At 37.9% G+C, this 72,089-nt stretch overlaps 4 pseudogenes; all 4 read left to right on the top strand.

Annotated features, from left to right (window-relative positions):
- The first annotated feature begins 7,788 nt into the window (after positions 1–7,788).
- LOC147352866 (olfactory receptor 8K5-like) lies at positions 7,789–8,729 on the top strand (annotated as a pseudogene).
- Positions 8,730–13,394: 4,665 nt separating this feature from the next.
- Positions 13,395–14,376, top strand: LOC147352865 (olfactory receptor 8K1-like; annotated as a pseudogene).
- Positions 14,377–35,717: 21,341 nt separating this feature from the next.
- Positions 35,718–36,637, top strand: LOC147352864 (olfactory receptor 8J3-like; annotated as a pseudogene).
- A 7,164-nt stretch (positions 36,638–43,801) lies between these two features.
- On the top strand, positions 43,802–51,654 carry LOC147352863 (olfactory receptor 5AL1-like; annotated as a pseudogene).
- The last annotated feature ends 20,435 nt before the right edge of the window (positions 51,655–72,089 follow it).

Below are 72,089 nucleotides of genomic sequence, written 5' to 3'. Positions count from 1 at the left end.
CCATGAACTGCAGCATGTCTGGCTTCCCTGTCCTTTACTATCTCCTGGAGTTTGTTCAAACTCATGTCCATTGAGTCAGTGATGCCATCCAACTATCGCATACTCTGTAACCTCCTTCTCCTCCTGCCCTTAATCTTTTACACCATTAAGATCTTTTCCGATGAGTTGGTTCCTTGCACCAGGTGGGCAAAGTACTGGAGCTTCAACTTCAACAGCAATCTTTTCAATGAATATTCAGATTTAAATTTCTTTGTCTTTGCTGCTGCTGCTGCTGCGTCGCTTCATTCGTGTCCGACTCTGTGCGACCCCATAGATGGCAGCCTACCAGGCTTCCCCGTCCCTGGAATTCTCCAGGCAAGAACACTGCAGTGGGTTGCCATTTCCTTCTCCAATGCATGAAAGTGAAAAGTGAAAGGGAAGTTACTCAGTCGTGTCCGACTCTAGTGACCCCATGGACTGCAGCCTGCCAGGCTCCTTCATGCATGGCATTTTCCAGGCAAGAGTACTAGAGTGGGGTGCCATTGCCTTCTCTGTTGTTTGTCTTTAGTCTTCCCACATATTTTAGTTACTTGCCTACAATTGCTGCTTTTGGTTTGGCCTAGCATATAAACAATTTTGTGCTCAGTTGTTTCTGACTCTTTGTGAACCCATATGGATTAGCCCACCAGGATCTTCTGTTCAAGGAATTTTCCAGGAGAGAATACTGCAGTTAGTTATCATTTCTTACTCCGTGGGATCTTTCTCACCCAGGAACCAAACCCAATTATCTTCTGTCTTCTGCATTGGCAGGCAGATTCTGTACCACTACATCACCTGAGAAGCCCATATAAGAGCAATTAAGCCTACCCATTTCTTGGATCTTAATTAGTTTGGTGATAACTCCCATCTACATATACAATTTACTAAATAAAACAAATTTGGTTTGGTCTTGTTAAACTTATGTCAATCTAATAATTAAGTCAGAAAAGAGCCACTAAGTGTGTAAAGAAGACATTTTTCTTTACCTTTAGCTATTTCACCGGTAATGCTGAAGAAACTGAAGTTGAATGATTCTATGAAGATCTGCAAAACTTTCTAGAACTAACATCCAATAAATATGTTCTTTTCATTATAGGGGACTGGAATGCAAAAGTAGGAAGTCAAGAAACACCTGGAGTAACAGGCAAATTTGTCCTTGGAGTACAGAATGAAGCAGAGCAAAGGCTAATAGAGTTTTGGCAAGAGAACACACTGGTCATAGCAAACACCCTCTTCCAACAAGACAAGACAAGACAAGACCTTAAACATGGACATCACCAGATGGTCAATGCCAAAATCAGATTGATTATATTCTTTGTAGCCAAAGATGGAGAAACTCTATACAGTCAGCAAAAACAAGAGCAGGAACTGACTGTGGCTCAGATCATGAATTTCTTATTTCCAAAATCAGACTTAAACTGAAGAAAGTAGGGAAAACCACTATACCATTCAGGTACGACCTAAATCAAATTCCTTACATTATACAGTAGAAGTGGGAAATAGATTCAGGGAACTAGATTTGATGGACAGTGTGTCTGAAAAACTATGGATGGAAGTTCCTGACATTGTACAAAAGACAGGGAGCAAGACGTTCTGCAAGAAAAAAGAAATGCAAAAAAGCAAAATGGCTATCTGAGGAGGCCTTACAATTAGCTATGAAAAGAAGAGAAGTGAAAAGCAAAGGAGAAAAGGGAAGAAATACCCATTTGAATGCAGAGTTGCAAAGAATAGCAAGGAGAGATAAGAAAGCTTTCCTCAGGGATCAGTGCAAAGAAATAGATGAAAACAATAGAATGGGAAAGACTAGACATCTCTTCAAGAAAATTAGAGATACCTAGGGAACATTTCTTGAGAAGGCAATGGCACCCTACTCCAGTACTCTTGCCTGGAAAATCCCATGGACGGAGGACCCTGGTGGGCTGCAGTCCATGGGCTCGCTACCAGTCGGGCATGACTGAGCAACTTCACTTTCACTTTTCATTTTCCTGCATTAGAGAAGGAAATGGCAACCCACTCCAGTGTTAGTTATTGCCTGGAGAATCCCAGAGACAGGGGAGCCTGGTGGGCTTCCGTTTATGGGGTCTCACAGAGTCGGACACAACTGAAGTGACTTAGCAGCAGCAGCAGCAGGGAACATTTCATGCAAAGATGGGCTCAGTAAAGGACAGAAATGATATGGACCTAAGAGAAACAGAAGATATTAAAGTGAGGTGGCAAGAATACACAGAAGAACTATACAAGATAGATCTTCATGATGCAGATAATCACGATGGTGTGACCACTGACCTAGAGCCAGACATCCTGGAATATGACGTCAAGTGGGCCTTGCAAAGCATCACTGTGAACAAATCTAGTGGAGGTGATAGAATTCCAGTTGAGCTATTTCAAATCCTAAAAGATGATGCTTTGAAAGTGCTACACTCAATATGCCAGGAAATTTGGAAAACACAGCAGTGGCCACAGCACTGGAAAAGGTCAGTTTTCATTTGAATCCCCAAGAAAGGCAATGCCTAAGAATGTTCAAACTACCACACAACTGCACTCATCTCACATGATAGCAAAGTAATGCTCAAAATTCTCCAAGCCAGACTTCAACAGCACTTGAACCACGAACTTCCACATGTTCAAGGTGGTTTAAGAAAGGCAGAAGAACCTGAGATCAAAGTGCCAACATCCATTTGACTATTGAAAAAGCAAGAAAGTTTCAGAAAATCATCTATTTCTGCTTTATTGACTAGGCCAAAGCCTTTGACTCTGTGAATCAAAATAAACTGTGGAAAATTCCGAAAGAGATGGAAATACTAGACCCCTTGACTTGCCTCTTCAGAAATCTATATACAGGTAGGAAGCAGCAGAACTGGACATGGAACAACAGACTGGTTCCAAAACAGGAAAGGAGTAAGTCAAGGCTGTATATTGTCATCCAGTTTATTTAACTTACAGGCAGAGTACATCATTAACAAGCCTGGGCTGGATGAAGTACAAGCTGGATCAAGATTGCCAGGAGAAACATCAAGGACATCATATATGCAGATGGCTCCAGGCTTATGGCAGAAAGCGAAGAAAAACTAAGCAGCCTCTTGATGAAAGTGAAAGGGGAGAATGAAAAATCTGGCTTAAAGCTCAACATTCAGAAAACTAAGATCATGGCTTCTGGTCATATCATTTAATGGTAAATAGATGGGGAACCATTGGAAATAGTGGCTGACTTTATTTATTTATTTATTTTGGGGGGGGGGTGCTCCAAAATCACTGCAGATGGTGATTGCAGCCATGAAAGTAAAAGACACTTACTCCTTGGAAGAAAAGTTATGACCACCATAGACAGCATATTAAAAAGCAGAGACATTACTTTTCTTACAAAAGTTTATGTAGTCAAATTTATGGTTTTTTCAGTGGTCATGTATGGATGTGAGAGTTGGACTATAAAGAAAGCTGAGCACTGAAGAATTGATGCTTTTGAAATGTGGTGTTGGAGAAGACTCTTGAGAGTCCCTTGGACTGCAAGAAGATCCAACCAGTCCATCCTCAAGGAAATCAGTCCTGAATGTTCATTGGAAGAACTGATGTTGAAGCTAAAACACCAATAGTTTGGCCACCTGATGCAACAAACTGACTCCTTTGAAAAGACCCTGATGCTAGGAAAGATTGAAGGCAGGAGGAGAAGGGGACGACAGATGATGAGATGGCTGGATGGCATCACCGACTCAGTGGAGTTTGAGTAAACTCCAGGAATTGGTGATTGACAGGGAGGCCTGGCTTGCTGCAGCCCATGGGGTTGCAAATAGTTGGATATGACTGTGCAACTTAACTGAACTGAATTGAGCTATTTATGTATTCATTTGTTTTTTCGTGGTGGCCAAAGCCAAGAATCAGCAGAAATGCCCATCCATTTCCTGTCAAAAGAACGTAGAGGAGTAAAGAAAATTTTCATCACCCAAAATTCAATCACTTCTAAGTGAAAATTCATGGTAGCTCTGATTATCATAGTAGAAAATGGAAAGAACTCACAAGTTTGTCAGTAAGTGAATATTTAAACGAATTATCCTCAATATCAAGAATATTATTCAATAACATAGGAAACAGATCATCTATACACCCAAAAGTACAAAAAATTCTCAAGGTATTTATCTTGAGAGAAAATTCGAATCCCTATTCTCTATATGACAAAGTGAAGAGATCAAAAAGATTAGTGATACCAAGGGTTGGGAATGGTGGCAGAGGAGGAAAGAGGTATGGTTGTAAAATGCAGGCACAGGGAGCATGTGATGAAACAGAGATATTTAAATGGGATAACACAGACTGGGATAACTAAAATGATAGATTATGCAGTAAAGAATAATAAAAAAGCAAAGAGGAATTTGTAAACAGCCATGTGATAGAAACTCATGATGAAATAGAAGTAACAGTAAGTAACTAATTTCTGTCCCTGAGAGATAAGTAAAAACAAATCAAGGAGGCAACACCTCATATCAGCATAATGCATTATTTTTATTTCCTAAATATAGTAAATACTGTAATAGAGCAATGTTGAAAATTTCTCCACAGTCACAAATTTGAGGAGAACCTGTGGAAATACTGATTCTTGGTTGTACATGCCCTATAGATGCAAGATTTAATCAAGGATATATATGCAAAGAAAGAAGGAGGGTGGGAGGAAGGAAGTCAGGAAGTAAGAAAAGAAAGAAAAATGTACCAGGCAATTAAAAGACAATTTCTAGGTATGTTGTTTTGCTCTCAATATTTTAGGGATAATCAACAAATTTCTTGGCATCTCCTCAGGGAGAGTCTCAAAAAGTGAAAGAAATCCATAAATTCTTCTCACTTAGCCATGTCAGAAATACAGGTGAGAGTCATGAGAGATGTTTCATTACAGGTAAAATGACAGGATATTGCATGTGATGCCTCATTTTCAATAGCAACAATGTTTCAGTGTCATATTCAAAGTTCCAGTTCAATTCAATGGCAAAGCCCAAGTAAAATGAGACCATTTCTGATACCGTTTTGTTTGTTTTCCACTACTCCATAATTCCCGAGCAGGAATAGGACCTCTCTTCTTGTCTCTTCATATTAATTTGTTGAGTGTTATTCCATAAGATGACAGACAAAATGCTGAGAAGCATCTTTGAAACATCACCTTGATATTTGTTTTATGTAAACAATGATATCTCTAATAGAGGGCAAAGTAGAGAGCAAATGACACATAACAAAAGAGATGTGAATTTTGGAAATTGAGAAAATTCAGAAGCTGGGAGTATTGTCTTTCTTTTTTAACTCTTTCTGAATTCTAAGTTTTTTAGTGCTCCACATGCTTTTTTGTGACCTGCCCTTAACATAATTTAATATTTAATGATTATTTAAATAAATGTAAAAGTATAATTCTTTCCAGATCCCTTATTGAGGCAAAATGAAATTCCCATCTCACACCGAGATGTAGAAAACATTATTTTCATATTAAGAGACTTCTAAGTAGCCAGTTTTATGGTAACGGTACAATGATCAACATGTTATTCATTTCAAGTGAGCTCTGACAGAATATATATAATTATCTAATGGGGTACAGCTCTACAAAAATAACAATTGGTATTCAACAAAGATGTTAAACTCTGAGAGAACTATTTGGTTTTCACAAAATGCTAAAGCATGAGATAAAAGTAAAAACACTTCAATCTTTTATTATATTTATAGGAAAATTGAAATTTGCCAAGTTTATATTTTCTCACTCTTTCATATTTACAAAACAAAGCAAGGAAACAAAAACAAGTTTCATACTACTTATTAAATATATTGAAGATATTTCTCTAAAATTATTCTCTAGTGATGCAAATTTCAATATTTCTGATATAAGAAAAGTGTATTCATTAAGGCAAGACTGTTGATTAAATTCAGTTCAGTCGCTCAGTTATGTTCGACTCTTCGTGACCCCATGAATCGCAGCACACCAGGCCTCCCTGCCCATCACCAACTCCCAGAGTTCACAAAGACTCACATCCATCGAGTCAGTGATGCCATCCAGCCATCTCATCCTCCGTTGTCCCCTTCTCCTCCTGCCCCCAATCCCTCCCAGCATCAGAGTCTTTTCCAATGAGTCAACTCTTCACATGAGGTGGCCAAAGTACTGGAGTTTCAGCTTCAGCATCATTCCCTCCAAAGAAATCCCAGGGCTGATGTCCTTCAGAATGGACTGGTTGGATCTCCTTGCAGTCCAAGGGACTCTCAAGAGTCTTCTCCAACACCACAGTTCAAAAGCATCAATTCTTTGGTGCTCAGCCTTCTTCACAGTCCAACTCTCACATCCATACATGACCACAGGAAAAACCATAGCCTTGACTAGACAGATTTTTGTTGGCAAAGTACTGTCTCTGCTTTTGAATATGCTATCTAGGTTAGTCATAACTTTCCTTCCAAGGAGTAAGGGTCTTTTAATTTCATGGCCGCAGTCACCATCTGCAGTGATTTTGGAGCCCCCCAAAATAAAGTCTGACACTGTTTCCACTGTTTCCCCATCTATTTCCCATGAAGTGATGGGACCAGATGCCATGATTTTCATTTTCTGAATGTTGAGCTTTAAGCCAACTTTTTCACTCTCCACATTCACTTTCATCAGGCTTAAATATGCATTTATCCTGTGATCCAGTAATTTCACCCTTAGATCTAACCACAAGAAATTAACTCATCTGCCCACAAACATACTTAAATGGAAATGTTTATACTAGGCTTTTTCTAAAAACCCAAAACACTAATATTCATCAGTGACTAATGAATGGTGGCACATGCTTGTATTGGAATATCAGTTCAATTCAGTCACTCAGTCATGTCTGACTCTGTGACCCTGTGAACCTCCCTGCCCATCACTAATTCCTGGTGTTCACTCAAACTCATGTCCATTGAGTCAGTGATGCCATCCAACCATCTCATCCTCTGTCATTCCCTTCTCCTTCTGCCCCCAATCCCTCCCAGTATCAGAGTCTTTTCCAATGAGTCAGCTCTTTGCATCAGGTGGCCAAAGTACTGGAGTTTCAGCTTCAGCATCATTCCTTCCAAAGAACACCCAGGTCTGGACATGGAACAACAGACTGGTTCCAAATAGGAAAAGGAGTACGTCAAGGCTGTATATTGTCAACCTGCTTATTTAACTTATATGCAGAGTACATCATGAGAAACCCTGGGCTGGAAGAAGCACAAGCTGCAATCAAGATTACTGGGTGAAATATCAATAACCTCAGATATGCAGATGACATCACCCTTATGGCAGAAAGTGAAGAGGAACTAAAAAGCCTCTTGATGAAAGAGAAAGTGGAGACTTAAAAAGTTGACTTAAAGCTTAACATTCAGAAAATGAAGATCATGGCATCTGGTCCCATCACTTCATGGGAAATAGATGGGGAAACAGTGTCAGACTTTATCTTTTTGGGCTCCAAAAGCACAGAAGATGGTGACTCCAGCCATGAAATTAAAAGATGCTTACTCCTTGGAAAGAAAGCTATGACCAACCTAGATAGCATATTCAAAAGCAGAGACATTACTTCGTCAACAAAGGTCCATCTAGCCAAGGCTATGGTTTTTCCAGTGGTCATGTATGGATGCAAGATTTGGACTGTGAAGAAAGCTGAGCGCCAGAGAATTGATGCTTTTGAACTGTGATGTTGGATAAGACTCTTGAGGGTCCCTTGGACTGCAAAGAAATCCAACCAGTCAAATATTATACTTAATCAAATGACATCATGGGAAAACTAACCTATTTCTTTCCAGAAAAGCTAACTGAACTAAATGGACCAACAGAATCGATCATCACTGACTGAATTCATTCTAATTGGAGTCACAAAGCAGACTGAGCTTCAGGCTCCCCTTTTTGGGATCTTCCTTATCATCTACACAGTCAAAGTGGTGGTAAATCTGGACATGATCATCTTAACTCAAGTGAATTCCTGGCTACACACAACTATGTACTTTTTTGTCAAACACCTGGCTTTCACTGATTTTGGTAATTCTACTGTTATTTGTCCCAAGATGCTGGTGAATTTTGTTGTGGGTCAAAATACTATTTCCTATTATGTATGTGCCACACAGTTGGATTTCTTCCTTATGTTCATTATCAGTGAATTTTTTATCTTGTCAGCCATGGCCTATGACTGCTACTTGGCTATCTGTAACCCTCTGCTGTACAATGTTATCATGTCCCAGAGACTTTGTCATATGCTGTCATACCTCTACAGTATCTTTCAGGCATTCATGTTTACTGTTAATATTTTTACGTTGACTTTTCGTGACTCTAATGTCATCAGTCATTTCCACTGAGATAATGTTCCCTTGTTACTTATGCTCTGCTAAGATACCCAAGAAATAGATTTGTTTGTCCTACTGTTTTCAGCGTTTAATTTGATCTCTTCCCTCCTGGTTGTCCTAGTGTCCTACATACTGATCCTGACAACGGTATTTCAAATGTGTTCTGCAGAGAGCAGGAAGAAAGCTTTAGCCACATGTGGTTCTCATCTGATGTTGGTGGCTGGTTCTATGGGTCTCTACTATTTATGTACATGCAGCCCAACTCCATTCACTCCTTTGATACAGATAAAATGGTCTCTGTGTTTTATGCTTTAGTGATTCCCATGCTTAACACCTTGATCTACAGCTTAAGGAACAAAGAAGTAAAAAATGCCTTCCAAAGGGCCTTAAAAATCAGTGCAAACTTTGTATCTACTATCCAATAATGCAATAAGAAATACAATTTTAATAAATGATTAAGGCATATGTCACTTGATGATGTTTCTAAAAAATATATATAATTCTTCTTGGCTCCAGAGCAAATGCTCATTAAAATACACAGAGAAGTAAATTGTTTCTCTTGTATTCAGTACAGTTAATTTTCATACTTTAAATCTCAATGAAATCTCACTTCCTTCCCCACATTCCTTGCTGTTGATACAGTGTTTCCTTTAATGATTCCACAGAACCCTGAATCTATCCCAAAGGAAGCTCTTATTAAACTCTACTTAGTAAACTATGTGTTTGTTTCTGCCAAGATTTTTGTTTGTTTTCTAGGAAGGCATCATTTCAATCATTTTGTATTGTATATCCTGAATATAAACAACTGTGTGTAGATAGAGTGAGTCTCTTACATATGCAGACATTTGGATCAAAAAAAAAAAAATCATTCTACTCATCTCAACCTTTGGGGAATTTAATCCATTTTCATTTAAAGTAATTATATTCCTTGAGTTTGTGACTGAAACTAATTTGGACATGCCTACAGTGAAAGGGCAGAAGTCTGTTAAAATAATGATCATGGGATTGTGAGCTAAACAATCCCAGAGATCACACAGAACAAGAAGACATCAGTGTTCCAGAAAGTCAGAGAGTAGAATCCTTGTTCTACACCTGGGCATCCAGTAGGGATCTCAGAGGTATAATAAAAGCTACTTTAGACTCACATAGTTTGAAAACAAGTCACAGAAGAAGCTAGTTGATTCTTGTTTAAAACATTTAACATTCTTTTAGGAAGACAACAGAAAATTGCAGCACTCATTATTCTGTATTTCTTCACAGTATTTAGCATATAGTCACAAATACTAGACAAATGCAAAAGCAGGAACATGTGACCCCCCCCCCACCCAGGAGATAATTAAAACAGATCCTGAAATGTCAGTGAATATATAATTAACAGGCAATGACTTTAAAACATATTATAAATATGTTCCATATACTGAATCATTTAATAAAAACACTAAACTGAGGAACAAAATATTTATTGAATGAGCATAACAGCATAGTGTACTGAAAAAGAAATGATAGCTACAGCTAAACGCATCACAATAATGGTACTCATAAAGCCAAAATACTGAATAAACACCATGAAAATAGTTTCATTGATCTGTAGAACAATAGAAACCTAAATGCTGTATATTCAAATAGGAAAACAGAAAAAAGAAAATACATATGACTGAAAAACCAATGAGAGATATATTGGCCAGAATTTTTCCAAACTTTAAAAAAGATAATCCTAAGATATACAGAGCTAAAATAATTCTAAGCAAGATAAACAGAAAGGAAATTACACCAAGGCATGTCATATTAGGTTTCTGAAAATAAAAGCATTAATAACATAGAAATGAACAATATAGATGAAGATGAAAGATACATAAGAGTTATCACTGATCTTTTTACAGAAACAACATACCATAAAACATTGTTTTGTGTCAACCTATAATTATATATCCATCAAAAACATTCTTGGTTAATGAATGCTATGTTATCAAACATTGCATAATCTTTTTCTACAAAGTCATTTTTTCATTTACTCATACACTGTGTGTGTGTAACATACCTAATACATGCATTAAATTGTGTAACTGAGATACTGACAGAAATATATTTATTTTCCCCAATGTTTAGTGATATAAATACCACTAAATATATATATATATATATATATATATATATATATATATATATATATCACTACAAATATATAAAGATATAAATAAACTAATTTTATAGTTTATTCAATTAGACCAGGGCATGAAATATTTTGAGTTTTCCTAATGGGACATTTGGAGAATAATTAACAGATATTCAAGGCACTCTCCCTAAGGTAATTATGTTCACTGTGTTTTTTTTTTTTTTTTTTTAATCTTTGAATCAGTTCAAAGTTTAAAAAAAAATGAGTCTCAAAGGGATAGAAAAATACTTAAAAACATTCTGCAATAGACAAGGAGGACTGAAACAGTAGAAAGTCAATGCAAATTCTCCAGTAAGGTAAGTAGAAAACACTGGTCTGCAAATTTCTCAGGGCATACAGCTTAAACCCAATCATCACCAAAGATCTTGAAGGCATTATGCTCTGCAAAACTGTCTCTTTCCTTTAAGTATACTTTTCCAATCAACAAGATTAATGTATGGGACAGACATTTTGTATGGACTCTGAAGCAATGCATTTAGACTATCTTAATTTTCCAAATGAACTTGAAGCTGTGCCACCTATTTTAAGAAGGATATTTTTCTATCCTTGCTTACTGGGTGCCTCCCTTTCTCCATTTTTCATTGCCTATGTACTCAAGATGACAATGGTAGAACAGAAAAATGCCATGTTTATGAGAATATATTCTGAAGAAAGTTACTTTTATTTGCATTCTAATTCTGCCAGTTATTGTCTGGGTGATCTTGACTAAGTTATTTTATTCTTGACATGTAAATGGATTATGCTAATATAGTTGACCCTTGAGCAACATGTTTTGGACTATATGGGTCCACTTATATGCGTGTGTATATATATATATATATATATTTTTTTTTTTTCTTCCCCTCAGCACTTACACCACTGTGTTTACCAGTGATGGTTGGCCAAATCTACAGATAGAGTATCCCCAGTGGATAAGGAAGGTGGACTATGGGACTTCAGCATCTGTAGATTTTGTTATCCTCAGTGGATTCTCCAACAAATTCCCCACAAGTACCAGGGGCAACTGTTGTTTACTTTCTAAAGTTATTGTGTGGATCGTGTGAATTAATACATGGAAAGTTCCTGGTAAACTATCAGTTCCCTATCAGTGCTTGGTATTCATTTACATTCTTCTTTCCAGTGGATCTATTTACATGGGTCTCCATAAATAACCAGATTCATAATTAATCAGAATGATCAAGCCCACCCCCCCCCTTTTTTTTTTTTTCAGAAGAGGGGTGTGTGTGATTGGAAGACCATTAGAGGTGATTCAATTGTCAGAAACAATCACTATGGCAAATTAGGATTAATATATTAATAGCAAAATTTGAAAATTAAAACATTATGGCATTTCATTTTGTATTGGATAAACAAGCTGAGTTTATAGTAAATGAAAAGTATTGAAATTTATGTTTAATTTTCAGGTTTTCTACTTACCATGTAATTCATCAGTCTACCAACACAGAATCTTTTTATTATGCCTTGCAACTTTGAACAGATAAGATGATTGTCAATAGTATAAGGTTTATTGTTTGAGTGTAGATGTTTGTTTTTAAAATTATCTGAAGATTTTTTAAAAGTTCAAATATAATAGACAGATCTTTTGGTGTATTTAAAAAGACCATGTAAAAACAAGTAGGCCATAGAAGCTGTATCAAAGCAATCATTTCAAAATGTCTTGTCCCTTTAAAGTAAAATTTCCCAAAGTTTCAATGAATGTGCTTTGTGTTGGTCTCAGCCTGTTGATAGTGATTCTTTCAACTAGGACTGCCTGTGGTCACTCAAGTGGCCCCTATTATTGTGGTGAGCTGCACAGACATGTCCCTGGTCAGAGCCAGTGCTGTGGTTGGAAAATCACTTGTGATTCTTTTATGATTACAAGATGCACCCCACCAACAAGTTTCAGGTAACTGAAAAACAAGTCTTGTTATTCACATTCGAGAGGGTACATGGCACACCCAAGGCCACACAGAGAGGTTAAGGGGAGAAAGAAAGAAAGAGTGAGAGTAAGAGAGGACAACATGGTTCTGCCTTTATTGTGATCAAGGGTGGGGTGCCTACATTAAATTATTATTGGTTAATTTAAAACTTAAGAACAGGAAGTATAAAATTCAGAAAGGGAAAAGTAGGATCAATCAAGCTGGCAGTTACTTATATCATTCAGGGCTTTATAAAAGGGAAATTTCATGGATAGGACAACCCAGCTACTTATCTAATTGTTTAGCTAGAAATATGTTTTTTTTTTTTTTTAACTTTTATTTTATTTTTAAACTTTACAATATTGTATTAGTTTTGCCAAATATCGAAATGAATCTGCCACAGGTATACCCGCGTTCCCCATCCTGAACCCTCCTCCCTCCTCCCTCCCCTACCCTCCCTCTGGGTCCTCCCAGTGCACCAGCCCCAAGCATCCAGTACCGTGCATCGAACCTGGACTGGCAACTCGTTTCATACATGATATTATACATGTTTCAATGCTATTCTCCCAAATCTCCCCACCCTCTCCCTCTCCCACAGAGTCCATAAGACTGATCTATACATTGGTGTCTCTTTTGCTGTCTCGTACACAGGGTTATTGTTACCATCTTTCTAAATTCCATATATATGTGTTAGTATACTGTATTGGTGTTTTTCTTTCTGGCTTACTTCACTCTGTATAATAGGTTCCAGTTGAGATGAATATACTTGAAATCTATTGTCTCAACAATGAAAAGGTTAATATCAGAACTTACATAACAATTTAAAAAGCTGATCTTTAGGCACTTACATTGAAATGTGAATATAGGTGGGTGTAGTTTTGACCTGATGGGAAGATGAATCTGTATTTATAATTTTAGATAAAGAAAATGACTCACATATCATGTATTAAATTCTCCTAGATGATACCACTGAAAATATAAAGTATTGATTTTATACCCAGGTAACCAGGATGGACACCATGGAGAAACACAATCATACTGACATGCACAAGATGACTGAATTTGTCCTCACAGGGATCACAGACAATCCTGAGCAGTAGGTGCCTCTCTTTGGAATCTTCCCGGTCATCTACTTGGTCACAGTGAGAGACAATCTGGGCGTGGTTATCCTGACCCATTTGGACTCCAAGCTACATACTCCTATGTACTTTTTCCTTAGACATTTGTCAATTACTGATCTTGGTTACTCCACTGTCATTGGCCCAAAAATGACGGTCAACTTTGTGGTGCACAAAAATATGATTTCCTACAATTGTGTGCCACCTAACTGGCGTTCATTGAGATTTTTATTATCACTGAACTCTTCATTCTATCAGCAGTGGCCTATGACCAGTATGTAGCCATCTGCAAACCTCTTCTCTACATGGTCATCATGGCACAGAGAGTGTGTTTTGGGCTGGTACTTACTCCCTAACTCTACAGCACTTTCATGTCACTATTTCTCACTGTTAAAGTAATTAAATTGTCCTTCTGTGGCTCTAATGTCATCAGTTATTTTTACTGTGACTCTGTCCCTCTGATATCTCTGCTTTGTTCTGACACACATGAGTTAGAATTGATCATCTTGATCTTTTCAGGCTTCAGTTTGCTCTTTTCCCTCTTGATTGTTCTTGTATCATACATGTTCATTCTCGTGACCATTCTCAGAATGATCTCAACCAAGGGGAGATACACAATTAAAATAAATAAATTTATTAAAAAAAAAAAGCCTTCTCCACCTGTAGTTCCCATCTGACAGCAGTGGTCGTGTTCTGTGGAACATTATTGTTTATGTACCTGCAAGCCAAGTCCAGCCATACATTTGCTGTTGATAAAATGGCTTCTGTGATTTACATCTTGGTGATCACTATGCTCAACCTGTTGATCTATGGCCTAAGGAACAAAGATGTAGAAGACACTCTGAGGAGAACTTTCATTAATCAATGCAAAATTCCCAACTAATATCTTAATACAAGTTGCAAATGTGGGTCCAAAATCATTGTATAATGCTCTGTCAGTCCAACGAAAGCATGAAAAATAAAAAATGTTTACCAAATTGTTTCGTATTTTTCAGGATAAAATGCTTCCTTTCATATATCCCAGTACTCTTCTCCACTTTAACTGAATAAGCATAGTTCAGTTCAGTCACTCAGTCGTGTCCAACTCTTTGCAACCCCGTGAATCGCAGCACGCCAGACCTCCCTGTCCATCACCAACACCCAGAGTTCACTCAAACTCATGTCCATAGAGTCGATAATGCCATCCAGCCATCTCATCCTCTGTTGTCCCCTTCTCCTTTTGCCCCCAATCCCTCCCAGCATCAGAGTCTTTTCCAATGAGTCAACTCTTCACACGAGGTGGCCAAAGAATTAGAATTGCAGCTTCAGAATCAGTCCTTCCAATGAACACCCAGGACTGATCTCCTTTCGAATGGACTGGTTGGATGTCCTTGTAGTCCAAGGGACTCCAAGAGTCTTCTCCAACACTACAGCTCAAAAGCACCAATTCTTTGGCGCTCAGCTTTCTTCACAGTCCAACTCTCAAATCCATACATGACCACAGGAAAAACCATAGCCTTGACTAGACAGACCTTTGTTGGCAAAGTAATGTCTCTGATTTTTAGTATGCTATCTAAATTGGTCATAACTTTCCTTTCAAGAAGTAAGCATCTTTTAATTTCATGGCTGCAATCACCATCTGCAGTGATTTTGGAGCCCCCCCCCAAAAAAAAAATTAAGTCTGACACTGTTTCCACTGTTTCCCCATCTATTTTCAATGAAATGATGGGACCAGATGCCAAGATCTTAGTTTTCTGAATATTGAGCTTTAGTCCAACTCTTTCACTCTCCTCTTTCACTTTCATCAAGAGGCTTTTTAGTTCCTCTTTACTTTCTCCCATCAGGGTAGTGGCATCTGCATATCTGAGGCTATTGATATTTCTCCCGGCAATCTTGATTCCAGCTTAATAGTCTGGAATAGCTTCTTCCAGCCCAGCATTTCTCATGATGTACTCTGCATATAAGTTAAATAAGCAGGGTGACAATATATACCCTTGGCGTACTCCTTTTCCTATTTGAAACCAGTCTGTTGTTCCATGTCCAGTTCTAACTGTTGCTTCCTTACCTGCATATAGGTTTCTCAAGAGGCAGGTCGGGTGGTCTGGTATTCCCATATCTTTCAGAATTTTCCACAGTTTATTGTGATCCACACAGTCAAAGGCTTTGGCATAGTAGTCAGATGATTAAGTCTCAAGTGATTTTCAAGATCATATTGGAACCTATATTATTTAGAAATAAGGCAAATCATACCAAATTTTTGGTCAAATTCAGACTTGCATAGGTTAATATGTGTTTATTAGTCAAAATGGAGTACAATGGACCAAAAATTAGTAATATATATGTTAAAGCAGGCACTGTACTAAAGGTAAAGAATATTAAGCCATGAATGATGTGTAGATTAGACTAGAGGCAAGAAAGTAAATAAGTTTATCATTATACCTGAACAAGTTATTTCAAGAACATATGATATATATAAAATAAAGTATGTCTCTAATTAAATTTTCAGTCAGATTGAGTTAATATTTTCTATCTCAAGTATACAGTGGGGATTTGGGAAGATATTCAAATTAAGAACCATGAGAAGACTTCTGGCTAACTCTGAGTCTCCCTTTACAGAGTCACACAGTGTAGTTAGTTTGGGTTTATGCTAGTCTCCTGATAAACAAGTTTATTTAGTATTAGCAGATTCAAGAAAAATGAGTTATCTCATCATTTATTTGTTGTTGTTATTTTTCAACCACTAAGTTGTGTCTGAATCTTTGCCACTCCATGGACTGCAACACACCATATCACCCTATCCCTCACTATCTCCCAGAGTTTGCCCAAGTTCGTGTCCATTGAGTCAGTAATGCTATCCTACCATCACATCCTCTGCCACCCTCCACTCTTTTTGCCTTCAATCTTTCCCAGCATCAGGGTCTTTTCCATTGAGTCAGCTCTTCACATCAGTTGGCCAAAGTATTGGAGCTTCAGCTTCAGCATCAGTCCTTCCACTGAATGTTCAGGGTTGATTTCCTTTAGGATTGACTGGTTTGATCTCCTTGCAGCCCTAAGGACACTCAAAAATCTTTTCCAGCACCACAATCTTGAAAGAATCAATTCTTTGGTGCTCAGCCTTCTTTATGGTCCAACTCTCACAACCATACATGACTACATACATATAGCTTTAACTATATGGACCTTTGTCAGTAAAGTCATGTCTTTGCTTTTTAATACACTGTCTAGGTTTGTCATAGTTTTTCTTCCAAGGAGCAAACATCTTTTTATTTCATGGCTGAAGCCACTGTCCACAGTGATTTTGGAGCCCAATAAAAGAAAATGTGTCACTGTTTCTACTTTTTCTTCTAGTTGCCATGAAGTGATGGCACTGGATGCCATGGTTTTTATTTTTTGAATGTTGAGTTTTAAACCAGCTTTTTCACTCTCTTCTTTCATCCTCATCAAGAGGTTCTTTAGTTCTTCTTTGCTTTCTGCCATTAGAGTGGTGTCATCTGCTTATCTGAGGTTGTTATTTCTCCCAGCAATCTTGATTTCAGCTTGGCATTTCACTTGATGTTCTCTGCATATACATTAAATAAATAGGATGACAATATTCAGCCTTGTTGTACCTCTTCCCCAAAAGTGATCCTATCAGTTGTTCCATGTAAGGTTCTAACTGTTGCTTGTTAACTCTCATACAGGTTTCTAAGGAGACTGGTCAAGTGGTCTGGCATTATCATATCTTTAAAATTTTTCCACAATTTTTTGTGATCCACACAGTCAAAGGCTTTCACTTAATCAGTGAAGCAGAAATAGGTGTTTTTTTTCCAGAATTTCCCTTGGCAATTTGATCTTTTGTTTCTCTGCCTTTTCTAAACCCAGTTTGTAATCTGAACATTCTTGATTCAAGTACTGCTGAAGCCTAGCTTGAAGGATTGTGTGTATACAGTCATTGACTAAAGTGACATAAATATTTTGAAAATTCATAGCAATGACAACCTAGGTTAGAGACATCTGATACACTCTAGGGTTAATTTGCTTTCTTCATCAGCTTGTATACACAGATCAGGTATTTTGCATGAACTCTGTGCTAACAAAATGCTTCATCTTTTATATTTACTCACGGCTTCCCCAGTAGCTCATGGTAGAGAATTAGCCTGCAATGCAGGAGAACTGGGTTCAATCCCTTGGTGGGGAAAATCCCCTGGAGAAGGGAAGGGCTATCCACTCCAGTATTCCTGCTTGGAGATTTCCATGGATAGAGGAGCCTGGCGAGCTACAGTCCATGGTGTTGAAAAGAGTCAGACATGACTGAACGACTAACACTCAGCAAATGAACAGATTCCTTATACATTAGTGTTACCCTAGTTGTTTGAATAGACAATTTTTAGATTTTTAAAAGGTTATAAACACTACCCCAGTCATTTTGATTCAGTCTAGCATTCAAACTGAAAATTTTGGGGAATTAAATAAAAGTATGAATCAGAGTCTCTTTATCTTAGACGCATGTATTTTATTTACTTGTCCCTCCTTTAATGTACTGTGATTTACTTTATTAAGAACGTGTTACCACAAAAGGAAAAAATAAAAAACTATACCTGTGATATAATGGATGTTAATTAGGTGATTATGATAATGTTTCACCTTTATACATGTATATCAGAATATCATATTTGCACACTGGAAATATATACAAATTTTATTTATTAATTTTAACATTATAAAGATAGAAAAATTTACCTCTTAAAATAAATCAATGAAATAAATGATAGCAAATTAAATTAAAAAACACATATTGTCTTCTCCAAGAACATCAATTTTACTTGCTACAGTACCTTTGGATCCTGTCGGTAAATATATTTATTGTCATGAATACATTTTATTTTCTAGAGTAACACTTTATAGTGTACTGTAGACAATTTTGGTCACATATTTTCTTCAAATTATATAATTTCCTTTACTTTTCACAATCCATTATTGAAGTTAAATAATATTAAAAGCATCTTAAGTTTCATCCATATAAGAAAGCCTTAAAAAAACCATGATGCATTCTATTTCCTGCAATTTACTATCCTAATTTGAGTATGCATCACATTATCCTTTTTAGTTAATAAAAATTTCTTTTTAAATTTTTTATTGAAAATTAATACAGTGATACATGGCAATTAGTAAAGTGATACATGATACAATACTATTATGATAATATTAAATTAACACCTTGAATTGACTTCAGAAGAACAGACTTCAAGAAGCAAGATTTCTATAGCAAGACCCTCAGAATAATTATGTTTGTTCAGACTGTGACACTTTATCACAGCACGCAACTGTGGAGAATACATTGGTCTCTTTTCATTTGGCTAATCTTTGACTGATGTGCTGGGAGCTGGCATATTGCATATTGAGTGCATATTGCATATTGAGTGCAGCACTTTCCACAGCATCATCTTTCAGGATCTGGAATAGCTCAACTGGAATTCTATCACTGCCGGTAGCCAGCGTGAGGAACTCCGCCCGTGACAAAGGTCATGAGGAAGGAGGCTTGGCATATGCAAAGGCAGGATCAAGCCTCAGGAGTCCCCCATCTACCCCCAAAACCAGAGTCTGCCTACTTTCTGCTTTGTGCTTTCACCTACACCTCTGACTTTACGGGGGGCTGTCCCCCACTACCTCTCTCTGAAAAAAAGAGTTAGCTTACAGCTCCAGTTAATAATTCCTGGGTGTGACAGTATTTAACCTACAAACTCCTTTGGAAATCCTCTAGCCTGCCTGAATAGGTTTTTCCGGCCATACGTGATTGTTCAGAGCCTCCCAACTGTGAGAGGCAGGAGATGTTCTAAACTGTCTAAACACAGATTCTTTTGAGTAGTTAAAAGATTGATTAGAAATTGTATTGGTGAAGGGATTTTCACTTGTTTTGGGCCAATGTTTGCTGCTAAGTCTCCATATCCCTTACCTGCTGTGTCCCTGGCAGTGTATTGATTAATATAATTGGTGTAAGTCGTAGCTTTAATGTTTGTAACCTTGGACCCTTGAGTTAATTCTTTTTCTTGTTATAGCCCACCACACCTTTGCTCTGTAGGAATGCAACTTTATCTAATGCTTTTGGAGGGTGGCTCCTGACCAATCACCTTTAGAGAAAAATAAGTTTTCTGAAGAAAAGGTCTTAAAATGTTAACAGGCCTCCGGGCCAGAAGATGATGCAAATCACCTAAGCTTTTGCATATGATAAGTTTGCAGGAAGAAAGCCTGGCTTGCTGCAAGACTCTACCCCTTCCCCCATTATCCTCTATGCATAACTTAAGGTATAAAAACTACTTTGGAAAATAAAGTGCGGGCCTTGTTCACCGAAACTCGGTCTCCCCATGTCGTTCTTTCTCTTACCTTCTGGCTGAATTATTCAGCCTCTTTTCTCCACTGAATTTCCTCACTGAGCTATCCTTATTCCATTACTCTTTATATCCTTAATTAAAGTTTAATTAAGCAGTTGTTTCCTGATCCTCGCCGATGCCGTCCCCGCTTCGAATTCCCTGGATCCACCGGGGCTGGACCCCGGCACTGATGGACCTAGTTTTTTGCAGATTTTTATTTCTTTGCCACTATAAAAAGTGCTGTAATAAATAGCTTTGTCCTTATAGCATGATACATTATTGCTTTTTGTTTATAAAATAGATTCAATAGGGTTCTTCCATATTCTAACTGTGTTGTTGGTAAATTATTTACCTATTTGCATAATAATTTAGAATAAAAAGCAAAATGCTCATAAAAAGTACTATGCTTTGTGATAGAGTGTGAAGCAATTCACTGTAAAGAGACATTGAGGAACATTTCAGGATGGTGGAAATTCTCTTATTGGGAGCAGTGGTAGCAAGTCATCATTTTTCAAGATCAGACACACATGGTTCACATTTTTTATATTTTACTGTGCCTAAAATATACCATATTAATGTCCTTAAAATGCAATATGACCTTTTCAATACTATTTTTACTTTTTTAGACACTTTTCTAGAATTTTTATATAATCCATATAGACAAAGATTTAAATGATATATAAAAGTATATTAAATATATATCTATAACTCATTGCATAAACTTCCAAACTATATACATAGTTTGCAGTATTTCTCTATACTGATAATACTCTCATGATGATAGTTAATACCTTGAATTGTCTTCATCAGAACAGACTTCAAGAAGCAAGGTTTCTACAGAAGGAGCCTCAGAATAATTACGTTTTTCAGATTGTGAAATTTTGCCATTATTGGGCCAGGCATAACCTCTTGTATTTATTTATTTTTTCTTCCAAGATGTAATGGGTAGAATTGTGTCCTACCAAAATTTGTATGTTGAAGCCTCAATTCACAGTATCTCAGAATCTAAGTGTATGTGGAGATAAGGCTTTTTAAAGAAGTAATTGGTTAAAACAAGTTATTAAAGTGAGCCCTAATCCAATATCATAGGTGTCCTTATAAGAAGAGGCTAAAACACATAGAGAGACACCAGACACTTCGATGTACCCCAAACCGAGTGACAATCACATGAAGATACAGAAAGAAGGGGACCATCTATATGCAAGCTAAGGAGAGAGGCCCCAGAAGAAATCAAATTTGCTAACCTCCTACTCACAGACTTTTTAAAATTTAGTTTAAGATTTTTTTATATGTGTGCTTATTTGCTCAGTTGTGCCTGACTCTTTGTGACCATTTGGACTGTAGTCTTCCAGGCTCCACTGTCCGTGGGATGTTTTAGGCAAGAATTCTGGAGTGGGTTGCCATTTTCCTCCTCCAGGAATCTTCTGACCCAGAGATTGAACTCGTACTTCCTGTATCGGCAAGAGATTATTTGCCTGCTGAGCCATCAGGGAAGCCCTTTTTGATATGGACTGCTTTTAAACTCTTTATTGAATTTGTTACAACATTGCTTCCATTTTATGTTTTGCTTTTTTTGGCCCATAGGCATGTGGGATCTTAACTCCCTGACCATGGATCAAACCCATACCCACTGTGTGTGAAGTCTTAACCAGTGGACCACTAGGGAAGCCCCTTGATCATGGGCTTTTAGACTTCAGAACTGAGAACACATATTTCTTTATTTATTACTTTACAATATTGTATTGGTTTTGCCATACATCAACATGCATCCTTTTATTTAAAGAAACCTGTTTTTGGTATTTTTGTTACAGCTGCTCAAGCAAATGAATACATTTTTCATGTTTATTTATTTAACCAACGAAGTCGGCTTCCCAGTGGCTCACTTGGAAAGAATCCACCTGTAATACAGGAGACAAAAGTTTGAGCCCTGGATCGGAAAGATCTCCTAGAGAAGGAAATGGCAACCCACTCCAGTATTCTTTTTTGGGAAATCTCATTGACAGAGGAGCATGGCAGGTTACAGTCCATTGGGTCACAAAAGAGTTGGACATGACTTAGTAACTAAACAACAACAAAATCTTACTAGATAACCATCTCAATGTATTTAACATGAATCTCTTTTCTTGTGTTCGTTCAAAATATACATGATTTGTCCATGTGCCTGTATCTATACTTTATATAAATCACATTTTGCCATTTACTCCAACTTCCAGCTTTAAATCTAAGGCCTAAAGGGGAAAATTATATGATTATTAAAAAAAAAAATGTTCTTGCAAAGAGAACTTAAGCCCCAAAGGTGATCATTTCTCCAGGGCATTTTTGTTTCTACTTGATTCTCTTACTCTTTAAATGCAGGAAAATATATATCTAAAATATTTAGTATTTAAAAATTGTGTGATAGGAAATTTATAGACATTATATAAAGGCTTTAGTTTCAAATACTATGTTTGATCCTTACCTAGAATTTATCTTCTACATTTTTTCACCTGAAATATAATTATAAACAATTGATTAAAATAATATATTTAATAGAGAAGATTTTTTGGAGGACATAGCCTCACCTTTAATATTCAATTTATCCCATTCTTGAAATAATGACTGTGCTAAATTGCATTCTTTGAAGTAAAATTAGAAAACAGAAAGAATATCATATAAAAACAAAATGTGTACATGGAATTTGTTTTTATTTCATTGTTAGGCCCCTGGATTCTAGCTGTTTGGTTTGCATTTTTGCAGTAATAAGTAGCTGAATGCAATGAAGTTACTTTGATAGATACACTTTAATCAGATGTCATGTGCCGGGAGCCAGCGTGAGGAACTCTGCCCATGGCAAAGGTCATGAGGAAGGAGGCTCAGCATACTCAAAGGCGGGATCGAGCCTCAGGAGTCCCCCTGAAAATTCTCGAGCATCTACCCCCAAAACCAGAGTCTGCTTACTTTACTGCTTTGTGCTCTCACCTACACCTCTGACTTTACGGGGGGCTGTCCCCCACCACCTCTCTATGAAAAAGAGTTAACTTACAGCTCCAGTTAATAAAGTTCCTGGGTGTGACAAGAGTGTTTCAACCTACAAACTCCTTTGGAAGTCCTCTAGCCTGCCTGAATAGGTTCTTCTGGCCACACGTGATTGTTCAGAGCCTCCCAACCGTGAGAGGCATGAGATGTTCTAAACTGTCTGAATACAGATTCTTTTGAGCAGTTAAAAGATTGATTAGAAATTGTATTGGTGAAGGGTTTTTCACTTGTTGGGCCAATGTTTGCTGCTAACTTTCCATATCCCTTACCTACTGTGTCCCTGGCAGTGTATTGATTAATATAATTGGTGAATAGGAATGTAAGTAGTAGCTTTAATGTTTGTAACCTTGGACCCTTGAGTTAATTCTTTTTCTTGTTATAGCCCACCACACCTTTGCCCTATAGGAATGCAACTTTATCTAATGCTTTTGGAGGGTGGCGCCCGATTAATCACCTTTAGGGAAAAATAAGTTTTCTGAGGAAAGGGTCTTAAAATGTTAATAGGCCTCCAGGCCAGAAGATGATGTAAATCACCTAAATTTTGCATATGATAAGTTTGCAGGAAGAAAGCCTGGCTTACTGCTGACTCTACCCCTTCCCCCATTATCCTCTATGCACAACTTAAGGTACAAAAACTACTTTGGAAAATAAAGTGCGGGCCTTGTTCACCGAAACTTGGTCTCCCCATGTCATTCTTTCTCTCACCTTCTGGCTGAATTCCCATCTGGGCGGGGGCGGGGGGGGGGAGGGGCGGCGCTGGGAGGCTCATCAAGCCTACTAATTTTACCTGGGCTTCTAAGATCTGACCAGGGAGGCCTTAGTGTCTCCTCTCCTTCGGGAGAACGGGAGGACACCTGCAGCCTACGTAGGTGACGTAAATTCCTTGCTTTGGTATTTTATTAGCTTTCCACGTAAACCAAGTTATTCAGCCTCTTTTCTCCACTAAATTTCCTCACTAAGCTATCCTTATTTCACCACTTTTTATGTCCTTCAGATCAGATCAGATCAGATCAGTCACTCAGTTGTGTCCGACTCTTTGCAACCCCATGAATTGCAGCATGCCAGGCCTCCCTGTCCATCACCAACTCCCGGATTTCACTGAGATTCACGTCCATTGAGTCGGTGATGCCATCCAGCCATTTCATCCTCTGTCGTCCCTGTCTCCTCTTGCCCCCAATCCCTCCCAGCATCAGAGTCTTTTCCAATGAGTCAACTCTTAGCATGAGGCAGCCCAAGTACTGGAGTTTCAGCTTTAGCATCACTCCTTCCAAAGAAATCCCAGGGCTGATCTCCTTCAGAATGGACTGGTTGGATCTCCTTGCAGTCCAAGGGACTCTCAAGAGTCTTCTCCAACACCACAGTTCAAAAGCACCAATTCTTCGGTGCTCAGCTTTCTACACAGTCCAACTCTCACATCCATACATGACAATAGGAAAAACCATAGCCTTGACTAGACGAACCTTTGTTGGCAAAGTAATGTCTCTGCTTTTCAATATGCTATCTAGGTTGGTCATAACTTTCCTTCCAAGGAGTAAGCATCTTTTAATTTCATGGCTGCAGTCACCATCTGCAGTGATTTTGGAGCCCCCCAAAATAAAGTCTGACACTGTTTCCACTGTTTCCCCATCTATTTCCCATGAAGTAATGGGACCGGTTGCCATGATCTTCATTTTCTGAATGTTGAGCTTTAAGCCAACTGTTTCACTCTCCTCTTTCACTTTCATCAAGAGGCTTTTTAGTTCCTCTTCACTTTCTGCCATAAGGGTGGTGTCATCTGCATATCTGAGGTTATTGATATTTCTCTCGGCAATCTTGATTCCAGCTTGTGTTTATTCCAGTCCAGCGTTTCTCATGATGTACTCTGCATATAAGTTAAATAAACAGGTTGACAATATACAGTCTTGACGTACTCCTTTTCTTATTTGGAACCAGTCTGTTTTTCCATGTCCAGTTCTAACTGTTGCTTCCTGACCGGCATACAAATTTCTCAAGAGGCAGATCAGGTGGTCTGGTATTCCCATCTCTTTCAGAATTTTCCACAGTTTATTGTGATCCACACAGTCAAATACTTTATTAATGTTTAATTAACCAATTGTTTCCTGATCCTCGCCGACACCATCCCTGCTTCGAATTCTCTGGATCCACCGAGGCTGGACCCCAGCAGTCATGGATTTGAACTCACTTCAGTAATATAGGTCATACTGCCACAAAAAAAAAAAAAAAAAAAAAGAAGAAGAAGAAGAAGACTGAAATGATGTCTGGTTGAATTCCTATGGAGAGATCTTATTAAAGAGCAAATCCCAAATCACATCTTCCCAAAGGATGCAAAAGATAATTTGTGGGTATTAGAATCACCTGGGTTTTACTTAGGTTCTCAAAGGGTTATAGAGACCCACCAACTGTCACTGACACAGCCACAAGAAATTCTCACTAAGAGGCTGAAACAGATGTGTCTTAGAGGTGGGTAGAAAATATTTATCTTACTTTGGTATAATGACCTTCAAAAGATTGAAATCTACACCTTAAACTGCACCACTTAACTTTCATTTTGGAAGGCATCAGACATTATGTATGATCAAATAATATAATACTTAAGTAAAGCTTATTTCCAAGATTTATAGCATTTTTGGAGAAAACAAGTTATTAAAAACTATCCAGCTGTTTATATTTCAAACTTACAACTGATATTATTAGATATTGTATACTTATACCACTATTGAAACAATGAATTTTTGCTCACTGAGATTATTTATATCATAGTTTTGTTTCTGCAATACTAACTAAAGTGAAAAATTCATCTTTCACACACATACACACACACACAAAAAAAAAACTTGTGCAGGAAAACTGAGTACAGAATCACCCAAACTTTAAATGATGATTCTTTTAGAGAATACAATGATATACCACCAATTTTCTCAAGAAAATTTCCATTAACTCTGGTAATATATTCAATACAATAGAGATAGACATATATATATATATACACATAATATGTAACTAATGCTATAATAGTACATATTTAGATAAATTATCTATGTACAATAAAATTAATCTGACAACATTTTACTCAAGAAGTTTTCAGAAAAGAAGACTTCAGTTTGAAGAGACAGTGCATAAACAGGATTAAGACATTAAGAACTGCAGACCCCTAAATTTCTGGTTTGATAAGACAAGGCTTTCTGTAACATTTTTCAAGGAGAAACTGAAACCCAGGAAGAAATAGAATGTTCATTTACTGGGATGCTTTTAGTTCAAGTCACCCAAAATAAGATATCTGAAACAAATTTACTTTAAAAAAAAAAAAAAAAAACTGGTCTTATAATTTTATAATAAAATAACTTTCTAAATAAATGGAGAATATATATATATATATAATATATAATAATTATATATATAATTATTCTTCCTTAGTCATAAGCATTGTTGCTAATTTAAAGATAATTCCCCTTTCTTTTAGCCTTTCTGTTACTCATTATTGCTCATAAGAAGACTGAAAATGCCAAGAGTATGATCAGGAATGACATTTTTCAATACCACAATTTCAAGTTTTGTATCCTCATTCGAGGTTACATTCATTTGAAGTTTCTGGTATCATGGGGCAACTGCTGCAAATTATGAGCAATCTTCCTTTCAGATAATAAGGTACCTTTCACCAATCTATATATTTGAAGAATCAATATGAACATGGATACAAAAGGCCAGAGATCCTAATAAAATCCAAATTCCCTACTTTGGTGCATTATCTTCTGCCAGAAATGCTGTAACACTGCTTAACTTATTCTTAAAATTTTACTCCTCCCTCCCAGTTCCTACCCCTTTCCAATTATATAATTTCTATCCTTTCCAATCACATAATTAATTATCTTTACAACAGCAAGAATAATCTTTTTTTTTAAAATTTAGAGCTGACCTTATTATTCACCTACACTAAAACCTATCAATTTTACAATTTACTAGAAAAAAAAATTCAAATATGTATTGTGACCTAAATTATCTGATTCTACTGATTTTATTTTCAAATTTTCAATGTATCCTGACATAAGGTAGTAAGACAAGAAAAATAATATCAGCCTGATTGTGGAATATATTGAAAATGAAGCTAGAGATACTTCAATTATTCTAAAAAGCAAAGTTTAGATTGCATGAATTAATAAAAAAAAAGTTGTGATACTGCCATTTGCCTACCAGCTAATCCGAGAATCATGACACAGCGACCATTAAGGATAACAGTTAATGACTGTGTTAATGACCCAGGGAAGTATAGACCTAAGAAAGAAAAAGAGGGAGTGCTTAGGATGGCAAAGTATTAAAAAAAATTGCCAAATACTTCAATGTGGAACCTTGAATAATAAAATTAAAGGATGAATAGATTGTTTATGATTTAAAATAGTTGTTTTTTGAAATGTAACTTTACAATTTAAGATACAGTATATAACCAGTGAGGCATTAGAGTTCAGCAGAAATAAAGAAGCTGATGTAACTTGGAAGTTTTTGTTTGGGATGATAGTTGATATGTTTGTCAAGGGAGACAACAGAGAGACTGACAATTGCAGACAAAATATTAAAAAGTGTAAATATAGAGATTACAGGACCAAAAAAAAAAAAAAAAAGAGGTATGGTGGAGACAGGGTGAAAACAGAAACAATATTCTGTAGCTCAGTGTCTGAGGACAAAAACTAGAATCTCAAAATAGAGGGTTGTCCACAGTGTAAAATGATGCAGGTTGATTGAGGAACATATTAGAAAATTTTCTTACAACCTTTAACAAATTTTGAAATAAATGAAGAAAATATAGTATACCTATCAAGGTTGACATTGTCTTAAGTACCTGTAAGAATAATCACACCAAATGTGTCCCATACTTAAATATTAACTTGCCTGAATGTTTTTATAAAAGTCTCATAAGTACCTAAAACTTAATATGTTCATAATATCTTTGATCACTTCATTTTAATCATATATTTTAATATTTGAAAAATGTCATGGACAATGTTCTAACTATGAAAATATCACATAAGTCTTTCCTGTTCCTTCAATTCAGTTCAATTCAGTCACTCAGTCGTGTCCAACTCTTTGTGACCCCATGGACTGCAGCACACCAGACCTCCCTGTCCATCACCAACTCCCAGAGTTTACCCAAACTCATGTCCATTGAGTCGGTGATGCCATCCAACTATCTCATCCTCTGTCGTCCTCTTCGCCTCCTGCCTTCAATCTTTCCCAGTATCAGGGTCTTTCCCAATGAGTCAGCTCTTTGCATCAGGTTGCCAAAGTATTGGAGTTTCAGTTTCTCATCAGTCCTTCCAATGAACACCCAGGACTGATTTTCTGTAGGATCGACTAGCTGGATCTCCTTACAGTCCAAGGAACTTTCAAGAGTCTTCTCGAACACCACAGCTCTAAAACATCAATTCTTTGGTGCTCAGCTTTCTTCACAGTCTGACTCTCACATCCATACGTGACTACTGGAAAAACCATAGCCTTGACTAGACGAACCTTTGTTGGCAAAGTAATGTCTCTGCTTTTTAATATGCTGTCTAGGTTGGTCATAACTTTCCATCAAAGGAGTAAGCATCTTTTAATTTCATGGCTGCAGTCACCATCTGCAGTGATTTTGGAGCTCAAAAAATAAAGTCAGCCACAGTTTCTACTGTTTCCCAATCTATTTGCCATGAAGTGATGGGACCAGATGCCATGATCTTAGTTTTCTGAATGTTGAGCTTTAAGCCCGAGTTTTTCACTCTCTTCTTTCACTTTATCAAGAGGCTCTTTAGTTCTTCTTCACTTTCTGCCATAAGGGTGGTGTCATCTGCATATACGAGGTCATTGATATTTCTCCCAGCAATCTTTGTTCCAGCTTGTGCTTCCTCCATCCCAGCGTTTCTCATGATGTACTCTGTAAATAAGTTAAATAAGCAGGGTGAGAATATACAGCCTTGACATACTCCTTTTCCTATTTGGAACCAGTCTGTTGTTCCATGTCTAGTTCTAACTGTTTCTTTCTGACCTTCATACAGATTTCTCAAGTGGCTTATCAGGCGGTCTGGTATTTGAATCTCTTGAATAATTTTCCACACTTTGTTGTGACCCACACAGTAAAAGGCTTTGGCATAGTCAATAAAGCAGAACTAGATGTTTTTCTGGAACTCTCTTGCTTTTTCGATGATCCAGGGAATGTTGGCAATTTGATCTCTGGTTTCTGTCTTTACTAAAACCAGCTTGAACATCTGGAAGTACATGGTTCAGATACTGTTGAACTTTCCAGCTGCAGCACTGAAGTGGCGGCTACATGGCATGGAGCAGCCGGGAGGACATACCCCACATCCAAGGTTAGAGAAACTCCAGCAAGATTGTAGGAGGGGTGAGTTCATGCTTTGAATCAAACCCCATTCCCTCCAGAGACTCTCAGAGGGCTAAAACAAACCATGTGTGTACAAGGACCCAGAGACCCCACAGAGACTGAGACAGAACTGTGTATGAACGTCTCCTGTGAAGGTACAGGTCAGCAGTGGACTGCCACAGGGACAGGGAATCTTGGTGAAGCAGACTTGGGTATGCCATAAGCCCTCTAGAGGAGGTTGCCAGTAACCCTATCAGAGAGCTGCCAGATCTTATACAGGACTGGGAAAAAGACTCTTGGTGGGCACAAACAGAACCTTGTTCACCAGGACCCAGGAGAAAGGAGAAATGACCCAGCAAGTGACTGACCAAGACTTGCCTGTGGGTGTCCAGGAGTCTCCAGCAGAGGCTTGGGTCGGTGGTGTCCAGCTGCAGGGTTGGGGGCACTGAGTGTAGCAGTGTGTGCATGGGATCTCTTGAAGGAGGTCACCATTATATTCATTACCTGCACCACAGTTTGGCCCCAGATAAATAGCAGTGAGGGAACACAGCTCTACTCACCAACAGAACATTGGATTAAAGATTGACTGAGCATGGCCCCACCCATCAGAACAAGACCCAGTTTCCCCCTCAGTCATTCTATACCATCAGGAAGCTTCCATAAGCCTCTTATCCTTCTCCATCAGAGGGAAGACAGACTGAAAACCACAATCACAGAAAACTAACCAATTTAATCACATGGGCCACAGCCTAGGCTAACTTAATGAAACTATGAGCCATGCCCTATAAGGCCATCAAAGATGGATGGGTCATAGTGGAGAGTTCTGACAAAATGTGGTCCACTGAAGAAGGGAATGACAGACTGCTTTAGTATTCTTGCCTTGAGAACCCCATGAACAGTATGAAAAGGCAAAAGATAGGACACTGAAAGATGAACTCCTCAAGGTGGTAGGTGACCAATATGCTACTGGAGATCAGTGGAGAAATAACTCTAGAAAGAATGAAGAGACTGGAGCCAAAGCAAAACCAATATCCAGTTGTGAATTTGACTGGTGAAGGAAGCAAAGCCTCATGCTGTAAAGAGCAATATTGCATAGGAACCTGGAATGTTAGGTCCATTAATCAAGGCAAGTTGGAAGTGGTCAAACAGGAGATGGCAAGAGTGAATGTCAACATTTTAGGAATGAGTGAAGTAAAATGGACTGAAATGGGGGAATTTAACTCAGATGACCATTATATCTACTACTGTGGGCAAGAATGCATTAGAAAAAATGGAGTAGCCATCATCGTCAACAAAAGAGTCTGAAATGCAGTACTTGGATGCGATCTCAAAAACGACAGAATGGTCTCTGTTCATTTCTAAGGCTAACCATTCAAAATCAAGGTAATCCAAGTCTGTGCATTCTATGAAGACCTACAAGAGCTTTTATAACTAACACCTCCAAAATATGTCCTTTTCATTATATGGGACTGGAATGCAAAAGTAGGAAGTGAAGAAACACCTGGAGTAACAGGCAAATTTGGCCCTGGAGTACAAAATGAAGCAGGGCAAAGGCTAATAGAGTTTTGCCAAGAGAACACACTGGTCATAGCAAACTCTCTCTTCCAACAACACAAGACTCTACACATGGACATCACCAGATGGCCAACACCAAAATTAGATTGATTATATTCTTTGCAGCCAAAGATGGAGAAGCTCTATACAGTCTGTAAAAACAAGACCAGGAGCTGACTGTGGCTCAGATCATGAAATCCTTATTGCCAAATTCAGACTTAAATTGAAGAAAGTATGAAATACCACTAGACCATTCAGGTATGATCTAAATCAAATCCCTTTCCTGTTCCTAATGTAACACAAATTATGTCACAGATATTATCTTTTTTTTCTTCTTCCAATTGTCAAATTTACCTCTTCTCTCTATTTTCAATTTTTCTACTTTTGCTCATTATCCTCTGCCAGAAATCCCATAACACTGCCTAGCTCATTGTTAAAATTTTACAGCCTTCTTCAATTTTCTACTCCGTTCCCACATATATTTTCTATCTCCTTCCAACATATAATTTCTAGTCCTTTCCAATCATATAATTCATTATCTTTGTAACTGCAAGATTAATCTTTTTTTTTTTAATAAATGTATAGCTGACCTTGTTAGCCACTTACCCCAAATTCTATCAGTGTTTTACAATTTACTTAGAAAAAAATCCAAATATTTATTGGGACCTACATTATCTGATTTTACTAATACTATTATTCAGTCACTCTGGGCTTAAAGGAAACACTAGCCTCTATTAAGTTCCCATGAAACAAAAAAAGGAAAACACACACAAAAAAAAGGTTTTCTATCTTTTTTCCATCTATTTTCTATCTATTTTCTATCTCAGAACAGCATCTTTAGGAAATACACTCTTTCTTATAATCCTGAATGTATTTCCTAAAGGTTCCTGGAATCCTGGAATATTCTTCCTGTGATTTATTCAGTACTTGATTACTTCACAGTCTTTAGGTTTTAGTTGAAATTTCACCTTCAGAAAGGACGTCTCTTAACAACATCTAAGAAGTAACTCTCCTAGGTTATCTTGATACATCATTTTTGTGTAATTTACTTATGGTACTTACAATAATCTACAGTTATCTTGTTTATGTGTTTTATTCTAGCCCTTTGTTTATTTCTAATTATTGAAATAGTAGGTTCAGAGGTAAGGGGCAAATAAAGTAACTGAAACTTTAATATCTCTTGGAACAAGTAGGAAACATATAAGATTATATTGTTGTTGTTCAGTCACTAAGTTGTGTCCAGTTCTTTGTGACCTCATGAACTGCAGCATGCCAGACTTCCCTCTCCTTCACTATCTCTCAGAATTTGCTTAAACTCACGTCCATGGAGTCAGTGATGTCATCCAACCATCTCATTCTCTGTCACACCTTCTTCCTCCTTCCCTCAATCTTTCTAGCATCAGGTTATTTACCAATGAGTCAGCTGTTTGCATCAGGTGGCCAAAGTATTGGAGCTTCGTCATCAGCCCTTCCAATAAATATTCAGAGTTGATTTCTTTTAAGATTGACTGGTTTGATCTCCTTGCTGTCCAAGGAACTCTTACAAGTCTTCTCCAGCACCACAGTTTGAAAGTGTCAATTCTTGGATGCTCAGCCGTCTAGAATGACTCAAACTAATTAAGAGGAAGAATGATTTGGAGTCAGAAACTATGAATATCAAATACTCAAAACTGCGTGGTGTTATTACTGCCTTATTTCTTCAATTACTTTTATATCACTGCTTCATGTGTTATTTCATTGCAGAATATTTTTTAATCTTCTCTAGGAGAAAAGATGTCAATAACTCTGGTCTTTTACTGGTCAGGCATTTATGATACACATGTTTTTAAAAAATAACTTTACTGGGTTATGATTGACATAAAAGAGCAGTACATGGTTAATGTATACAATTTGATGAATTTGAATATAAGTATATATTAATGATAGAGTTACCAAAAACATAGGCTGTAAACATATCCACCATTCCCCAAAGTATCATCCTGTCCATTTTATTATTATTATTATTATTTTATACATATTCATAGTTAACTTTTTGTTAAAGGGTAGATCTTATATTAAATGATGAAATAGTGTTATTCTCTGAATCTAAATGCTTGCCGTTTCATATAAGAAACTGTGATAGAGTAGTTAAGGCAATAGACCATTACTGAGATCAATTAAAATTGAGAAGGGACTATAATTGGCTTAGTTAGTAACAGGAAGCCATCCTTCAAAAGCAGATATTTCTAGGAAAATATTATAATTCCATGCTGATTCTTTGGCAACTATATGCAATGTAATTTTCAGAGAAACCTTATGAAAATAAAATGTTTAGCATTATTACAGTAATAAAAATTATCAGAACCAATACAATATTGTAAAGTAAAAAAAAAAAAGATTAGAAGTGTAAAAATGACAGAATTCACAATTTCAGTCTACATTGAATAAATGTTAATATATCTACCTAAAGAAACTAAAGACCTATATATAGAAAACTATAAAACACTGGTGAAAGAAATCAAAGAGGACACTAATAGATGGAGAAATATACCATGTTCATGGATTGGAAGAATCAATATAGTGAAAATGAGTATACTACCCAAAGCAATTTATAGATTCAATGCAATCCCTATCAAGCTACCAACAGTATTCTTCACAGAGTTAGAACAAATAATTTCACAATTTGTATGGAAATACAAAAAACGTCGAATAGCCAAAGCGATCTTGAGAAAGAAGAATGGAACTGGAGGAATCAACCTACCTGACTTCAGGCTCTACTACAAAGCCACAGTTATCAAGACAGTATGGTACTGGCACGAAGACAGAAATATAGATCAATGGAACAAAATAGAAAGCCCAGAGATAAATCCACGCACATATGGACACCTTATCTTTGACAAAGGAGGCAAGAATATACAATGGATTAAAGACAATCTCTTTAACAAGTGGTGCTGGGAAATCTGGTCAACCACTTGTAAAAGAATGAAACTAGACCACTTTCTAACACCATACACAAAAATAAACTCAAAATGGATTAAAGATCTAAACATAAGATCAGAAACTATAAAACTCCTAGAGGAGAACATAGGCAAAACACTCTCTGACATACATCACAGCAGGATCCTCTATGACCCACCTCCCAGAATATTGGAAGTAAAAGCAAAAATAAACAAATGGGACCTAATTAACCTGAAAAGCTTCTGCACATCAAAGAAAACTATCAGCAAGGTGAAAAGACAGCCTTCAGAATGGGAGAAAATAATAGCAAATGAAGCAACTGACAAACAACTAATCTCAAAAATATACAAGCAACTCCTACAGCTCAATTCCAGAAAAATAAATGACCCAATCAAAAAATGGGCCAAAGAACTAAATAGACATTTCTCCAAAGAAGACATACACACGGCTAACAAACACATGAAAAGATGCTCAACATCACTCTTTATCAGAGAAATGCAAATCAAGACCATTATGAGATACCATTTCACACCAGTCAGAATGGCTGCGATCCAACAGTCTACAAATAATAATTGTTGGAGAGGGTGTGGAGAAAAGGGAACCCTCTTACACTGTTGGTGGGAATGCAAACTAGTACAGCCACTATGGAGAACAGTGTGGAGATTCCTTAAAAAACTGGAAATAGAACTGCCTTATGATCCAGCAATCCCACTGCTGGGCATACACACTGAGGAAACCAGAAGGGAAAGAGACACGTTTACCCCAGTGTTCATCGCAGCACTGTTTATAATAGCCAGGACATGGAAGCAACCTAGATGTCCATCAGCAGATGAATGGATAAGAAAGCTGTGGTACATATACACAATGGAGTATTACTCAGCCATTAAAAAGAATTCATTTGTATCAGTTCTAATGAGGTGGATGAAACTGGAGCCTATTATACAGAGTGAAGTAAGCCAGAAGGAAAAACACCAATACAGTATACTAACGCATATATATAGAATTTAGAAAGATGATAACAATAACCCTGTGTACGAGACAGCAAAAGAGACACTGATGTATGGAACAGTCTTATGGACTCTGTGGGAGAGGGAGAGGGTGGGAAGATTTGGGAGAATGGCATTGAAACATGTAAAATATCATGTATGAAATGAGATGCCAGTCCAGGTTTGATACACGATACTTGATGCATGGGGCCAGTACACTGGGACGACCCAGAGGGATGGTATGGGGAGGGAGGAGGGAGGAGGGTACAGGATGGGGAGCACATGTATACCTGTGATAGATTCATTTTGATATTTGGCAAAACTAATACAATTATGTAAAGTTTAAAAATAAAATAAAATTAAAAAAATAAATAAATGTTAATACAAGGATGGGATAAAAAAAAGAGAGCAGAATAGTGATTGGATCAGTGGTACAGTGGTGAAGAATCCACCTGGTTTGATCTGTGGGTCAGGAAGATCCTCTGGAGGAGGACATAGCAACCTACTCTAGTAATCTTGCCTGGAAAATTGCAGGGACAGAGGAGCCTGACAGTCTACAGTTCATGGGGTCACAAAAAAAGAGTTGGACATGATTTAGCAACTAAACAATATTTTAAAATGACTAGATTATGCTTTATTGAGAAGAAGCAAATAGTTTCAAATTAGAGATCACAAAGAACATTGAATTATTTGGAAGCATGCAGTTACTCGGGAGTTTTTCACACTCAGTGAAGAAGATATCAATATGATGCCATGATATGAATCATGGCTTTAAATATTTTCAAACTAATAAGATATCCATAACAATAAAATTCAATGCATTAGATCTTCAAAATATTCATAATGTTGGATAATTTATTTAATTTGCCACACTTGAATATTCTCTTTAATAGACGATTTCAAATTTGATTTAATAGACCTAGAAACATGAGTTCAATAAATTCTTTGAGGAAATCTCATTCAAGGGATGCTTTTGCCATCTATTGACAGTCCTAGAAAATAATTCCTTAATTTCTAACCAAGTCTCTTTTTCTTCCATATAGATGACTTTCCAAACTCATACATGGCTAATGGAAATTTCACTGGAGTCACTGAATTTATTCTCACAGGAGTCTCAGAATATCCAGACCTCCAGATCCCACTCTTCTTTGTCTTCCTGGTCATCTATGGACTGACCGTGACAGGGAACCTAAGCATCATCACCTTCACCAGTGTGGACTCCCAACTTCAGATCTCCATGTATTTATTCCTCAGGCAATTGGCTATCGTCAGTCTTGGCAATTCAACTGTCATTGCCCCTAAAATGCTGATCAAAATTTTAGTAAAAAAGCATACCACCTCCTTCTAGGAATGTGCCACCTAACTAGGAGGGTTCTTGGTTTTCATTGTAGCTGAAATTTTCATGTTAGCTGTGATGGCCTATGACCACTATGCAGCCATTTGTAACCCCCTGATCTACAAGATGGTTGTATCTCGGTGGACCTGCCTTCTTTTCATTTCCCTCACATACTTTTACAGCTTTTTCACAGCGGTTGCAGTTTCATGTTGTGTATTTTCTGTGTCTTATTTTTCTTCCCAAGTAATCAATCATTTTAATGTGATACTGCCCCCCTGTTAACATTGTCTTGCTCTGATACTTAATTACCAGAGACAGTAGTATTCATATCTGCATCTACAAACTTGATGCTTTCCATAACTGTAGTTGTATCTTATTTCAACATCATGTTGTCCATTCTAAGGATACATTCATCAGAAGGAAGGAAAAGAGCCTTCTCCACATGTGCTTCACATATGACAGCTGTGTTAGTCTTCTATGGAACTCTGCTTTTCATGTATTTACAGCCTCGAAATAACCATTCACTGGATACCGATAAAATGGCCTCCGTATTTTATACACTGGTGATCCCCATGCTGAGTCCCATGATCTACAGCCTGAGGAACAAGGACTTGAAGGCTGCCTTGAGGAAATTTCTGACAAATTAGTGACGCAATGTTAAAGCTCTATAGGTCACTGAAGAGATGGTGAAGACAGGCTGCCATTGTGTGGCATATAGTATGAACAACATTAGAAGCTAAATGAATGGGTTATTTTCCCATTGTACAATTTTTGTTTTGAGAAAAAGTCCTAGTCCACATCTTTCAAACAAAAATCTTTAATACAAGCCCTTTTTTCTAATCTAAAAAGTGAAAAAATTGAGACGACAGCCACAGAAATTTTGGGAACAAATTGAAAAAACAGATAGTGAAAGTCAGATCCATATTATCTCCACAAAATCTGTGCAATTCACTGGTCTCAAGGCACGTAGGTGTGAAGATTTTAGTATCCCAGGAAAGGTTTTTTGTGTGTGTGTGTGCACGTGTGCACGCATGTGCTTAGTCATGTATGACATTTTGAGACCCCATGGATTGTAGCCCACTCCTCTGTCTGTTGAATTTTCCAGGCAAGAATATTCAAATGGGTTGCCATTTCTTCCTCCAGAAGATCTTCCTGACCCAGGGATAAAACCCACGTCTCCTGTGTCTCCTGCAGATGGATTCTTTACCACTGAGCCACCCAGAAATCCCAGACAAGGCTAAAAGTATAAAGAAATATTTATGTAACCATCTGTGAGACAGAGTTTGTAGTTTGACACAAACTTTGTTATTTTTTTCTAAAGGGAAAAGAATAAATATAATCAACTCTCGTAAGATTATAACAATATTTAGAAATGTTCACAGTATGATGTCCCCGTGTCCAACATAGACTCCATTTCCCCTGAACATCAATGTTTTCAAGAAAATTAGTGTAATCCTTGAAGTGACAACAGAAAGTGATTCTGTGTCCTTCTGCTTTCTTCTCAGTCTTCAGTGCTAGTATGTGTACCTAAGGTTGGGATTTTTTCAGTGTTATGTCCTCTCCTACCCACTTCATCTACTTCATCCCAATCTGTTTTGTACACATGAAACTCTTTGCTGGAAGAGAGTGTTCTGCCCTCTTCTGTGGTATCAAAACTCTTCTTTGTAAAACTGCAAGTTCATGGGTCAAAGTGCTAAACAGAAAAATAAAATATAAAACTTCTCAAATAAAATTTGAAAAAGTAATTTTATCTATCACACACAAAACATTATAAAGGTCAATGAAAAGAAATATCTCAATTGAAATGAACAAAATTTAGACATTTTAGATGGAGATATATGAATGAACAACAAGTGTATAGGAAAGTGTTCAGTATTATTAATCATCAAGTAAATGAAAATCAAATGCACAAGGAGATTATTTTTATCCCAGTTTCAATTAATACTTTTTTTTACTTCAAATATTGGCAAGTATGTATGTAAAGTATGAATTCTCATGCATGGTTTTAGGTAATGAAAATGCAAGAGTTAGTTTAGAACTCTGCAGTTTGTTATAAAGTTAAATATATAATTATTTGTGTTCCAACAATTTCCGTCATATACCTATTACTAGGGAAATTAATATATCTATGCACATGCATGCTAAGTCACTTTGGTTGCACCCGACTCTTTTTGACACTATGGACTCCTCTGTCCATGGAATTCACCAGGGAAGAATACTGGAGTAGGTTGCCATGCCCTTATCCAGAGGATCTTCCAAATCAGGGATGGAAACTGCATCTCATCTCTTATGTCTCATTCATTGGCAGGCAGATTCTTTACCCTTGAGAAGCCCCACATATATGCACACATACAGTTATATAGGAGTGTTTATACTAGATTTATTCAGTTCAGTTCAGTCGCTCAGTCATGTCCAACTCTTTGCAACCCCATGAACTGCAGCATGCCAGGCTTCCCTGTCCATCACCAACTCCCAGAATCCACCCAAACCCATGTCATTGAGTTGGTAATGCTATCCAACCATCTTATCCTCTGTTGTCCCTTTCTCCTCCTGCCCTCAAACTTTCCCAGCATCAGGGTCTTTTCAAATGAGTCAGCTCTTTGCATCAGGTGGCAAAAGTACTGGAGTTTCAGCTTCAACATCAGTCTTACCAATAAACACCCAGGACTGATCCTTTAGGATGGAGTGCTTGGATCTCCTTGCAGTACAAGAGACTCTCAAGAGTTTCTCCAACCCTACAGTTCAAAAGCATCAATTTTTCTGTGGTCAATTTTCTTAATAGTCAAACTCTCACATCAATACATGACCACTGGAAAAACCATACCCTTTACTAGACAGAACTTTGTTAACAAAGTAATGTCTCTGCTTTTCAATATGTTATCTAGGTCGGTCATAACTTTCCTGCCAAGGAGTAAGCATCTTTTAATTTCATGGCTGCAATCACCAACTGCAGTGATTTTCGAGCCCCCCAAAATAAACCCTGACACTGTTTCCACTGTTTCCCCATCTATTTCCCATTAAGTGATGGGACCAGATGCCATGATGTTAGTTTTCTGAATGTTGAGCTTTAAGCCAACTTTTTCACTCTCCTCTTTCACTTTCATCAAGAGGTTATTTAGTTCTTAGCTTTCTGCCATAATGGCAGTGTCATCTGCATATCTGAGGTTATTGATATTTCTCCCAGCAATCTTGATTGCAGCTTGTGCTTCTTCCAGCCCAGCGTTTGTCATGATGTACTCTGCATAGAAGTTAAATAAGCAGGGTGACAATATACAGCCTTGATGTACTCCTTTTCCTATTTGGAATCAGTCTGTTGTTCCATGTCCTGTTCTAACTGTTGTTTCCTGACCTGCATACACATTTCTCAAGAGGTAGGTCAGGTGGTCTGATAATCTCATTTCTTGAAGAATATTCCACAGTTGATTGTGATCCACACAGTAAAGGCTTTGGCATAATCAATAAAGCAGAAATAGATGTTTTTCTGGAACTTTCTTGGTTTTTCATGATCCAGCGGATCTTGGCAACTTGATCTCTGGTTCCTCTGCCTTTTCTAAAACCAGCTTGAACATCTGGAAGTTCACACTTCATGTATTGCTGAAGCCTGGCTTGAAGAATTTTGAGCATTACTTTACTAGTGTGTGAGATGAGTGCAATTCTGCAGTAGTTTGAGCATCCTTTGGCATTGCCGTTCCTTGGGATTGGAATGAAAATTGACCTTTTCCAGTCCTGTGGCCACTGCTGAGTTTTCCAAATGTGCTGGCATATTGAGTGCAACACTTTAACAGCATCATCTTTCAGGATTTGAAATAGTTCTATCAGAATCCCATCACCTCCACTAGCTTTGTTCATAGAATGCTTCCTATGGCCCACTTGACTTCACATTCCAGGATGAAAGGTTTTAAAGTAACACAAAACTTGTATTTATTTGTTCAATTATCCTACTTGTATATTTGGAGTTTCTAAAAGTGCTAGCTCCTACAAGGTTTGGGGGAGATGGAAAATAACTATCTGTTTTTTTTTTTTTTTTTTCAAAAAAATGAAATTTAGATTATTTAAAAAATAATTAATAGGTAAATGAATTGTTAGACATAACACATGAGAAGTAATGAAACACCTCTAGGAAGAATTGAAACTTCACCTGACATCTGATGGATACATAGAATGATAAAGCCAACTAGATTGCAAAGACAGAAGGAAGAGTTTCTGCTTCAACTATGTACAAAATTCATGATCATATCTGAAAAACTGATAGTATGCATAATGGCTTAACACTGGAAATTACATAAAAAATGTCACAAAAAGTGAGACAAGTCTGAAAAGAAGGGGTTGCTTTTCAAAGTTAAGTTAGCCAACCTTTTGGAATATATCCTATGTAAAGAGGAAATAGTAAGCTATGATTTGCATGTTAAAAAGTACACTCTATTACAATGAACAGAGAAAGGCTGGCTAAGATAAATGTGTGGACAATAATACAGAAAGTTGTGATAGAGGCCTAAATTACAAGTAGACAGGTTTGAAAAAAAAATAGGTTAAATAATTAGTGTGTTCAATATCTAATTTTTATCAGTGGAGTTTAGAAAGATATAAGAAATGTATTTTCTTGACTTTGTGCCTGCGTAACTGGCTGTAATAAGACACCACTCACTGAGTTAGAAAATGCATGCTTCAAAGCAGATGAAAAATATAGGAAGGCTTCTGCACAACAAGGGAAACTATAAGCAAGGTGAAAAGAGCCTTCAGAATGGGAGAAAATAATAGCAAATAAAGCAACTGACAAAGAACTAATCTCAAAAATATACAAGTAACTCCTGAAGCTCAATTCCAGAAAAATAAATGACCCAATCAAAAAATGGGCCAAAGAACTAAATAGACATTTCTCCAAAGAAGACATACACACGGCTAACAAACACATGAAAAGATGCTCAACATCACTCATTATTAGAGAAATGCAAATCAAAACCACAATGAGATACCATTTCACGCCAGTCAGAATGGCTGCGATCCAACAGTCTACAAGCAATAAATGCTGGAGAGGGTGTGGAGAAAAGGGAACCCTCTTATACTGTTGGTGGGAATGCAAACTAGTACAGCCACTATGGAGAACAGTGTGGTGATTCCTTAAAAAAACTGGAAATAGAACTGCCTTATGACCCAGCAATCCCACTGCTGGGCATACACACTAAGGAAACCAGAATTGAAAGAGACATGTATACCCCAGTGTTCATCACAGCACTGTTTATAACAGCCAGGACATGGAAGCAACCTAGATGTCCATCAGCAGATGAATGGATGAGAAAGCTCTGGTACATATACACAATGGAGTATTACTCAGCCATTAAAAAGAATACATTTGAATAAGTTCTACTGAGGTGGATGAAACTGGAGCTTATCATACAGCATGAAGTAAGCCAGAAACAAAAACACCAATACAGTATAGTAACACATATATATGGAATTTAGAAAGATGGTAACGATAACCACAGAAGAACTGTACAAAAAATATCTTCAAGACTAAGATAATCACGATGGTATGATAACTCACCTAGAGCCAGACAGCCTGGAATGTGAAGTCAAGTGGGCCTTAGAAAGTATCACTATGAACAAAGCTAGTGGAGGTGATGGAATTCCAGTGGAGCTATTCCAAATCCTGAAAGATGATCCTGTGAAAGTGCTGCACTCAATATGCCAGCAAATTTGGAAAACTCAGCAGTGGCCACAGGACTGGAAAAGGTCAGTTTTCATTCCAATATCAAATAAAGGCAATGCCAAAGAATGCTCAAACTACCGAACAATTGCACTCATCTCACACACTAGTAAAGTAATGCTCAAAACTCTCCAAGCCAGGCTTCAGCAATATGTGAAGTGTGAAATTCCAGAAGTTCAAGCTGGTTTTAGAAAAGGCAGAGGAACCAGAGATCAAATTGTCAACATCCACTGGATCATGGAAAAAGCAAGAGAGTTCCAGAAAAAATAAACAAACAAAAAAACAAAAAAGCATCTATTTCTGCTTTATTGACTATGACAAAGCCTTCGACTGTGTGGATCACAATAAACTGTGGAAAATCCTGAAAGAGATGCGAATACCAGAGCACCTGACCTGCCTTTTGAGAAACTTATATGCAGGTCAGGAAGGAACAGTTAAAACTGGATATGGAACAACAGACTGTTTCCAAATAGAAAAAGGAGTACGTCATGGCTGTATATTGTCACCTTGCTTATTTAACTTCTATGCACAGTACATCATGACAAACGCTGGGCTGGAAGAAGCACAAGCTGGAATCAAGATTGCCAGCAGAAATATCGATAACCTGAGACATGAAGATGACACAACCCTTATGGCAGAAATTGAAGGAAAACTAAAAAGCCTCTTAATGAAAGTAAAAGTGGAGAGTGAAACAGTTGGCTTAAAGCTCAACATTCAGAAAACTAGATCATGGCATCTGGTCCCATCACTTCATGGGAAATAGATGGGAAAACAGTGGAAACAGTGTCAGACTTTATTTTTGGGGGGCTCCAAAATCACTGCAGATGGTGATTGTAGCCATGAAATTAAAAGATGCTTACTCCTTAGAAGGAAAGTTATGACTAACCTAGATAGCATATTCAAAAGCAGAGACATTACTTTGCCAACAAAGGTCCATCTAATCAAGCCTATGGTTTTTCCAGTGGTCATGTATGAATGTGAGAGTTGGACTGTGAAGAAAGCTGAGCGCCAAAGAATTGATGCTTTTGAACTGTAGTGTTGGAGAAGACTCTTGAGAGTCCCTTGGACTGCAAGGAGATCCAACCAGTCCATTCTGAAGGAGATAAGCCCTGTGGTTTCTTTGGAAGGAATGATGCTAAAGCTGAAACTCCATTACTTTGTCCACCTTATGTGAAGAGTTAACTCACTGGAAAAGACTCTGATGCTGGGAGGGACTGGGGGTAGGAGGAGAAGGGGACGACAGAGGATGAGATGGCTGGATGGCACCACTGATCGATGGATGTGAGTCTGAGTGAGCTCCGGGAGCTGGTGATGGACAGAGATGCCTGGTGTGCTGTGATTCATGGGGTCGCAAAGAGTCGGACACGACTGAGCGACTGAACTGATCTGAACTGAACGATAACCCTGTATGTGAGACAGCAAAGAGACACAGATATATAGAACAGTCTTTTGGACTCTGTGGGAGAGGGAGAGGGTGGGATGATTTGGAGGAATGGCATGGAGACATATATAATATCATTTAAGAAATGAATCACCAGTCCAGTTTTGATACAGGATCCTTGGGACTGGTGCACTGGGACAACCCGGAGGGATGGTATGGGAAGGGAGGTGGTATGGAGGTTCAGGATGGGGAACACGTGTACACCTGTGGTGGATTCATGTTGATGTGTGGCAGAACCAATACAATATTCTAAAGTAATTAGCCTCCAAATAAAATAAGTAAATTTAAATTGCAAAAATAAAAATAAAAATATAGGATAGTTTTTGAATTTCTGAAATCTCTTTTGAGCATGTTATATTTAGTTACTTTGGGAATATGTAAGTGAATTTTTCTGGGAATCTCTTGAGTATATACCTGGAGATCAGAGGAGAAATCTGGCCTAGAAATTTAGACTTTTGCAACACAAAAGTGAGAACCATCCCCAGAACATTTGATGGGAGCTCCAAAAGAGTGTGCAAAAAATGACACAAGATGGCTTAGGAACGAAATGTAAAGTAATGCTTTAATTAAAACATAAACACAGGGAGTGGAACCACCAAGAAGTGTGAATGTGGACAGAATGTTGATTCTGATGACTTGCAAACCAAACCAAAACAAAATAAAACAATGGTTTTCATGAAAATTAATGTCAATGATATCTGGGGCTATATAGACAACATAAAAGAAGTCTCCATTGCCTATGGGAATAAGGAGATTGTTGGTGAATGTGGAATGAGTAATTGTATTACAATTATGGTGAGAACAAATTCAGAATACAAGTTGATATATAATTGCTAAAGATGAAGCAAATAACTTTCCAGGATATTTAGTACTGAAAGAATGAAGAGGAGAGGGGTTGATGGATGGAGGAAAAGGAAAATAAGTCACAGGTCGTTGGTAATGATTTCAACATGCATCTTGTTTTTAAACTGAGGGGGAAGATCGAATAAATTAGTAGAGGATGAATATATGGGATGAACAAAACAGCTTGGGAACCAAAATATAAGTTTGTATATTAGAAAGAGAAATTTGTATGTTGTGAATAGTCATTGTGGCAATTGATCACAGAGTCTAAGCTGTTTAGGGTTCAGTCAGTTCAGTTCAGTCACTCAGTTTTGTCCAACTCTTTGTGATCCCATGAATCGCAGCATGCCAGGCCTCCCTGTCCATCACCATCTCCCGGAGTTCACTCGAACTCACGTCTACTGAGTCGGTGATGCCATCCAGCCATCTCATCCTCTGTCGTCCCCTTTTCCTCCTGCCTCCAATCCCTCCCAGCATCAGAGTCTTTCCAATGAGTCAACTCTTCACGTGAGGTGGTCAAAGTACTGGAGTTTCAGCTATAGCATCATTCCTTCCAAAGAATATCCAGGGATGATCTCCTCTAGAATGGACTGGTTGGATCTCCTTGCAGTCCAAGGGACTCTCAAGAATGTTCTCCAACACTGCAGTTCCAAAGCATCAATTCTTCGGCGCTCAGCTTTCTTCACAGTCCAACTCTTACATCCATACATGACCACAGGAAAAATCATAGCCTTGACTAGACAGACCTTTGTTGGCAAAGTAATGTCTCTGCTTTTCAATATGCTATCTAGGTTGGTCATAACTTTTCTTCCAACAGTAAGCGTCTTTTAATTTCATGGCTGGAGTCACCATCTACTGTGATTTTGGAGCCCAAAAAGATAAAGTCTGACACTGTTTCCCCCCCTATTTCCAATGTAGTCATAGGACCAGATGCCATGATCTTCGTTTTCTGGATGTTGAGTTTTAAGCCAACTATTTCACTCTCCTCTTTCACTTTCATCAAGAGGCTCTTTAGTTCCTCTTCACTTTCTGCCATAAGGGTGGTGTCATCTGCATATCTAAGGTTATTGATATTTCTGCTGGCAATCTTGATTCCAGCTTGTGCTTCTTCTAGCCCAGCATTTGTCATGATGTACTCTGCATAGAAGTTAAATAAGCAGAGTGACAATATACAGCCTTGATGTACTCCTTTTCCTATGTTAAGTAAAGGAGGTGGCAGTACATAAAGGATACTTAGGGTAAAGTGATTGGGTGGATACATAAAAGGTTGTAGTGTCATAATTGATGTGAAAGCAAAGTTCAGAAAGTTGTGGTCATAAGACAAGTTTTTTATTTTGGATAGCTACTCTTTTATCAATTGTTACCTAAAACAAGCTTCAAAATGGATTCTCGGGAGTAGAACGCTCAAGTGGATAAACAGTGGGGTCGCAGATTCCAAGATCAAGAACCTAAGAAGCCAAGGTACGAAATAAGTGGTGTTCATGACACTGATGGCAAATTTGTGGACGATAAACATGATGGCATCAATACCAGAGCCTTCATTGGATAAAAGGGAGCGACCTGGATCCATATGTGATGACAGTGAATATGGGGATAAACCTCTAAGCGTCAGGGAGTGTACTTAAATGCAAGACACAGCAATGACAGAAAAGAATGCTCCAACATAAACAATGCCTTATTTCACCTGCCAGATTTAACATATATGGAGAGTTTCAAATGGAATAGCTTGAAGAAACCTGGAAAGAAATGCATTTTCAAGGATGATCCAAGTTTCAGTTTAAAGACAGGAAACTAAAATGACTGAAGATATTGGTGAGTTTGGTAACGTCAGAGCAAGAGCTACACAGACTCCAACACATCAGAAAACTATAAGTACTAGAAAAATTAAGAGTCAAGAAAGGTAATGATCTGAGATCACAGTCAATAAGGCAATGGAAAAAAGACCTCAAAATATTGAAAAAAGAATAACCTACAATCATGGGTATAATGGGATTGCACCATCTTTTCTTTTGAGAACAAGCCTAAATATGAATACTATTAATACTAATGGAATGAAAAACCATGTGTCTGTGCTCAGTCGTGTCTGACTCATGGACTGTAGCCAGTCAGGCTCCTCTGTCCATGGGCTTTCCAGGCAAGAATACTGGAGTGGTTTGCCATTTCCTCCTCCATGGAATCTTCCTACCCAGGGATCCAACCCTTGTCTCCCACATCTCCTGTATTGGTAGGAAGATTCTTTGTTACTGCACTGCCACATGAGAAGCCCATTTTAAGAGCTAAAATTTACTCATTTCCACATACTGCAGGAAAGGTATTATTTCAAGCACTTAAGGTGGACAGACTTAGATATCGCCTTTCAAAAATTTTCTGATTAATGGAGAAATTCTTACCTCTACAAAAAGAATTCATTTCTATAAACTATGAATTGAGATCATGGAGTCCAGAACTAGTTCATGAGCTATTTTGCTTCATCCCACGCTAATCATGAAACAGGAAGAGGGTTTAAGCTCTCACTCTCAGCTCCCAAATCTGAAAATGAAGAGGATAGCTTATCACCAGTCGATAGGGTTGATGGAAAGATGACCTGAGATGAAGTAGTAAAAAAAAAAAAATTAAAAATCAAACATATCTGCTCAAATGAAGATCATCACAAGATGTTTCTTTTAGTAAGCCAGAAAACAGTTTTTACTTCTACAAAATTATCTTGATTTTTTTCTTCTCCTGTTTAACATTTAAATGTTAGGAGCCATTTGATAAATATGTTTTCTGAATCATTTAAATATATTTTTAATCATTCCATTCATTTTTCAGAAAAAAGCAGGACTATGTTTCTAAGGGCTTTTCTCCCTTTAATTCCCAAATATTACATAGTAATTGAACAAAAACTAGATATCATAGTAAGAGAATAAAATAAAATAAAAATCATCCTGAACAGTTGGTATAGAGATGGTCAGAATATAAGATTACCTTTCATATTACCCCTTCTGAAATTATTCTTTTCTATATGTTTTATTAAATCTATTGATTCACCTAGTAAGTCATTATATATACAAAAACAACAATTTCCAGAGTTCCTAAATATTTCCAACATATTCAACTTAGGGATCCAAGATTCTGAACATGCCATCACCAAAAAAAATTGCAAACCATTCTGTCTGCAGTGGTTTCAGGACGAGGTGATCACACACCTTCTAGTCAGAAATCAGATGACCTCAAAACAATCTCATTTCAGTCTTAGGCCTCATGTCTTTCGTTTAGAGCTCCACACCTGCCCCATCTGCAGCAGGTGGATGACCGACTGAAATTATTTTTGTAATTTACTGTTTTCTGTTAATTAAAATTTTCAAAGACATAGTATGTTTGTTTAAAGTATTTAATGGACATAACTTATTTATTTATTTTAATATAAATTTATTTATTTTAATTTAAAGCTAATTATTTTACAATATTATATTGATTTTGCCATACATCAGCATGAATCCACCATGGGTGTACACGTGTTCCCCATCCTGAACACCCTCCCACCTCCGTCCCAATACCATCCCTCTGAATCATCCCAGTGCACCAGCCCCAAGCATCCTATATCATGCACTGAACCTGGACTGGTGATTGGTTTCACATATGATATTATACATGCTTCAATGTCATTCTCTCAAATCATCCCACCCTCAACCTCTCCCACAGATTTCAAAAGACTCTTCTATACATCTTTGTCTCTTTTGCTGTCTCACATACACAGTTATCATTACCATCTTTCTAAAGTCCATATATATGCGTTCAGTTCAGTTCAGTTCAGTCACTCAGTTGTGTCCGACTGCAACCCCAAGAATCGCAGCACTCCAGGCCTCCCTGTCCATCACCAACTCCCAGAGTTCACTCAGACTCACATCCATTGAGTGCCATCCATCCATCTCATCCTCTGCCATCCCCTTTCTTGCCTGCCCCCAATCCCTCCCAGCATCAGTCTTTTCCAATGAGTCAACTCTTCACATGATGTGGCAAAAGTATTGGAGTTTCAACTATAGCATCACTCCTTCCAAAGAAATCCCAGGGCTGACCTCCTTTAGAATGAATTGGTTGGATCTCTTTGCAGTCCAAGGGACTCTCAAGAGTCTTCTCCAACACCACAGTTCAAAAGCATCAATTCTTCAGCACACAGCTTTCTTCACAGTCCAATTCTCACATCCATACATGACTACTGGAAAAACCATAGCCTTTACTAGACAGACCTTTGTTGGCAAAGTAATGTCTCTGCTTTTGAATATGCTATCTAGGTTGGTCATAACTTTCCCTCCAATGGGTAAGTGTCTTTTAATTTCATGGCTGCAGTCACCATCTGCAGTGATTTTGGAGCCCCCCAAAATAAAATCTGACACTGTTTCCACTGTTTCTACATCTATTTCCCATGTAGTGATGGGACAAGATGCCATGATCTTCTTTTTCTGAATGTTGAGCTTTAAGCCAACTCTTTCACTCTTATCTTTCACTTTCATCAAGAGGTTTTTTAGTTCCTCTTCACTTTCTGATATATGGGTGGTGTCATCTGCTTATCTGAGGTTATTGATATCTCTTCCGGCAATCTTGATTCCAGCTTGTTCTTCTTCCAGCCCAGGATTTGTCATGATGTACTCTGCATAGAAGTTAAATAAGCAGGGTGACGGTATACAGCCTTGACATCCTCCTTTTCCTATTTGGAACCAGTCTGTTTTTCCATGTCCATTTCTAATTTTATATGCATTAGTATACTATATTGGTGTTTTTCTTTCTGGCTTACTTCACTGTGTATAACAGGGTCCAGTTTCATCCACCTCCTTTGAACTGATTCAAATGTATTCTTTTCAATGGCTGAGCAATATTCCATTGTGTATATGTACCACAGCTTTCTTATCTATTCATCTGCTGATGGACATCTAGGTTGCTTTCATGTCCTGGCTGTTATAAACAGTGCTGTGATGAACACTGGGGTACACTTTTTTTTTTTTTTTCAATTCTGGTTTCCTCAGTGTGTATGCCCAGCAGTGGGATTGCTGGGTCATATGGCAGTTCTATTCCCAGTGTTTTAAGGAATCACCACACTGTTCTCCATAGTGGCTGTACTAGTTTACATTCCCACCAACAGTGTAAGAGGGTTCCCTTTTCTCCCCACCCTCTCCAGAATTTATTCCTTGTAGACTTTTGGATAGCAGCCATTCTGACTGGCGTGAAATGGTACTTCATTGTGGGTTTGAGTTGCATTTCTCAGATAATGAGTGATGTTGAGCATCTTTTCATGTGTTTGTTAGCCGTGTGTATGTCTTCTTTGGAGAAATGTCTGTTTAGTTCTTTGGCCCATTTTTTATTGGGTCATTTATTTTTCTTGGAGAAGGAAATGACAGCCCACACAAATATTCTTGCCTGGAAAATCTCATGGATGGCAGAGCCTGGTAGGCTACCGTCCATGGGGTCGCAAAGCGTCAGACATGACTGAGCGACTTCACTTCACTTCACTTATTTTTCTGGAATTTAGCCGAAGGAGTTGCTTGTATATTTTTGAGATTAATTCTTTGTCAGTTGCTTCATTTGCTATTATTTTATCCCATTATGAAGGCTGTCTTTTCACCTTGCTTATAGTTTCTTTTGTTGTGCAGAAGCTTTTAATTTTAATTAGGTCCCATTGTTTATTTGTGGTTTTATTTCCAATATTGTCGAAGGTGGGTCATAGAGGATCCTGCTGTGATTTATGTCGGAGAGTGTTTTGCCTATGTTCTCCTCTAGGAGTTTTGTAGTTTCTGGTCTTTAAATCTTTAATGTATTTTGAGTTTATTTTTGTGTGTGGTGTTAGAAAGTGTTCTAGTTGCATTCTTTTACAAGTGGTTGACCAGTTTTCTCAGCACCACTTGTTTTAACAAGTGGAGATTGTCTTTTCTCCATTGTATATTCTTGCCTCCTTTGTCTAAGATAATGTGTCCATAGGTGCATGGACTTATCTTTGGGCTTTCTATTTTGTTCCTTTGATCTATTTTCCTGTCTTTGTGCCAGTACCATACTGACTGTCTTGATGACTGTGGCTTTGTAGTAGACCCTGAAGTCAAGCTGGTTGATTCCTCCAGTTCCGTTCTTCTTCCTCCAGATTTCTTTAGCTATTCAAGGTTGTTTTTTTTTTTTTTTGTATTTCCACACAAATTGTGAAATTATTTGTTCTAGTTCTGTGAAAAATACTGTTGGTAGCTTATAGGGATTGCATTGAATATATAGATTGCTTTGTGTAGTGTACTCATTTTCACTATATTGATTCTTCTGATCCACAAATGGGTATATTTCTCCATCTATTAGTGTCCTCTTTGATTTCTTTCACCAGTGTTTTATAGTTTTCTATATATAGGTTTTTTGTTTCTTAAAATATTTCAATAATTAAAATAAATTGTGCTCAAGTAACTCTGTATTTATTTTCTTTTATTAAAAATAGATAAGAAATTATTCAATTATGCTAGATATTAAATAAAATGTCATATTTCTATCTTCCAAACCCCACAGAGTTCCATACTTTGGAAATTCTGCAGAGAAAAAAATCACTTCATTCTGAAACCAGAATTTCCATGGAGAGTCTCCTCTGAATGTGTCCAACATAAGATCAGGGAGGATCAGAATCAGTTCCCAACATCTGCTTGTTTATCTCTAAGGGAGACAAGAATACTCAGACTGTGTGCTCTAGGGGATTTTATTGTAAAAAAAAAAAAAATCAAATCTCTACTATAGCAAAAGCCCATTACTCTGTAGTGTCTGAGTTTATCCTCTTGGGACTCACAGATAATTCAGAACTTCAAGCCATTCTCTTTGGCGTATTTCTAGGAATCTATTTAGCTAGTGTCCTTGGTAATCTTGGTTTGATTGTACTAGTACGGGTCAGCCTGCAGCTTAACACACCCATGTTTGTTTGTTTTTTTTTCCTCAGCCATCTGGCTTTTATTGATTTTTCTTTTACTTCATCTGTCACCCCAAACACCTTGGTGAATTTTCTGTGTGAAGTTAAAAGTATAACATTTTATGAATGTGCCATTCAGATGTGTTGCTTCATCACATTTGTAGTTTGTGAACAGTATTTGCTCTCAGTCATGGCCTATGACAGGTATGTTGCCATTTGCAACCCTTTATGCCATCCTCATGCCTAAAAAACTCTTCAATCAGGTCATTGCTAACACATATATTTATGGAGTCGTTGTGAGTCTTGCACAGATAGTCGCAACATTCCTCTTATCTTTCTGTGGTTCCAATAGAGTCAACCACTTCTACTGTGATGATGTTCCCTTGGCTGCACTGGCTTACTCTGACACTCACGTTAAAGAGCTGATGCTGTTAACCATTGCTGGGTTCAACACTCTTTGCTCTCTACTGATGGTGATCATTTCTCATATCTTCATCCTCTTTGCCATTCTTAGGATCCGTTCTTCTGAAGGGAGCCAAGAAGCCTTTCTATTTGTGTTTCTCATTTCACCTTCATCACCATATTTTATGCAACAGTCATTTTTATGTACCTCCTGCCCATTTCAAGCCATTCTCTGAATACAGATAAATTTGCTTCAGTATTCTGTGTGGTAGTGATTCCCATGTTAAACCCATTGATTTATAGCTTGAGAAATCAGGAAGTAAAGAATGCACTGAAGAGAATTATAGAAAAGTTCCGTTTGGCTATCAAATAACTGAAAAATCAAGGACAGGGAGGAATCAGAGGACTTGGAGTTGTGGCTTATCTAGAGTCAAAATGCTGATAAATGATAGGGTCAAATTCCTCACTGTCAGTGTTCATATTTATTCAATATGTCTTACCCACTGTTTCATTCTTGGTGATTTACACGTGAAAGGCATTTTGTAAATTTAGAGGTGTTAAATTTTAAAAGGAAAAAGAGACAGACAAACAAGGAAAGACAGAGACAGAAACAGATAGAGATATCTTACCCTGTTTGAACAGACATCTTTAAAATTAAAGAAATGGAACATCAGGCATAATGACTTTATCTGAATTCTTTCTCATATGGGTCATACTAAGAAAGATCAACATTTGATATCTTATATTTCAAGTTTGCTGCATAGATAATCTGGAAAATAAGGCAAAGTTTAATAGCAATATTTTTTTTTATTATTATTTTAACACTGAATAATCTTCCTAACACTCCTCTTCTTGCATTCAGCTCAAAGAATAGCACTAGCAGAACAACCTTGACATCGAACCCTTGGTAACAACTGATACTGACACTGTATCAGTTTAGTTCACTGAAGCTCTTTCCTGCCATTATAATTCCTTGCTTGCTCTATGTCAGTCGTGATTAGAAACATGGACTCTTCCTTCACACAGTTTAGCTAACAATTTTAGTTTTTACAAGCAATAGCTCTTATCTTGGGTAAATTACTATATTTCACATATCTTTTTCTTGTTTTTTTCATCTACAATAGTAGTAGTTCCTTTGTCCTGGACTGACTGTGAAGATTAAATAAGATTATGACTATAAAAGGCTTACATAGTTTGTAGTACATGCCAAGAGCTTCATGAGCATTGATTATTATACCTAATTAGTGACGTTATTTTCAGTATTGTTATTGCATGCACAGCCCTTTTAGAAAGAGTTGGCATTGTTATATGCCTTATTTTAAAATCAACAAAATGAAAATATAAAAACTAACAAGTTATTATATTGACACCATTAAAGCAATTTCATTACTTTTCATTTTTGTTTCAAATCGGTATAAATGACTTTTTTTTTTTTTTAAACTGTACATATTTAAAGTGATCAATTTGATAAGTTTTGAAACATTACCACAGTTAAAATGCTGAATGAGTTTGTCCCTTCCACCAAGGTTCCTCCTCCACTGACCCTGGGCAACTACCAGTCTGGTTCCTGTCACTATGGATTGCTTTGCGGTTCTTACATGCATGCTGCATGCTAAGTTGCTTCACTCGTTTCTGACTGCTTATTTCTTACTGTTTTATATAAATGGAATCAGCAATATGAACTCTTTATGGCAGAGAAATTTTATACCTCAGAAGTGCAAACAGCTTCATGTTGAACATTTGGCATACTTATTCTCTAAAATTGCATTGCCCACACCACTGAGATGCCGTGCAGTGCCCACACCACTGAGCCATTCTACCTCCCACGCATGCGTGCATGTTGTCATTTCAGTCATGTCTTTTTGACCCCATGGACTTTAGCCCACCAGACTCCTCTGTCCATGGGATTCTTTAGGCAAGAATACTGGAGTGGGGTGCCATGGTCTCCTCCAGGGGATCTACCTGATCCTGGGATGCAAGAGGGGCCCAGGTTTCTCCTGCATTGGCAGGCAAGTTGTTTACCACCAGCACAAACTTGGAAGCCCATTCTGCCTCCACTGTCCCTAAATTTCATCTCAATTGCTTTTATTAATTTTGTTGGGGTATAGTTGCTTTATAATACTGAATTAGTTTCCTGCCATACAGCAAAGTGAATTAGTTATTCATATACATATGTACACTCTTTTTTAGATTCACTTCTCATTTAGGTCACCACAGAGCACTGAGTAGAGATCCTTGTGCTTTACAACAGGTTCTCGTCAGTTATCTATTTTATACATGACAGTGTATATATGTCAATCCCAATCTCCAAATTCACTCATCTGTCTTTCCTCCCTTGGCAATCGTGAGTTTCTTTTCTATATCTGTAATTCTATTTCTGTTTTGCAAACAAGTTCATCTGTACCATTTTTGTAGACTCCACATATAAGGGATATTATATATTTGTCTTTCTCTTTCTGACTTACTTCACTCACTTTGACAGTCTTTAGGTCATTCCCTGTTGCTGTTAATAGTATTGTTTCATCTTTTTTATGACTTAGTAATATTCCATTATACATATGTACCACTTCTTTATCACTTCCTCTGTTTATGGACATTTAAGTTGTTTCCATGCCCAGGCTATTGAAAATTGTGCTGCAAAGCACACTGAGGTGCATACATTCTTAGAGATTATGGCTTTCTTCAGATGTATGTCCAGGTGGGCTTCCCCAGTAACTCAGCTGGTAAAGTTGTCCAGGAGACCTGATTTCAATCCCTGAGTGGGGAAGATCACTCAAAGAAGGGCATGGTAACCCACTCCAGTATGCTTGCCTAGAGAATTCCCATGGTCAGAGGAGCCTGGTGGGTTGACAGTCCATAGGGTTGCAAAGAATTAGACATGAATGAGCAACTAAGGGCACACATGGCAGCTGTAGTTTTATTTATTTTAAGGAAATTCCATACTTTTCTACATAATGGTTTTACCAATTATATCCCCACCGACAGTATAGGAGGGTTCTTTTTTCTCCATAACCTCTCTAGCATGTATTGCCTGTAGATATTTTGAAGATGGATAGATATTTCTCCAAATAAGACATACAGATAGTTTAAAAAAAATGAAAAGATGATCAATATCACTAATTGTTCAGATCAGATCAAATCAGTCACTCAGTCGTGTCCAACTCTTTGTGACCCCATGAATCGCAGCACGCCAGGCCTCCCTGTCCATCACCAACTCCCAGAGTTCACCCAGACTCATGTCCATCGAGTCAGTGATGCCATCCAGCCATCTCGTCCTCTGTCGTCCCCTTCTCCTCTTGCCCCCAATCCCTCCCAGCATCAGAGTCTTTTCCAATGAGGCAACTCTTCGCATAAGGTGGCCAAAGTACTGGAGTTTCAGCTTTAGCAACATTCCTGCCAAAAAAATCCCAGGGCTGATCTCCTTCAGAATGGACTGGTTGGCTCTCCTTGCAGCCCAAGGGACTCTCAAGAGTCTTCTCCAACACCACAGTTCAAAAGCACCAATTCTTCGGCGCTCAGCCTTCTTCACAGTCCAACTCTCACATCCATACATGATCACAGGAAAAAACCATAGCTTTGACTAGACGAAACTGTGTTGGCAAAGTAATGTCTCTGCTTTTGAATATGCTATCTAGGTTGGTCATAACTTTCCTTCCAAGGAGTAAAGGTCTTTTAATTTCATGGCTGCAGTCACCATCTGCAGTGATTTTGGAGCCCAGAAAAATAAATTCTGACACTGTTTCCACTGTTTCCCCATGTATTTCCCATGAAGTGATGGGACCGGAGGCCATGATCTTCGTTTTCTGAATGTTTCGAGCTTTAAGCCAACTTTTTCACTCTCCTCTTTCACTTTCATCAAGAGGCTTTTTAGTTCCTCTTCACTTTCTGCCATAAGGGTGGTGTCATCTGCATATCTGAGGTTATTGATATTTCTCCGGGCAATCTTGATTCCAGCTTGTGTTTCTTCCAGTCCAGCGTTTCTCATGATGTATTCTGTATATAAGGTAAATAAACAGGGTGACAATATACAGCCGTGATGTACTCCTTTTCCTATTTGGAACCAGTCTGTTGTTCCATGTCCAGTTCTAACTGTTGCTTCCTGACCTGCATACAGATTTCTCAAGAGGCAGGTCAGGTGGTCTGGTATTCCCATCTCTTTCAGAACTGTCCACAGTTGATTGTGGTCCACACAGTCAAAGGCTTTGGCATAGTCAATAAAGCAGAAATAGATGTTTTTCTGGAACTCTCTTGCTTTTTACATGATCCAGCGGATGTTGGCAATTTGACCTCTGGTTCCTCTGCCTTTTCTAAAACCAGCTTGAACATCAGGAAGTTCACAGTTCACATATTGCTGAAGCCTGGCTTGGAGAATTTTGAGCATTACTTTACTAGCATGTGAGATGAGTGCAATTGTGTGGTAGTTTGAGCATTCTTTGGTATTGGCTTTCTTTGATATTGGAATGAAAACTGACCTTTTCCAGTCCTGTGGCCAGTGCTGAGTTTTCCAAATTTCCTGGCATATTGAGTGCAGTAATTTCACAGCATTATCTTTCAGGATTTGAAATAGCTCAACTGGAATTCTATCACCTCCACTAGCTTTGTTCATAGTGATGCTTTCTGAGGCCCATTTGACCTCACATTCCACAATGTCTGGCTTTAGGTCAGTGGTCACACCATCGTGATTATCTGGGTTGTGAAGATCTTTTTTGTACAGTTCTTCTGTGTATTCTTGCCATCTCTTCTTAATATCTTCTGCTTCTGTTAGGTCCATACCATTTCTGTCCTTTATTGAGCCCATCTTTGCATGAAATATTCCTTTGGTATCTATGATTTTCTTGAAGAGATCTCTAGTCTTTCCTATTCTGTTGTTTTCCTCTATTTCTTTGCATTGATTGCTGAGGAAAGCTTTCTTATCTCTTCTTTCTATTCTTTGGAACTCTGCATTCAGATGTTTATATCTTTCCTTTTCTCCTTTGCTTTTCACTTCTCTTCTTTTCACAGCTATTTGTAAGGCGTCCCCAGACAGCCATTTTGCTTCTTTGCATTTCTTTTCCATGGGGATGGTCTTGATCCCTGTCTCCTATACAATGTCACGAACCTCATTCCATAGTTCATCAGGCACTCTATCTATCAGATCTAGACCCTTAAATCTATTTCTCACTTCCACGGTATAATCATAAGGGATTCGATTTAGGTCATACCTGAATGGTCTAGTGGTTTTCCCTACTTTCTTCAATTTAAGTCTGAATTTGGCAATAAGGGGTTCATGATCTGAGCCACAGTCAGCTCCTGGTCTTGTTTTTGCTGACTGTATAGAGCTTCTCCATCTTTGGCTGCAAAGAATGTAATCAATCTCATTTCAGTGTTGACCATCTGGTGATGGCCATGTATAGAGTCTTCTCTTGTGTTGTTGGAAGAGGGTGTTTGTTATGACCAGTGTATTTTCTTGGCAAAACTCTATTAGTTTTGGCTAATCTCTATCAGGCAGCTGCGACTGGTGTGCTGAGTACAGGTGTCTGCGACCGGTGCACTAAGTGTGGCCGAGAGGAGGCACCCCATGTCCGAGGTCAGGGGAAGAAGCCAGGAGGACCCCATTCCTGAAGGGCGGTGGCCAAGAGGAGTTACCCCACGTCCGAGGTCAGGGGCAGCAGCTGAGAGTACCAGTCTGTGACGGTGCAGGTACCACTGAAAGGAGCTACCCCGCGTCTGAGGTCGGGGGCAGGGGTGGTGGCGGCCGAGAGGAGATACCCAGCTTCTGAGGTCAGGGGCAGTGACAAGAGGAGTTACCCCGCGTCCGAGATCAGGGGCGGTGGCCGGGAGGAGATACCCAGCGTCCGAGGTCAGGGGCAGCGACGAGAGGAGTTACCCCGCGTCCGAGGTCAGGGGCAGTGGCCGGGAGGAGATACCCCATGCCCCTAAGCCCGAGGCCAGGGGTGGTGGCCTGGAGGACCAACCCCATGACCAAGGAGCTGTGGCTGCATGGGTGCAGGAGGGCCTAGAGGAGCTATCCCACATTGAAGGTCAGGAAGGGCGGCAGTGAGGAGATACCCCTTGTCCAAGGTAAGGAGCAATGGCTACGCTTTGCTGGAGCAGCCGTGAAGAGATACCCCATGCCCAAAGTAAGAGAAACCCAAGTAAGATGGTAGGTGTTGCAAGAGGGCATCGGAGGGCAAACACACTGAAACCATACTCACAGAAAACTAGTCAATCTAATCACACTAGGACCACAGCCTTGTCTAACTCATTGAAGCTGGGCCATGCCCGTGGGGCAACCCAAGATGAGCAGGTCATGGTGGAGAGATCTGACAGAATGTGGTCCACTGGAGAAGGAAATGGCAAACCACTTCACTATTCTTGCCTTGAGAACCCCGTGAACAGTATGAAAAGGCAAAATGATAGGATACTGAAAGAGAAACTCCCCAGGTCAGTAGGTGCCCAATATGCTACTGGAGATCAGTGGAGAAATAACTCCAGAAAGAATGAAGGGATGGAGCAAAAGCAAAAACAATACTCAGCTCTGGATGTGACTGGTGATAGATGCAAGGTCTGATGCTGTAAAGAGCAATATTGCATAGGAACCTGGAATGTCAGGTCCATGAATCAAGGCAAATTGGAAGTGGTCAAACAGGAGGTGGCAAGAGTGAACATTGACATTCTAGGAATCAGCAAACTAAAATGGACTGGAATGGGTGAATTTAACTCAGATGACCATTATACCTACTACTGCGGGCAGGAATCCCTCAGAAGAAATGGAGTAGCCATCATGGTCAACAAAAGAGCCTGAAATGCAGTACTTGGATGCAATCTCAAAAATGACAGAATGATCTCTGTTCGTTTCCAAGGCAAACCATTCAATATCACAGTAATCCAAGTCTATGCCCCAACCAGTAACGCTGAAGAAGCCAAAGTTGAACGGTTCTATGAAGACCTCCAAGACCTTTTAGAACTAACACCCAAAAATGATGTCCTGTCAAGAAACACCTGGAGTAACAGGCATATTTGGCCTTGGAATACGGAATGAAGCAGGGCTAATAGAGTTTTGCCAAGAAAATGCACTGGTCATAACAAACACTCTCTTCCAACAACACAAGAGAAGACTCTATACATGGACATTACCAGATGGTCAACACCAAAATCACTAATTGTTCGTGAAATGCAAATCAAATCTACAGTTGGGTTGTGATGACCACCCACTCAAGTATGCTTGCCTGGAGAATTCCATGGACAGAGGAGTCTAGCAGGCTACAGTCCATGGGGTCTCAAAGAGTTGGGGACATGACTGAGTGGCTGTCACTCACTCACCCAGTTACATAATTGGCCATTTTAAATTTATTTTTTCTTGTGTTTGTGAGCATATTTGAAACTGATTTTTTTTTTTTTGGTTCTTCGATTCCTGTTATTAAAATAAGCACATATTTTCTTGAAGCAAAATTTAAGCTAGTTTTGTTGCATTTAGTAAGGATTACATTAATAAAATGTTAATTAATTTAGTTCCAAACTTTTCAAAGCAAAAATAGAGATAAAATCAGTCGATTATTCTTCTGTGTGTCTGGTTCTGGATGAAACTCTTTAAAAGGATGGTATCAGCTAATTTTTATAACACTCTACTGAGATGGGTATATAAAAAATTTTTTAAAATCCAAAAGAGTTTATGTAGTTCTTTAAAAAGCATGTAGCTAATAACTAGAGAAAAAATGAATTTAATTTTGCTAAAACAGATTTTTAGTGACTATTTTTAACATTTTTAACTATGACAGCAGAGAAGACTCTCAAAGGTCCCTTGGACTGAAGGGCAATCAAACCAGTCAATCCAAAAGGAAATATCAGTCCTGAATATTCATTGGAAGGACTGATGCTGAAGCTGACGCTCCAATACTTTTCCACCTCATTCAAAGAGACAACTCATTGGAAAAGACCCTTATGCTGGAAAGTTTGAGGGTAGGAGGAGAAGCAGATGAGAGAGGATGAAATGGCTGGATTGCATCATGGACTTGATGGCCATGAGTTTGAGTAAGCTCCAGGAGTTGGTGATGGACAGGGAAGCCTGGCATGCTGCAGTCCACGGAGTCGCAAAGAGTTGGACATGACTGAGTGACTGAACTGAACTGGTTTTGAACATTGATCCAAATTCATTTAAAAACTAAATTTAAATTATTTAATTAGAAAAATAATTTGAAAGATATATGAGCCTGAATCTGGCACAATGAATGAATCGTTCATGGGGCTCTCATACTCTGGAAAAGTCACCACATTTGGGGCAAAAGCTCTTTTCCTTTATCATTTCTTTGCCTTCCAGTGATGTTAATTTCAGAAGTTTCTGAGAATATTCCATCATCTCCCAAAAGCTAGATTCTTAACAGTTTCTAAAAGGTCTAACCATATTTCACTTCTACATTTTGGTGTGACTTGGTCCCTTTGTTATTACATATCTGCTTTGGCTTAGAATATAAGGAAAGGATTTTAACAGATCCGAGGAACAAGTTTTCATGTAAATTGAGATATTCAGGAGAAATGAACTCTAATTTTCCTCATCCAGGGTTATTACTTATATAATAAAATGTCAACATATTATGCTTAGTTTAATTATCTAAAAACCAAATTAAGTGACAAGAAGAAGACCTGAGGGGGAAAAATCAGTCTATAAATATATAATCACTAATGTTTTTTCTTCATAGATAACACTGTAATGTTACAATGAAGCAGTCAAACTATATTAAAATATGAGCATCTTTAATCTAACATGTAAGAAATATAATTGAGGGAATAAGAGGTACTTATATGTAAGCAACAAAAAAATTAAACTCATCAGAATATTTACATTCTAAACATATTCTTGAAAATCTAGTACTTCTACAACAATTTATTTTGTTAAATTAATAAATCATATTTTCAAGAAAATTTAACTTCATATGTTTTCTACTTGTCATTTTCTAAAAGGTAAAATGAGTTAAAGCTCACTTGCTTTATTTTGTAAATCCTGATTTTCACATCGCTAAACTTAGATGCATATGACTTATTTCTTAGCAATTGTAAGAGGATTAAATGAGCTGATAAAATTCAAAATTAGGCTAAGCAATAGCAAGCACTCAATAAATGTCAGGTATTTTTCTTCTTTTTCTTTGTTGCTAGTAAATAAATTGTTTAACTTAGTGGTGCTCTTTGTTTAAATATATCATGTAAAAATAAGTTGTAAAGAAAATATGTTCTCCTTTTTAAAATAGTTCAATTGTCAGTCAAAAAAATGAAAAGAATTGAGAGAAGCTTGCTTTCTGTACCAAAAGGTCTGTTTTCTTCCCCAGGTTAGGGTAATTTTCTGCCTTTTATAAAATATATATACAAATATATTATTTTTGAAATTATTTCCATTATAGGTTACTACAAGATATTGAGTATAGTTCCCCGCTACACAGTAAACCTTTGTTGCATGTCTATTTTTTAATTAGAAATTTAGCATTCTATTCAGAGTAAGTCAAACAAGTAGAATCAAATGTCATAAATTTTTTAGTTAGGCAAAAATTCATGATTTTTCTAAAACACATTTACTATATATTATTTATATAAGTGTATCCAAAAGCTTTTCTATTACATTTGATAAAAGCTTAAGAAATAACATCAAAAAAAGAAAAAAAGAAGAAATGGAGAAATTGGAAAATATAAACTAAATGAAATGGGAGCACTGATTATGAAATAGAAAAAGTGAAACAAACTAGGTAAAATCAAGAGTTCATCATATAGTCCAGTTGTTTTTAAACATTATTGCTCATTAGAAACATATCTGGAGCTATGAAAAAAAAAAAAAACCTGTATACATTATTTCTTCAAATACATTTTCTGCCCCTATCTCTCTCTTCTTTTTCAGGGACCCCTTTAATGTGAATCTTATTACACTTGATATTGGCACAGAGGTCTGTTAAACTTTCCTCATTTTTATAAATTTTTTTCTTCTTTTTGCTATTCTTATTGGGTGATTTTCACTATTCTATCTTCCAAATCATTTTTCTCTAACATTGATTCCTATATATATATATATATATATATATTTAAATTTCAGTTATTGTATTTAGTTTTTTTGGTTCTTTCTTATATTTTCTGTCTCTGTTGATATTTCTCACTGAATCTCTCCATTCATTTTCTGAGTTTGGTGAGCCTCCTTTGATCATTTCTTTGAACTCTTTTTCAGGTAAACACTTATCTAAAGACAACTTCATTAGGGTTTGTTCTGGGGTTTTATTTTGCTCTTTTGTTTGGAACTTATTCCTTTGTATCCTCATTATGTTTTATTTTTTATTTCTGTTTCTATGAATTAGCAAAACATCTGCCCAGAGTATCTTTGTGTGGATGCATCTCTTCTGTCTACTGCTTGCAACTGGTGACTTTGGCAGGTTGACTCCAGCTAGAGTGAGTGCAGGCCTGGGATAGACCTGGGGAAGTGCTGCTCCTAAGACTGTATAAGATGTGGATTTTGATATTTTAGCTGAGGGAATGATGTTTTACAGTAGTTTTAAAGGCCGCACAGAACTATAAGCGTCTGTTTAGGAAGAAGCTGAATAATATAACTATTGATTATACACGAATTTCTTCTTGAATTTCCCTGAGAAAAGTCAGGATTACTTTAAGAAATGGATTAAAATTGTGTAGACATGAAAACTCCAATTAGTGTTTCAACATTGCTTGCCGGGGACCAGCCCCGGCTGATCCAGGGTATTCGAAGGAGAGACGGCGTAGGCGAGGATCAGGATACAATAGCTTCAATTAGATATTAATTAAAGATATAAAGAGTAATAGAATAAGGATAGCTCAGTAGGAAAATTCAGTGGAGAAAAGAGGCTGAGTAGCTTGGTTTACGTGGGAGACCAATAAAACTTCAAGACAAGAAGTTTGCACCACTTACGTAGGCCGCAGGCGTCCTTCCGTTCTCCCGAAGGAGAGGAGACACTGAGGCCTCCCCGGTCGGATCTTAGAAGCCCAGGCATAATTAGTAAGCATGGTGGGTTCCGCGCTCCAGATGGAGACTCAACCAGAGTGAGAGAGAGAGCGACATGGGGAGACCAGTATTTCGAGAAACTGATCCCCATTCTTTATTTTCCATGGTCTACTTTTATACACTGAGATGTTATGCAAAAGTCACGCGGGGTCAGTAGTCCTGACTTTTATCAAAGTCAGGTGCTTCATACAAATGTATACAGAGGTCTTAAGGGTGTTACATCATCTTCTGGCCAGGGGGGCCTGCTGACAATTTACGACCCTCTCCTTGTGACAGCGGTCAGTCAATCAGGACACTTATTTCTCCAGGGCTGATTATTCTCAAAACAGACACCACCCAAATAAAGTTACATTCCTACAGGGTGAGGGTGTAGTGGGTTTTAGTTAAGGAAAGAATTTACTTAGCCTAAGGTCTAACGTGATTAATATCAAAGGTTAATACTTATTCCTTCTATATATTCATTAATGTGTGTAAGGGCAGGGGATGTGGAGACGTAGCAACAAACATTGGCTCAACAAATGAAAAACCCTTCACCAACACAATTTCTAATTAGCCCATTATACTTATACTAATAGTTTTCTAACTTTTCTAAGGAACCTGTTTTTAGAAAGTTTAAAGCATCTCGTGCCTCTCACGGTTGGGAGGCTGTGAGCAATCACATGTGGCCGGACGAGCCTGTCAGGCAGGCCAGAGAACCTTCAGAGGAGTTTGTAGGTTAAAACACTCTTGTCACACCCAAGAGTTTTTATTGACTGGAGCTCTAGGTTAACTCCTTCTCTGAAAGAGGTGGTGGGGGACAGCCCCCCGTAAAGTCAGAGGTGTAGGTAAGAGCACAAAGTAGTAAAGTAGGCAGGCTCTGGTTATGGGGGTAGATGCTCGAGGAGTTCCAGGGGGACTCCTGAGGCTCGATCCCGCCTTTGCGTATGTCGAGCCTCCTTCCTCATGACCTTTGTCACGGGCGGAGTACCTCACTCTGGCCCCCAACAATTGCTATTGTAAATAATCATAGGAAGCAAAAAGGTAAAGCGAAACTCCAGGAGAGCAGAGTTCCTCAAGTGAGGCATTAATATTCTTTAGGTTTGAACTTATTTACTTGTGAAGGAGAAATTTCCTATGTTGTTTCTATGTGTTTTATATGCGATATGTGAGAATATGTGTGAATATCCATCATATAAATATGTACTCACAAGGCATAGTGCAGTGAATAGAAGCACCGTATTTTCTGTCAAACCTGATTTAAAAATCTGAGAATTAATTCAATTCACAAGGTTCTAAACAGACCTCATGATAACATATATGGGTTCCTTACAAATTAAGTGCAGAAGAGGAAATAATTCCCTTGTATAATATACCTCAAGGCTTCCCTACTGGCTCAAGGGTAAAGAATTCAGCTGCCAATGGAGGAGACCCAGGTTTGATCTCTGATTGGGAAGATCCCCTGGAGAAGGAAATGGCAACTCACTCCAGTATTCTAACCTGGAAAATACTATGGACAGAGGAGCCTGATGGGCTAGAATCCACAGGGCACAAAAAAGTCAGACATGACTTAGCAACTGAACAACAACAACATTACAAACCTCAAACTGTATTTTACATAATGACTGTAACTACCAAAATCACCTTCCAAAATGGTAAAATGATAATATTAAATCAGTAATTTAATTATTTTTATGAATTGTCAAAATAATAAAATAACATAAATCACTAATTTTTAAATTTCATGTCATGATCATATAAGGGTTATTGAATAAGTGACATTGTAGCCTAAGATTATTTCTATTTGAACATATAATAATTTATTCATTTTTAAAATATAATTTCTTGTAACCCATATATTTCCAATTATATTTAAAAATCTGATAATGACTTTAAGTATAGATAATCTATAATTTAATTATAGATAAACTATACTTAGGTTTCCCAGCTGGTTCAGTGGTAAATGATCTGCCTGCCAATGCCGGGGACATGAGTTCAATCCCTGGGTCAGGAAGAACCCTGGGAGAAAGAAGTGGCAGCCCACTCCAGTATCCTTGTCTGGAAAATCCCATGAACAGAGGAAACTGGTAGGCTACAGTCCATGGGGTCACAAAGAATCTGACGAAACTTAGCAAACTAAATAACAATAACACAATGACTTATAATTAGGGCTTTCCAAGTGACTCTAGTGGTAAAGATTCTGCCTGCAGTGCAGGAGACACAGGAGAGGCAAATGTAAGCCCTGGGTTGGAAAGATCCCCTGGAGTAGGAAATGGCAGCCTACTCCAGAATTCTTCCCTGGAGAATCCAATGGACTGAGAAACTTGGTAGGGTACAGTCCAAAGTGTTGCAAAGAATTGGACATGACTGAGAAACTAACAGTGCAATCTATAATGCCCTTTACTCTTAAAATCCAGAGTGTTAAGAAAACAAACTTCAAATTGACTTGAATTTGAACTTAGAATATTCCTATTATTAGTTATGTGATCTTAGACAATTTATAAATTATTGAGACCTAGAAGTGAAACCTTACACTCCAGTAGATTTGATATATAGGACTAAGTGGAACTAGGTGATTAAAATCCTGGAAGGTAGTAGAAATCTAACTAAGCTTTGCCTTCCTTATTTAAGGCTGATAAACTTTTCAGAACTTAACTGATTGATTTTTAGCTACACATAAAAGCATTTATATAACATATAGAACTTATGGGCTTCCCAGGTGGTACTGCTGGTAAATAATCTGCCTGCAGGAGACATGTGAGATTCAGGTTTGATTTCTGGGTCAGGAAGATCCCCTGGAGGGCATGGCAATATTCTTACCCAATAAATCCCATGAACATAGAAGCCTGACAGGCTGTAGTTCATGAAGTCACAAAGAGTCGAACATGACTGAAGTGACCTAGCAGGCATAGCACTTACTATAACAGGATACTATTCTAAGCCTTTCATAAACATTAACCTGTTTAATTTTCAAAACCAATCAATCATTCAGTTCCCATTATTTTGTAAAGTTGGAAAGAGAGTCAGTCATGCAGAGTTCAGGTCAATTGTCCCAAGTTTCACAGCTAATAAAAGAAGAAGATGGGGGGGAGGAGCCAAGATGGCGGAGGAGTAGGACGGGGAGAACACTTTCTCCCCCACAAATTCATCAAAAGAGCATTTAAACGTCGAGTAAATTCCACAAAACAACTTCTGAATGCCGGCAGAGGACATCAGGCACCCAGAAAAGCAACCCAACTCTTCAAAAAGAGGTAGGAAAAAATATTAAAGACAAAAAAAAGAGACAAAAGAGGGAGGGACAGAGCTCCGTCCAGGGAAGGGAATCTTAAAAAGAGAGAAGTTTCCAAACACCAGGAAACCTTCTCACTGCTGAATCTGTGCCGAGCTTTGGAAGCACAGAGGGCAACATAACAGGGAGAAAAATAAATAAACAATTAAAACTCGCAGATTTCGAGCCCTACGGTAACTCCTCCAGCGGAGAAGCAGCGCAGACGCCTGCACACGCCATTAGCAAGCGGGGGCTGGGCAGGGAGGCGCGGCGCGGGCTGCATCGCTGAGAGTAAGAATCTGACCTGAATACCATGAGCGCTATCTGAGCGAAATAATTTGGGTTAGCAAACCAGACTGTGGGATATCTACCACGCGAAAAGACAGTCCTAACCTAAAACCGCCAGGCCCGCGCACGGAACAAAGGACTGAACAGAGATAGCTGGCTGCAGACCTTCCCCCTCCGGTGACAGGCAGCCAGAGCCGGAAGGGGGCAATCGCAGCCCCAGAGAGACATTATCTATAAAACTGTAAGCGGGCTTCTTTGCTAACTAAAACTTCTTGGGGGTCTGGACGGTCAACATCTGCCTGAGAAGGTGCGCCGATGTTACAACCAGAAAACCGAGTGACAGGGAGGCGGTAAGTCGCAGCATTGGCGCTCGCCAAACACCTCATCACCTGAGCTGCTCGGACCTGGGAAGAGCACAAAACGCAAGCCCAACTGAGTCTGCGCCTCTGAGGACTACCCGAGTGCCTGAACCTGAGCGGCTTGGATCTGGGAGGTGCATGCAGCCCAGGGCCAGCCTCGGATTGTTCCCGGCGGAACAACCTAGAGCCCGAGCAGTGTGGACAGGGAGGCTACATGCGCCATGAGCGGGGGCAGACCCAGGGTGGCTGAGGCACTGAGAGCCCACGCCAGTGTTATTTGTTCGCAGCATTCCTCCCTCCCTCCCCACAGCGCGAATGAACAAGTAAGCCTAAAAAAAAAAAAAAAAAAAAGTGTCCTCCACCGTCCCCTTTGTGTCAGGGCGGAAACCAGATACTGAAGAGACTAGCAAACAGAAGAAGATATAACAGAGGGAAACGCCTTGGAAGCTACAGGCAATAGACCAAAACCCTGTGGTTACTACGGACTACATAGGAAGGGGCCTATAGATCTTGAGAAATATAAGTCTGACCAAGGAACTAGCCAAAAATGAACTGAACACACAACACCACCAAGAAAGTCCTAGATATATTTTTATTATTTTTACGATCATTCTTTTTTTTAATTAAAAAAAAATTTTTTTAAGTCCTCTATTGTTCCTTTAATTTTCACTTTTATAACCTATTACTTTGCAAAAAAAAAAAAGACCCTATTTTTTTCTTCTTCAGCAAACTTCATATATATATATATTTTATAATTTTTTGACCTTGTTTTTTTTTTTTTTTCTTTTCTTTAACATTGTATTTTTGAAATTCTAAACTCTACTCTAGATTTTTAATTTTTGCTTTTTGGTATTTGTTATCAATTTTGTACCTATAGTTTATTTTTATATAATTTCTGTGACTTCTTTTTTTCTTCTTCTTTGTTTCTTTCTCTTCTTCTTCTATATAACATTGTATATCTGAATAATATCAATTTTGTACCTGTATTTTCTTTATAATTTTTGTGACATTGTTTGTTTACATTTGTCTGTTTTCTCTCTTTATTTTTCTTCTTCTTCTTCTTTTTTTTTTTTTAACATTGTATTTTTGAAATTCCAAACTCTACTCTAGATTTTTAATTTTTGCTTTTTGGTATTAGTTATCAATTTTGTACCTGTACTTTCTTTACAATTTTCGCGACCTTGTTTGTTTTTGTTTGTTCGTTTTTTCTCTCTTTCTTTTCCTTCTTCTTTTCTTTAACATCGTATTTTTGAAATTCCAAACTCTACTCTAGATTTTTAATTCTTGCTTTTATGTATTTGTTACCAATTTTGTACCTTTAAGAACCCAATCTTCAGGACCCATTTTTCACTAGGGAGCAAGAATACTGGCTTGACTGCTCTCTCTCCCTTTAGACTCTCCTTTTTCTCCACCAGGTCGCCTGTGTCTCCTCCCTAACCCCTCTACTCTACCCAACTCTATGAATTTCTGTGTGTTCCAGATGGTGGAGAACACTTAGGGAACTGATTACTGGCTGGATCTGTCTCCCTCCTTTTCATTCCCCCCTTTTATCCTTCTGGCCACCTCTGTCACCTTCCTCCTTCTTCTCTTCTCTGTATGACTCCGTGAACATCTGAGTGGTCTAGTTGTGGAGTGCACATAAGGAAGTGACTACTGGCTACCCTACTCTCTCCATTATTGATTCACCTCATCTCATTTGGGTCACCTCTAACTCCCTCCTCCCTCTTCTCTTCTCCATGTAACCCTGTGAACCTCTCTGAGTGACCCTCATTGTATAGAAACTTTTCATCTTTAATGTAGACGTTTTATCAATGGTGCTGTATAGAAGGAGAAGTTTTGAAACTACTGTAAAAATAAGACTGATAACCGGAAGCAGGAGACTTAAGTCCAAACCCTGACTCCAGGGAACTCCTGACTCCAAGGAACATTAGTTGACAGGAGCTCATCAAATGCCTCCATACCGACACTGAAACCAAGCACCACACAAGGGCCAATAAGTCCCAGGGCAAGACATACCAAGCAAATTCTCCAGCAACAAAGGAACACAGCCCTGAGCTTCAAGATACAGGCTGCCCAAAGTCACCCCAAAACTATAGACATCTCATAACTCACTACTGGACATTTCATTGCACTCCAGAGAGAAGAAATACAGCTCCATCCACCAGAACACCGACACAAGCTTCCCTAACCAGGAAACCTTGACAAGCCACCTGTACAAACCCACACACAGTGAGGATACGCCACAATAAAGAGAACTCCACAAACTGCCAGAATACATAAAGGACACCCCAAACTCAGCAATTTAAACAAGATGAAGAGACAGAGGAATATTCAGCAGATAAAGGAACAGGATAAATGCCCACCAAACCAAACAAAAGAGGAAGAGATAGGGAATCTACCTGATAAAGAATTCCAAATAATGATAGTGAAATTGATCCAAAATCTTGAAACTAAAATGGAATCACAGATAAATAGCCTGGAGACAAGGATTGAGAAGATGCTAGAAAGGTTTAACAAGGACCTAGAATAAATAAAAAAGAGTCAATATATAATGAATAATGCAGTAAATGAAATTAAAAACACTCTGGAGGCAACAAATAGTAGAATAACAGAGGCAGAAGATAGGATTAGTGAATTAGAAGATAGAATGGTAGAAATAAATGAATCAGAGAGGATAAAAGAAAAACGAATTAAAAGAAATGAGGACAATCTCAGAGACCTCCAGGACAATATTAAACGCTACAACATTCGAAAAATAGGGGTTCCAGAAGAAGAAGACAAAAAGAAAGACCATGAGAAAATACTTGAGGAGATAATAGTTGAAAACTTCCCTAAAATGGGGAAGGAAATAATCACCCAAGTCCAAGAATCCCAGAGAGTCCCAAACAGGATAAACCCAAGGAGAAACACCCCAAGACACATATTAATCAAATTAACAAAGATCAAACACAAAGAACAAATATTAAAAGCAGCAAGGGAAAAACAACAAATAACACACAAGGGAATTCCCATAAGGATAACAGCTGATCTTTCAATAGAAACTCTTCAAGCCAGGAGGGAACGGCAAGACATACTTAAAGTGATGAAAGAAAATAACCTAAAGCCCAGATTATTGTACCCAGCAAGGATCTCATTCAAGTATGAAGGAGAAATCAAAAGCTTTTCAGACAAGCAAAAGCTGAGAGAATTCTGCACCACCAAACCAGCTCTCCAACAAATACTAAAGGATATTCTCTAGACAAGAAACACAAAAACAGTGTATAAACTCGAACCCAAAACAATAAAGTAAATGGCAACGGGATCATACTTATCAGTAATTACCTTAAATGTAAATGGGTTGAATGCCCCAACCAAAAGACAAAGACTGGCTGAATGGATACAAAAACAAGACCCCTACATATGTTGTCTACAGGAGACCCACCTCAAAACAGGGGACACATACAGACTGAAAGTGAAGGGCTGGAAAAAGATTTTCCATGCAAATAGGGACCAAAAGAAAGCAGGAGTAGCAATACTCATATCAGATAAAATAGACTTTAAAACAAAGGCTGTGAAAAGAGACAAAGAAGGTCACTACATAATGATCAAAGGATCAATCCAAGAAGAAGATATAACAATTATAAATATATATGCACCCAACACGGGAGCACCACAGTACGTAAGACAAATGCTAACAAGTATGAAAGGAGAAATTAACAATAACACAATAATAGTGGGAGACTTTAATACCCCACTCACACCTATGGATAGATCAACTAAACAGAAAATTAACAAGGAAACACAAACTTTAAACGATACAATAGACCAGTTAGACCTAATTGATATATATAGGACATTTCATCCCAAAACAATGAATTTCACCTTTTTCTCAAGCGCACATGGAACCTTCTCCAGGATAGATCACATCCTGGGCCATAAAGCTAGCCTTGGTAAATTCAAAAAAATAGAAATCATCCCAAGCATTTTTTCTGACCACAATGCAGTAAGATTAGATCTCAATTACAGGAGAAAAACTATTAAAAATTCCAACATATGGAGGCTGAACAACACGCTGCTGAATAACCAACAAATAACAGAAGAAATCAAAAAAGAAATCAAAATTTGCATAGAAACGAATGAAAATGAAAACACAACAACCCAAAACCTGTGGGACACGGTAAAAGCAGTCCTAAGGGGAAAGTTCATAGCAATACAGGCACACCTCAAGAAACAAGAAAAAAGTCAAATAAATAACCTAACTCTACACCTAAAGCAACTAGAAAAGGAAGAAATGAAGAACCCCAGGGTTAGTAGAAGGAAAGAAATCTTAAAAATTAGAGCAGAAATAAATGCAAAAGAAACAAAAGAGACCATAGCAAAAATCAACAAAACCAAAAGCTGGTTCTTTGAAAGGATAAATAAAATTGACAAACCATTAGCCAGACTCATCAAGAAACAAAGGGAGAAAAATCAAATCAACAAAATTAGAAACGAATATGGAGAGATCACAACAGACAACACAGAAATACAAAGGATCATAAGAGACTACTATCAGCAATTATATGCCAATAAAATGGACAACGTGGAAGAAATGGACAAATTCTTAGAAAAATACAACTTTCCAAAACTCGACCAGGAAGAAATAGAAAATCTTAACAGACCCATCACAAGCATGGAAATTGAAACTGTAATCAAAAATCTTCCAGCAAACAAAAGCCCCGGTCCAGATGGCTTCACAGCTGAATTCTACCAAAAATTTAGAGAAGAGCTGACACCTATCCTGCTCAAACTCTTCCAAAAAATTGCAGAGGAAGGTAAACTTCCAAACTCATTCTATGAGGCCACCATCACCCTAATACCAAAACCTGACAAAGATGCCACAAAAAAAGAAAACTACAGGCCAATATCACTGATGAACATAGATGCAAAAATCCTTAACAAAATTCTAGCAATCAGAATCCAACAACACATTAAAAAGATCATACACCATGACCAAGTGGGCTTTATCCCAGGGATGCAAGGATTCTTCAATATCCGCAAATCAATCAATGTAATACACCACATTAACAAATTGAAAAATAAAAACCATATGATTATCTCAATAGACGCAGAGAAAGCCTTTGACAGAATTCAACATCCATTTATGATAAAAACTCTCCGAAAGCAGGAATAGAAGGAACATAGCTCAACATAATAAAAGCTATATATGACAAACCCACAGCAAACATTATCCTCAATGGTGAAAAATTGAAAGCATTTCCTCTAAAGTCAGGAACAAGACAAGGGTGCCCACTTTCACCATTACTATTCAACATAGTTTTGGAAGTTTTGGCCACAGTAATCAGAGCAGAAAAAGAAATAAAAGGAATCCAAATTGGAAAAGAAGAAGTAAAACTCTCACTATTTGCAGATGACATGATCCTCTACATAGAAAACCCTAAAGACTCCACCAGAAAATTACTAGAACTAATCAATGACTATAGTAAAGTTGCAGGATATAAAATCAACACACAGAAATCCCTTGCATTCCTATACACTAATAATGAGAAAACAGAGAGAGAAATTAAGGAAACAATTCCATTCACCATTGCAACGGAAAGAATAAAATACTTAGGAATATATCTACCTAAAGAAACTAAAGACCTATATATAGAAAACTATAAAACACTGGTGAAAGAAATCAAAGAGGACACTAATAGATGGAGAAATATACCACGTTCATGGATTGGAAGAATCAATATAGTGAAAATGAGTATACTACCCAAAGCAATTTATAGATTCAACGCAATCCCTATCAAGCTACCAACAGTATTCTTCACAGAGCTGGAATAAATAATTTCACAATTTGTATGGAAAAACAAAAAAACCTCGAATAGCCAAAGCGATCTTGAGAAAGAAGAATGGAACTGGAGGAATCAACCTACCTGACTTCAGGCTCTACTACAAAGCCACAG

Source organism: Bos grunniens, chromosome 19 (assembly GCF_055505025.1).
Source record: "Bos grunniens cultivar Pamir isolate PY7600 chromosome 19, Bosgru_T2T1.0, whole genome shotgun sequence".
Lineage (NCBI taxonomy): Eukaryota > Metazoa > Chordata > Mammalia > Artiodactyla > Bovidae > Bos > Bos grunniens.
The sequence above is the reverse complement of the archived record's forward strand: the minus strand, read 5'-3'. Positions and strand labels throughout refer to the sequence as shown.